Source organism: Helianthus annuus, chromosome 9 (genome assembly GCF_002127325.2).
Source record: "Helianthus annuus cultivar XRQ/B chromosome 9, HanXRQr2.0-SUNRISE, whole genome shotgun sequence".
NCBI lineage: Eukaryota > Viridiplantae > Streptophyta > Magnoliopsida > Asterales > Asteraceae > Helianthus > Helianthus annuus.
Window position 1 is genome coordinate 55,644,184 of NC_035441.2, and position 72,089 is coordinate 55,716,272.

General features: G+C 36.4%; 1 protein-coding gene and 2 long non-coding RNA genes across 48 annotated transcripts; 2 read left to right on the top strand and 1 right to left on the bottom strand.

Annotated features, from left to right (window-relative positions):
• Positions 1–11,514: 11,514 nt before the first annotated feature.
• Positions 11,515–11,952, top strand: LOC110875942. The gene has a single exon (XM_022124134.1). The coding sequence runs from the start codon at positions 11,515–11,517 to the stop codon at positions 11,950–11,952; it is 438 nt and encodes a 145-aa protein (XP_021979826.1).
• An 18,038-nt stretch (positions 11,953–29,990) lies between these two features.
• On the bottom strand, positions 29,991–34,586 carry LOC110877979. Of its 19 annotated transcripts, XR_004866286.1 has the most exons (11): positions 33,978–34,584; positions 33,702–33,790; positions 32,650–33,186; positions 32,083–32,545; positions 31,791–31,847; positions 31,518–31,650; positions 31,433–31,444; positions 31,165–31,288; positions 30,843–31,004; positions 30,531–30,749; positions 29,991–30,418 (listed from the first exon to the last, which is right to left on the bottom strand). It is a non-coding gene; the product is annotated as an uncharacterized LOC110877979 (long non-coding RNA). The 19 variants fall into 19 exon arrangements; XR_004866284.1 differs by having other exon boundaries at positions 30,843–31,650; positions 31,791–31,844; positions 32,083–32,196; ... (1 more) ...; positions 32,650–32,931; positions 33,025–33,182; XR_004866283.1 differs by having other exon boundaries at positions 30,843–31,288; positions 31,547–31,650.
• A 383-nt stretch (positions 34,587–34,969) lies between these two features.
• LOC110877977 lies at positions 34,970–42,648 on the top strand. Of its 28 annotated transcripts, none has more exons than XR_004866287.1 (15): positions 34,971–35,093; positions 35,347–35,424; positions 35,887–36,024; positions 36,107–36,199; positions 36,891–37,241; positions 37,317–37,592; positions 38,155–38,828; positions 39,074–39,156; positions 39,247–39,534; positions 39,629–39,766; positions 40,277–41,018; positions 41,156–41,473; positions 41,720–41,785; positions 41,905–42,056; positions 42,378–42,648. It is a non-coding gene; the product is annotated as an uncharacterized LOC110877977 (long non-coding RNA). The 28 variants fall into 28 exon arrangements; XR_002557489.2 differs by having other exon boundaries at positions 38,155–38,485; positions 38,771–38,828; positions 40,277–41,473; XR_004866291.1 differs by having other exon boundaries at positions 38,155–38,485; positions 40,277–40,344; positions 41,388–41,473.
• Positions 42,649–72,089: the final 29,441 nt, after the last annotated feature.

Consider the following 72,089-nt stretch of genomic DNA (forward strand, 5'->3'; position numbering starts at 1 on the left):
ACTACTGTTGGATGCAATTGATCTGAACCTGGCACAAACCAGTCCTTCTCAATCACCTGTCCATGAGAATCTACCTCAACAAAAGACTGGGCCTGATGTATCAATCTTTGCTAACCCACCAACACAACCTGAGGAGGTTACACCCCTTGAGTTACAAGTAACTCTTGGTGGTATTCCAAGTGAAGCAGCCACTACAAGTGTTGAACCTACATGTTTACACTTGGATAGTGGTTACATCAATAAGACTTCCTTGGAGGCAATTCCTTCCATAATACCTCTGTTATCTGCTAGTGAGTTTATATTAACCACCGGTTCCATCAAAGGATTATCAAGTGTTGAAGGAAGAAGACCCCAGTACCAAGAAAAAGGGGCATCAGTTGTTGATGCTTAGAGTACACTCCCTACCTCAACTTCTGATAAAACCACTGCTAGTGGGAAATCAGATGATCCCATTAAATTGGGTGATGGTTTAAAGTACCAAGAATTGACGGACAGAGTTGAAAAACTGGATACCACGGTTGCAGAAATCAAAGACATGCTGCATTAGTTGTTGACAGTTCAAATGGTACAATCCACTGCTATTCCACCTCAAGCACCTGCTCCACCACCAGCAGATGTTACAAATGAGCTCTGGAATATTTTTCAACCATTTCTCCACCGACAACACCAGATGGCTGAGCAGCAGCATGAAAAACATGTTCAAGAGCTCAAAAATGTAATGGAGTCTAGGTACAAAGATACAAAGATGACATTAAGGCTCTCAAGGCCCATCTGTTGACAACCACTGGCACTGCTCCTCCGACAGTTCTCTTCATTGATGAAATCCCCTCAGATAATGCCAAAAATAGGGAGAAAATTAAGGAGTGGATAAAGAAAGGGATTGATAATGGGCTATGTCTTGATACAGAAAAAGATGCAATGCTCAGAGAAATTCCCTTGCCAGATGGAATCAAGAAGGTTGATGTGACCCATAATACACTTGATGATAGTATCATAAGTGTAAAAAGGGATAGAGCGGCAAAGGATCTGTCAAGGTGGAATGAGGAGAAGAGAGCTATCATGAAGCTGAATGAACATGGTTGTTCTGGTGAAAAGGATGATCAAAATCCAGTTCCAAAAAGAAATCTTACTAGAAAAGTAAGGAAACCCAAATCCACACCATCCAGTTTTCAAAAGCAAACTCCAAAACCACCATCCAAAAGCCACCAACATCAAGCCTCCACCCAAACAGCTGTTGCAACCTCTGTTGTACCAACATCTACTGGTACCTCAGCTGTTACAACAACTGCTCTCAATTCAACACTCACCACTTCAACACACACCACTACCACTGCCTTATCACCACCAAAAACAACATCTCTTCCATCACTTCCTGCCATAAAGCAGAAGACATTAGATGTTACAACATCTGTTGTAATGACAACAGTGGTTGAAACACCAGTTGTTTCAACAGCTATTAGTCAGTCCCAAACCACTGCCACTCAAGTCACTTCCACTGATCCACCCAAAACATCATCTGGCTCTCCTAAAATAAAAAGGAGAAGGGTTATCATATTAGATGATGATTCTCCATCACCACCACCAACAGCTTCAAAATCCCAAGCACTTATCGCAGTTTCAAAACCCATTCCTCTCTCTTCAACTCAAATTCAAAAGCCATTACCTCCTGCAGGTGTTGTGTTTCCTTTAGAACTCATAGCAGTTAGAGATGAAATCAAATCTTTCTACTATGAGGACAACCCTGCCAAAAGGAGCTTGCCTTCAGTTAGAGGATATCCCAGGCCAAACAACATTGAAGAATATTTGGAAATCAAAGCCAAACAAGCAGAGGATATCGCTAACAAAAACAAACAAGGGAAATCTGATAGGGAATTTCATCAAAACTATCAGTTTCTCCTTACACAGGTCAGATCAATGGAAGAATTTGCCAAAAATGTTAGTCAACAAATTTCAGAAAGGGCAGATGAGACCCTAAGAAAAGACTACATTGAAAATATCATGACCTACAAGAAAGACAAGGGGGAGAAACACATGCATAAAAACTGGACCATTCCTGAGCTTGAAAAAGAAGTAGCCAGGATTCATGAAATGATCAAAGATAATGTCCAGCAGACTCCCCCTGAAAAATTCAAACAGGTTGAAGCTGACAAAGCCTTAGAGCTGAAGAGAATGAAAGAGGAGCTGATAATTGCTGAATATGGGTCAAAGAACTTTGTGTCTAAGTGGGGAGAAGCGAGGGTCAGGGCCACCTATAAAAGGTTGGAGGAACTTAGGAAGAAAGATCCAACAGCTCGACAAAAACCTGATTACTCCAAAGCAGAGGTTTCAAAAAGACCACCAAAGCTGCAAGTCAAGAGAACCACTGCTCCTACTGGTGCTGCCATCTACAAAAGAAGGAGTCAAAACCACTTGGGTGCTGAAACAGTTCAAGATCTAATTGCCGGAAATGACATTGTGAAAAAGGGCATTATGTTAATGTTGAAAGAAGAGTCTGAACTGGAACAATCTGCAAGTACTGCTCAGCCGGTCATGAACAGGCCAGCATCACCAAATTCCTCTTCAAATAAAAATCTCCCAAGAAACCCGTCAGACTCAAAAGTACAAAAGTGGAAAACTGATAAACAGACCCACGTATTGACTATGATCAGGTCTGATGGCGAAGTGAAGAAATTAACAAGGCAACAAGCTCTTGGCCTGAGTCTTGAAGATTTGCAGGATCTCCTTGATCTTCCATTTAGCAGGGATGATGATGATACAGATGCCTTAACTTTTGAATTGCAATTCAAAGGGCAAATAAGGGAACTGTTGTTGAGGCAATAAAGATCTACAATAATGAAGAGTTTTGGCATTATCTGTTCCAGGGGGAGATTGTTAGGATTGAACCCTACCAAAGGAACAGATAATGAAAGCCAAAACTGGATCAGGGCAGTGGAGACAGTAGTGTCCCCTCTCGGACTGATCGACTGCTGTGAATGAGAGAAAATTAGGGTGACCATGCAAGACGATTTATTATTATGGGGGCCCACGTAATAACAACTTGTAGTGCATGGAAATCCTGATGGGCTCTGCCCAAACAATCAAAATGAGGAGCTTAATAATCATCCAAGTGTACTTGATTTTTATTTATTAGTATAAACATGAAACAACAATGTCTTCAAATCACCGGATTAGATCATGAACCAATATTAGAGGTCAAACAAAACAACAACAAGACCACATGATTAATATCATTTCCACTTTTACTTCAATGCACTTAAATGATAGGGTGATTTGGGATTTTGTACTTGTTTAAAAAATAAGATATTGAACAAAACTCAAACAGATGTTGACCAAAAGTCAATCAAATGTTGGCCAATAGTGAAATAGATGTTGACCTTAAACAGATGTTTGGTTTAAGGCCAAACATCTGTTTAAGGTCAAACATCTGTTTAAGTCCAAATATCTGATACAGAAGGTGAAACATCTGTTTAAGGTCAAACATTTGTTTATGGCCAAACATCTGTTTAAGGTTAAACAACTATTTAAGTCCAAACCTTTGAAATCAAAGGCCAAACATCTGTTAAAAGCCAAACATCTGTTTAACCATGAACAGATGTTTAAGTTAATATGATCTACTGTCTTCTCACACTATTTTCCTCTTAAAAACACTGTTCAACCTAACATGGGTTTCCATTATCTATTGACCTTAATGCAAACAGATGTTCAAACAAGTGTTTGTTATTGAACTTTACAAAATTACATAGAATTCTAGAAAACGAAACTAAGAAATTTACGAATCTAAAAGAAACAATTTAAAATTTAAGAACAACACCAAGAAATTTACGAACCTAACAGCAAAAATTTAGTGCTTTTAGCTTTAAACTCCATCAAAGTATATCTTCGACAATCGCCATGAACTCCACGGAAGTACTCAATGCATCAACAACATGATTTATAGAAAGCTGATCTCCCGTGAACAGACCACGATGCAGTACATGAAAACACTTCTTCAGCTGTGGAAGAGTAGCCCCCTGTCCTCATATACTTAATACTTAACTTTGTTCATAAAGAGATGCTTTAAACCAAACTTTATGCTTCTTTTAATACAAAAAAGACAGGAAACACCATTACTCTAGTAAGATAAAATCTTATCTTACAGCAATAGCAAATGTTTTCTTGCATTTAGTAGGAACTACTGCGGCTTCTACATCATCATCATCTGCCCAGAGTCACATATATTCATCATTTAGTCACCAGCAAAAATCATTATAAACGTAGATTTAAAAATATTTGTTTGTGTTTAATTTAACTTTACGCTTCTTTAATACAAACCTATAATAACCCGCAGCAGATTGAATGAATTTCAAACAACTATGATTAGACTGAAATATAAAGCAACAATTAGAGTATATCACTTCAAAATAAAAAAAAAAATAAAAAATTCAAAATTGTAGTAGCAAAACACACATACTTTAAACGATCTTGGAACAATGATACTGGAAACTGTAGAACAGTCATCATCATCATCTGCAGTAGATCATTCACAATCATCATTTAGTGACAACTAAGATAACAAAACTTGAGTAAAAATCAAAAACAAAAACAAAAACAAATACCATTATCAAGGGAAACTACATATCAACAAAATTTTTTTCTAAAAATGGGTTAGAGGGAGCTTCAGTTTTCTCTTATCCTTTATGAACAAATGCCGAGTATTGAGAAGAAGAGATACATATCGTCCATTCAACTTACAACTCTCCCATCAACGAAGGTAGCACATGCAACTTTTCACGATGTTGCAACAATTATACTGCAACATCGATATTGAAAGGTTGATGTGTGATGGGAAGCTTCATTGAAACGACGATGTTGGAACAATGATTATATAAGAAGTAGTGGTTAGTTATAACAGTCCTTAGCACATTCAACTTTAACAGGGATTTATCATCAACAGTGGATAGGCCTCATCAGTATTTAAGTCCATCAGTCTTTGTAAGGAGCAGTGGTTAGTTATAACAGTCCTTAGCATGATCAGCTGTTATAACCATTACATAACACTTTGAGAGGAAGCAAGGGTCGGTCTATTTGATTGAGAGGAATAATTGCATTACATCCCTGTTGAAAAATAGAATTGATAAATTTAGGGAAAGTGAGGTTAAAAGATGATAACCCAACAGTGGAGGATCTCATTCTACAGCTTCGATAAATTAAGGGTATTCTCATATAATGGTTCCTGGATGCTTCCAAAGAATCTGCAGTTTGGACATCTGTTGTTCTTCAAACATCTATTATCTATCATCTATTATCTAATCTATCTATTATTATCTATTATATATAATAGATAGAATATATAATAATAGATAATAGATGTTTGAAGACAACAGATGTCCAAAGTGCTGCTTCATTGGAAGCATCTAGGAAGAATTATATGAGAATACCCTTAATTTATCGAAACTGTAGAATGAGATCTCCACTATTGGGTTAACATCTTTTAACCTCACTTTCCCTAAATTTATCAATTCTATTTTTCAACAGGGATGTAATGCAATTATTACCTTATTTAAGATACCTTCAACTGCATCTTCTGATAAATCAACATTCATTTCAATCAAATGATCCCTTCAACTGCATCTTCAATCATAAACTATCTAAAGAAATAGATGAAATCATCCAAAAATACACAAAATCATCCAATATTCTTGAGTACTCACCATTAAAGTGATGACCAATATAAAATCAAACCCTAAAAGCATACAAATCATAATGAAATATGAAAGAAACAAACCAAAAAACTTGTTGGGCGATTAAAATTAAAAGGATATCATACGCAATATTCAGATAATTAGAATGGCCATTTTTACCTTACTTGACAACAATAGCAAGCAATATCAAACAATAATAGCAAACAACATCAAACAATAATAGCAAACAACATCAAACAACAATAGCAAATAACATCAAACAATAATAGCAAACACCTGATGTTGGATCCACTGTAGATGTTGAGTCCACTGTAGATGCTGAACCACTACTGTTACAAACAGATACTACCTCGGGAACTGGAAATTTAAAATGATCGGCTTCAAAGTCTTCAACAATCAGAAGATTCAAATCTCAAGCAAATGAAACCCTAATTTCAAAAAGAATAATCGGTAAACATATTCAAAGATCAATAATCAACAGATGTTGTACTCATATCATCACCGTTAAGAAAAAAACCCTTAGTTTCTGAACATATTCAAACATACCAGTTCAACTTTGATGACCATCGATGACAACAACCCTGGAACCATATGATGAGATTATAATTAGAAATTAGGGTTTAATTAAAACTTTATATAAAAATAAGAAGAAATCAACACAGATCTATAAATATACAAATCAAACCTCAAATGGAAGAACCTTGCCGATGAAGAAGATGAAAGAATCTTCCCAACTATAGCTCGGGATGATAATTACAAAAGCCAGATATTACCTCTTCATGGTATAATCAGACATGAAAATTACAAAGGCTGAATGATTCATGATGAGATGATTTGCTTTTATCTTTGATTAAGAAGGAAGAAGAGTATAGGAGAAGAAGATTCAGATTCAAGGTTTTGAAAAAGAAAAAAGGAGACGGAGGGAGTATAAAAGGGATGAAAGTGTGGTACTGTTGGGTAGGAAAACAGAACTGAGGATAACCTAATTTAATGACACATGGCCCAAATAACTTTCATCTATTATATACAAGTATGTATGCCGTCTGTATCTAACAACTGAAGCCGTCGTTCCTTCAACCGTTCTCTGAGAGAATTCAGAGTTTCAGTTGCAGCTATGTGCCTCTCTTTAAGCTCTGCAACGGTGGACATCTGCATACACAAAAACTATCACCAAATCGTATAGGGAGAAGGAGGTTAAAGTGAGATTTCATGCCTGATTGACTGTGGCTGGGGATTTGAAATTTGAAATGAGTTTAGGGTTAAAAATTGCCAGAGAGAAGAGAGAGAAGAGGGAAATGAAATCTGGATCTATTTGTATAGACTGAGACGCAGACAAAAGAAGAAGAGAAAGAAGGGGAAAACACTGTTGGGCGGGAAAAGGGCATTCAAGGGGCTCTCTGGTGTTGACACGTAGCCCAAATAGTAGCCCAAATACCTTTCATTTATTATATATATAATATATATATAAACATATATATATGCATATATGTGTACGTAATAATTATTGTCGAGGACGAGATACCTTCGACTTTGAATTCCACTGTTGTTTTTGACTCGCACAATGAGATTATCGACCTCGCGTATGTTGCAAAGCTTATGGCTGACGTAGTTACCAAATGAGACCCTGAGCTTGTTTCCATAGAAGATGGTTGTACTTCACTCGCAAATGCGAAGGTGCCTGACTGTGGTAGTGACGGCGAGGCGAGGGAGGCAACCTTGGATAGCAACCTTATTAGTGGGACGAGGACCCTGAGGCATTTACGAAACATGATTGGCGACACACTTTTCCAGACAAAGAAGATGAGGTACTCCTCTCGAAGGTGCCCCTCCAACTACCATTGCTAGGAAATTCTCTTTATTCCTACCTTGACTAGCATCAATTCGTGCGTAACGACATTAGACGTCGGCGCGTGGACCATCATAAAGGTTCCATCTATGTCGAAGGTATGTAGACAGTAGTGTCCCCTCTCGGACTAATTAACTGCTGTGAACGAGAGAAAATTAGGGTGACCATGCAAGACGATTTATTATTACGGGGGCCCACATAATAACAACTTGTAGTGCATGGAAATCCTGATGGGCTCTGCGGGTCAATCAAATGATCAATATCCATTTGAAGTTCCTAAGTTGTTCCAAATCTCCATTTAATAGAACATTAACCGAGATAGTTACTATAACACTCTACAAAGTAGGAAGTCTATGTTTGCCTACTTCGCACCTAACACTTCTATCTGTGGTACGAGTTGTTTAGGACCCAGTAGCTAAGCAAGTGAAGATGGTTAACACTCAGGAAAGATTTTCCTCGAAACTTTAGGATTCTTGTGTTTAAATTTGTACGGAGCCTACAACACCCCAACTTCTCCATAGTAGTTGCTACGACAGGCCTCAAATATTTGACATTCGTTTTACCCCGAGGAGGTAGCATGGCACGAACCGTAGTGCGGCCCATTTACCGCACTCTATTTGGCATTTATAAAGACCATGCCAACCATATTGGGACTCATGGAGCCCAATCAAAATCAATGTATGTGTCGCACAGTCCAGTGTGGCGAAGGGGTCCTTCCTACATCAGACAATCGGGGACCATGAAGTATGGAATACATATTATAAGGATGAAAACGACCACTCGATTCTCCCATCTCAACAGATTACCATACCATTTAGGTACATGGATGAAACATGCAAGAAGTTTCTTCTCATCCTTCACCTCATAGGCACTCTATCACCCACCAGCTACATCACCTCCACCAACACCCCTATCAGTACATCCACACTCTCTATCCCTTAGCGCACCCCATCGTTTGAGTAGTGCATTCGTGCCCTGGAAACCGCTCTATAGTTGCTACAAGGTACAATTAGGTTCCGAGGAAGAAGTCATGAACCCTCACTACCTTACCTCTGCGTTTTCAGTATTAACCCCCCCCCCCCTACACGTGGTAGTAATGCACAACCCCCCCCCCATCTTTTGGGAAGCATACACATTTTTGTAAAACTAAAGATTATGGAAGAGTCTGAGACTTGAGGAATAAACAAGGAACAAGGTGAAGGGAAGACCTCACCGAATTCTGTATTGAACTGGATGAGTTGCATCAACCGGAGTAAGGTGACTCCGAGGAGGGTTTCTTCACAAAACTAACTGAAACAAGTAGATATGGTGAATATAGAAGTCGATATATCCTTAGCAGGACCTGGATATAACTCAATCTATTTCCCTACAATGATGAGATGATTATGATGGAAGGGCTTGCATAGGCATCATTAGGAATTGCCTTACCCTTATACTTATAGTGCATGACGAATAAGCTTTGCTTTCACTCATAGACGACAACATTTATTCCAAAATAAATGTTTAATTTCGTCGATATGATCTGTACATATGAAGCACATGGAACCACAGCGAAGGAAACGGTGGTTAAGCCCAAACAGAACCTGTACCTACAACTAGAGCTGAGCTTGAAGCTCTAGTGAATCAGCAAGTCGCTAAAGCAATCATCCAATACGAAGTAAGCAACACTGCAAATAACAGCAGAATAAGAGGAACCTTATTTGGAATCGCTCAGGCGATAACTTTTACCCTAGTTCCTGCCGGGGGCGGAGTAACGATGGAGAAATCGAATGAAAGTCCAGTGAAAAAGAAGACGCATGTGGAGTCTTCTTCGGATAAAAATAAGAGAAAGTATACGCATCTCAGGCAAGGCTTTAAGTTAAGTAACAAACATGAGGAAATCGCTACAACGAAGAAGGTCAAGGCATTCGTTACCATGACTAAAATAGGTGATAAAAACTACCAAGGAGAACTACCAATGTGTGATAGGTGTGGTTATCATCACATAGGTCCGTGCAGGACTCGTAGGTGTGGGAATTGTGGCAAGACCGGGCATAGCAAGGAAGCATGTTGGTCTGGTACGGGGCATGTGAATGGAATTCTGGGCGATAACAGAAACGACAAGGGCAAAGGTTGCTACGGATACGGCGACAAAGGACATTATCGGAAGGATTACCCGAAGAAAAATCAAGCTCGTGGAAGCATTTTCACGAAAGGAGTACCCAAGGCACTCCAGGACCCTAACGTAGTTACGGGTACGTTCCCCATAAACCGACAGTTTGCATCCGTCTATTTGATATTGGCGGCGACTTTAGTTTTGAATCTATGGAATTTAAGGATACATTTGGCTTAGAAACAAGTAAACTAGACACCCCATATTCGATAGAATTGACAAATTGGAAATTTGTCAAGGTGGATAAAGTTATTAAGGGTTGTACATTTTGACTTGGGGAACGAAAATTTTCTACCAACGTTCTACCAGTTGGTTTAGGTAGTTTTGATGTGGTAGTCGACATGGAGTGGATATCCAAGGTTAGAGGTGAAGTTGTTTGTCATGAAAAAATCATCCACATCCCTCTTGCGAATGATGAAATACTTATAGTACACGATCTTCATGCAGTTGATGCGAGGACGATGGGCTCCCATAAGATGGTGGATTGTGACATCCCACATTGGTTATGAAAGCGCTGAAGTGTCTCCGAAAAGGCTGAATAGCCTTCCTTGCTCATGTTGTCGATATGGAGACCAAAGAGCCAAAGTTAGAGGATATCCCCGTTGTGAAGGAATTTCCAGAAGTCTTCCCGAAGACTTGCCTGGGCTACCCCTACAGCGACGAGTAGAGTTTCGTATAGACTTAGTGCCAGGAGCGGCACCAGTGGCAAAGGCGCCTTACCGACCAGCCCCGTCAGAGATGTAAGAACCGTCAATACAATTGCAAGAGCTGCTGGAAAAGGGATTTATCAGGCTGAGCTTCTCGCCCTGGGAAGCTCCAGTGTTGTTTGTTAAGAAGGAGGATGGCAGCTTCTATATGTATATTGACTACAAGGAGTTGAATAAGTTAACCATCAAGAATCGGTATCTCTTGTCGAGGATTGATGACTTGTCCGACCAATTACAAGGTTCTAGCTACTACTCGAAAATCGACTTGAGGTCGGGGTATCATCAACTGCGAATGCAGGAAGAAAGTATCCCTAAAACGGCCTTTAGGACTCGCTATGGACATTACGAGTTCCTCGTCATGCCGTTTGGCTTAACGAACGCACCGGCAGTATTCATGGACCTCATGAATTGGGTGTGTAAGCCGTACCTTGATAAGTTCGTGATTGTATTTATTGATGACATCCTTATATACTCGAAGACTAAGGAAGAACATGAGCAACATCTGTGAACTATCTTGGAACCTTTGAAAAAGGAGTAATTGTATGCAAAGCTATCGAAGTGTGAATTCTGGATTCTCGAGGTGAAATTTTTAGGACATGTGGTGAATGAGAATGGAATTCATGTCGACCCTGCCAAGGTTGAGGCGATTAAAAACTGGGAAACCCCAAAGACGCCAACTGAGATACGACAATTCCTGGGGTTAGCAGGCTATTACAGACGATTCATTGAGAATTTTTCAAAGATTGCTCAGTCGCTAACGTCCCGAACCCAGAAGGATAAGAAGTTTGATTTGGGGTGAGAGACAAGAAACAGCTTTTTAGACATTGAAGGATAAACTCTGCGACGCACCTATCTTATCTTTACCTAATGGTACCGATGGATTTGTGGTTTAATGTGATGCGTCTCGACAAGGCTCTAGTTGCGTGTTGATGCAACAGGACAAAATCATCGCATACGCGTCACGTCAATTGAAGGTGCATGAGAAGATCTATACCACACACGACCTTGATTTAGGGGCTGTGTTATTCATGCTGAAGATTTGGCACCATTACCAGTATGGTACACTCTGCACGACCTTTACTGACCATAAGAGTTTGCAACACATTTTTCGATCAGTAGAACTTGAACATGAGACAGCAAAGACGGGTCGAGCTGTTGAAAAATTACGATTGTGAGATCAAGTGTCACCCGGGCAAAAGAAACATCGTAGCAGAAGCCTTGAGCCGCAAGGAGTGTGCAAAGCCTCTAAGGGTGCGGGCCATAGAAATGACTATACAAACGGATCTCCCTACTCGGATTCGTGAGGCTCAGCAAGAAGCACTTAAGCCAGATAACCTACGAGCTGAATCATTACGTGGAATGGAAGCGAAATTGTTGCCTAAGGAATATGGAACATTGTACTTTATGGAACGAGTTTGGGTTCCATTTTGCAGCGATATACGTATACTTATTTTGGATGAAGTTTACAAGTTAAGGTACTCTATCCATCCTGGATCCGACAAGATGTACCAAGACTTGAAGGACTTTTATTGGTGGCTGAAGATGAACGCCGACATCGCTGCATAGGTGATTAACTGCCTTACCTGCGCCAAAGTTAAGGCGGAATACCAGAAACCATCAGGGTTGCTGGAACAACCTGAGATTCCCGTATGAAAGTGGGAAAAATCTCGATTGATTTCATTACTAAGTTTCCGAGAACCCAAGGAGGTCATGATATGATTTGGGTAATTATTGATCGACTCACTAAGTCCGCACATTTCTTATCGATCAGTGAGAAAGACAGCACAAAGAAGTTAGCAGAGATATATCTCAAGGAGATTGTGGCACGTCTTGGAGTCTCTGTTTCTATCATATCCGACCGAGATGGTCGTTTTGTGTCAAGGATTTGGCAGACGTTTCAGCAAGCTTTTGAATCACAGTTGAACCTTAGTACTTCCTTTCACCCTCAGTGTCGCAACCCCCGGCCCCTAATTACCTGGGAGCGGGCGGCCGCGAACTTAGATTCAGTGGTATCGATGTTTATTAATTTAGCAGCGGAATTTACATCAGGACCGTAGTTAGGAAATATTTTATCAGAGTAAAGTACCACATTTTTATAATATTAAACACATGGCGAATTCCCAAGTTTTTATTACATCACGTTTATAGGGATAAACCCTAATTTATTGAATAAAACATCTTTTTTATTTAGGTAACTTTTATAGCCACTTTTCCAAGCCTTCAGTGCTGTCCAGCTGGCTTCTAATTGGCTTTCACATTTTGTTACCTGAAACGCGTTAAAAAAACATTTTGTTAGTGGGAAATATTGGTGAGTGAATCCCAATTTAATCAAGAAGAGTTTTATCATTTTACAGTATTAAGAGCGATTACAATGTTTATATCTATACAATTACTCATTCAGTATTATCAATCCTGATTGGTGGGTCATATTACTCATTGGCTATCTCATTGTCCAATGGTAAAGTGTTCCACATTTTGTAGACAAAACCCCAACATACCAGCAGTAATTGAAGAATTACAAAGACACAATCATTGCTAATTATATTTTAAAATATTTAAGGTTTTGTAAAAACAGTTTGCAAAAAGGTTTACAAAAAGAGGATTACTCACATTACTACTTTAGGTTTTTCCTTTGTGATTTCCTGGTTAAAATCTAGTTAAATAAAAAATGCATACGCATTAGTATAATAACCCAATTTACATTAGTTATACCTTCCCCGAGATAGAACTCCAACGACTACGTCGGGGAGAGCCTCGACAGCCGTTACGGAGCACTAGATCAATCGAGCAGCGTATCTAATACGTATCCGGGGTTTAAAACACTTACAACGAGGCAGAACTTTGTTAATTAAGGGGGTATTATGCCCGATGTTAATTCTAATATTCAGAGAATTGAGAGATAGAGAATGGTTTTTGAACGGCTTGGACTGAAGGCCGATCACCCCTATTTATAGGGTCTAATGGACCCTCTCTTGCGCCCCGCAAAGGATACACAAGGGGCCTTCGCGCCCTGCGGCGTAGGCTGTGTAGGGCCTAGCTATGCTGATTCGGACCCATAGCCTCGACACGATCATGACACGTGGTAGCTCAGAGGCTCGCCGTTTGTCCTCTCGCTCGCGGCCCGCGTAAGCCGAAGACAAAGTCTTCGCGGCCCGCCAGAAACCATTAAAATTTGTTTTTATTTAATTTTTATAAAAATAAAGGTATTTAAGTACATTTTACGTATACGGGGGTGTATTTTTGGGCGTATAGGGGTGTTATAAAATATTTTAGGAGGGGTTGTTATATCCTCCCCACCTTGTTTTAGAACTCGTCCTCGAGGTCTACTGGAACAGGTGTGGATATTTTCTCTACATCTCTGATTCATGCTCCCAAGTGTATTCTGGTCCTCTCTTGGAATCCCATTTCACTTTGACTAAACTAATCTCTTGTGTTTAAGATTCTTGACTTTTATGTCTTCAATCTGTAGGGGTTTCTCTACGAACTTAAGTTTCTAATTTACCTCTATATCCTTAAGAGGCACTACTAGTGATTCATCGGCTAAGCACTTTTTGAGATTACATACATGAAATACATCAGGTATTCCTGCAATTTCCTCTGGCAGTTTTAGCTGATATGCTACAGGTCCTATTCTTCTAATAATTTCAAAAGGTCCAACATACCTGGGGCTTAGCTTTCCCCTTTTGATGAATCTGACTACTCCTTTCCAAGGAGAGACTTTTAATAATACCTTGTCACCTACCTGTAATTCTAACGGTTTTCGCCTGTTATCAGCATAACTCTTCTGTCGATCGCGTGCTGCTTTCAGTCTTTCTTTGATTTGAATAATCTTGTCCGTTGTTTCTTGTACTATTTCTGGTCCATACAGTTGCTTTTCTCCAATTTCTGCCCAACAGACTGGAGTTCAGCACTTTCGTCCATAAAGTGCTTCGAATGATGCAGCACTGATGCTGGTATGATAGTTGTTATTATAGGAAAACTCTATCAATGGTAAATGATCATCCCAATTTCCTCCAAAATCAATTACACAAGCTCTAAACATATCTTCCATTGTCTGAATTGTCCTTTCGCTTTGTCCATCCGTTTGAGGATGATAAGCGGTGCTTAGATTTAGCTTGGTTCCCATTGCTTCTTGGAAACTTGTCCAAAAATGAGAAGTAAAATGGTTATCTCTATCAGAAACAATTGATAAAGGAATTCCGTGTAATGGAACTATTTCATTTACATATAACTTGGCTAATTGTTCCATACTGAAAGTTTCCTTCATCGGTAAGAAATGAGCAGACTTGGTTAATCTATCTACAATCACCCAGATTGTATCATTACCTTTTTGTGTCTTGGGTAATTTGGTAACAAAGTCCATTGTTATCAATTCCCATTTCCATATTGGCATTTCTAATTGCTCCAACAAACCCGAGGGTTTCTGATGTTCAGCTTTAACCTGTGAACAGGTTAGACACTTGGCAACATAAGCTGCTATATCCTTTTTCATTCCTATCCACCAAAAATTCTTTCTTAAATCTTGATACATCTTATCGCTTCCAGGATGTATCGTATACTTAGACTTATGGGCTTCTTCTAATATTCAGTGGCGTAGGTTTCCTCGTTTAGGTATCCACATCCTTTTCTTATGGAATCTCCATATTCCATTGGTTCCTTGTTCTAATTCCTTAATCATTCCTTTCAATTTCTCAGTATCGTCCTTGATTACTGATTCTTATACGGCTCTAATTTGTTCATTTAAATCTATCTGCAGATTTAGTTTAAGAGAACGTACTCTTTTTGGCTTTTCATGATACTTTCGACTTAAAGGATCGGCTACTACATTAGCTTTTCCCGCATGATACTGGATATTACAATCATAATCACTAAGAATCTCCATCCAGCGTCTTTGTCTCATATTCAATTCCTTTTTCCCGAAAACATATCTTAAACTCTTATGATCGGTGAAAATGGTAAACTTACTACCGTAAAGGTAATGTCTCCAAATTTTCAGGGCAAAAATTATGGCTCGTAACTCTAAATCATGGGTTGAATATTTCTCTTCATGATTCTTAAGTTTTCTAGACGCATAGGCTATAACCTTTTGACGCTGCATCAACACACATCCATAACCTAACTTAGAAGCGTCACAATAGACTACTAAGTCTTCAGTTCCTTCTGGTAATGCTAGTATGGGTGCGTTCGTTAATCTTTGCTTAAGAATCCTAAAGGCTTTTTCCTGTTTTGGTCCCCATTCAAACTTAACAGATTTACATGTCAGTTTTGTTAAGGGAATGGCTATTCTAGAAAAATCTCGGATAAATCTTCTATAATAACCGGCCAGTCCTAGAAAACTTCTAACCTCTATTGGCGACTCAGGGGTTTTCCACTTAGTAATTGCCTCAATCTTTGTGGGATCCACATGAATTCTTTCATGATTAACTAAATGTCCAAGAAATTGCACTTCTTTTAACCAAAATTCGCATTTGAAAATTTAGCATAAAGCTTTTCTTTTCTTAGCAAATTTAGGAGTGCATGCAGATGTGCTGCATGTTCCTCTTTACTCTTAGAGTAAATGAGAATATCATCTATAAAGATAATAATGAATTTATCCAATTATGGCTTACATATTCGGTTCATCATGTCCATAAACGCGGCTGGGGCATTAGTTAAACCAAATGGCATGACACTAAATTCATAATGGCCATACCTTGTTCTAAAAGCGGTCTTAGGAATGTCCTCTTCCTGTACCTTTAACTGATGATATCCTGAGCGTACGTCGATCTTAGAAAAGAATCGAGCTCCTTACAGTTGATCAAACAGATCATCGATTCTCGGTAATGGGTACCGATTTTTATCGTGACCTTATTTAATTCTCGGTAATCAATGCACATACGCATTGACCCGTCTTTCTTCTTGAAAAATAAGATCGGTGCTCCCCATTGTGATGAACTGGCCTGTATGAATCCTTTTTCCAAAAGTTTGTCCAATTGTTTCTTTAGTTCTTGCATTTCTGTTGGTGCCAAACGGTAGGGTGCTTTGGCAATTGGCGCTGTCCTTGGTAGCAAATGAATTCTGAATTCAACTTCCCTGTCTGGCGGTAATCCTGGTAGTTCTTCTGGAAACTGAGATACTACGGGAATGTCTTTCAGTTCTTTTCCAATATTGTTAATGATTATGGAAATCAAATACACTAGTGATCCTTTTCTTGCATAACTGGTTGTTTTCATCACAGAGATGAATTTCATGGATCTAGATGGCTTATCTCCTTTAATTGTGATCTTTTCACCTTTTGGTGAATTTATTTGGATTGACTTTTGATCACATAGAATACTGGCTTCATTGGTTACTACCAATCCATTCGTAATACAATATCAAATTCAGCTAGATTCATTTGGGTAAAGATTAGCAATAAAGTTTTGGCTTGAAATTTCTAATCTTGCTCCCTGCAAGATTTCAGTAATTTTAATGGATTCTCCATTTGCTGTCTTTACTAGACATTCTTGTTGGAGTTTAGTTAATGGTTGATTGAGAAGTTTGCAAAATGAAGTATTAATAAAACTTTGGTTTGCGCCAGAGTCAAATAATACTTTAGCAAAAACATCATTAACTAAAAACGTACCAGCAATCACGTCCGGAATCATTTTTGCTTCTTCGGCTGTCAAAACAAATGCTCTAGCATTTTTAGTAGTCTTGTTGTTCATGGCTGGAGCTAGCTTCGGACAGTTCGGCTTAATATGACCTTGTTCTCCACAATTGTAGCATATCTTATTGTTAAGTTTCTTCCTGCAGTCTTCTTCCTTGTGGCCAAATATTTTGCAGAAGTTGAAGTATATAGAGCATCTTCCAGAATGCTTCCTTTTGCAATACTTGTAGTAAGGAGTAGAAGTAGAACCTACATTTTTCCCGCGATTGGAATTTCCATAGTGAAATTCTTGGGTAAGCTTTTGATCTAGGTTCTTCCTCTGGTTTTCTTCTTGTGTACACACTAATTCATCAGTCAAGGTGTTTGCTAGTTCTACAGCTTCTTCTATGGTTTGTGGTCTAGTTGTCTTGACTACATGTCTAATCTCACTGATTAATCCCCAGATGTAACGGGAGATTAATACTGGTTCTGGTGATGCAAGGGTTGGCACTATTCTAGCATATTCGAAGAATACAGTAGTGTAACCCTTATTGTCTACTCCAGTCATTCTAAGGTTTAAGAATTTATTAGCTATCTGTTCTTTTTCATTGGGAGGACAGAATTTCCTTTCCACCATATTCTTAAATTCAGTCCATTCCATATTATAGGTTCTGTCACTTCCCCTAGACTGGAGGATAGTGTTCCACCATTCTAGAGCTACGTTCTTAAACAGAGTGGAAGCAAACATGATTTTGTCTTCCTCTGCACACTTGCTTATTTTTAAGACTGCCTCAGTCTTTTCAATCCAGTGTAGAGCTGCATTGGCTCCTTCATTGCCCGAGAATTCTGTTGGTTTACAAGACCAGAATTCTTTGTAAGAACAACCATAAGACATGGTTCTTTTTCTTTTTGGAATATGCACTTGAAGTAATGGTCCATTGTTTATGCTGTGACTAGGTTCAGTAGGTGGTCGTTTACTTCCGCTATTACTTTTATTATTGTCCACTTCCTTAACCGTTTTGATAGTATATGGCATAGCGTCTATAATTCCTTGTGCCACTATGTGGTGGATGACACTATTATCTATCTGCTTTCCGTTATTATCGTTATTCTAGTTTTCTTGATTCACTTCATTGTCCATCTGGATTATAAAAATTTACCAAGTATTAATATCACGAATCAATATTAAATGCGAATAATCACACAACAACACATTGATCAAAATCGTCGTACATTGTGACCTTTACTCTATTTTATATATATACATCTATATCTGTTACAACCACAACTGGAATTTAAAGTACAATACTAGTATGCAATGCATCAGTAGATATTGGCTTTTTTTTCAACTTACACACACATATATATATATACTTATATTATTATTATTATTATTATTATTATTATTATTATTATTATTATTATTATTATTATTATTATTATTATTATTATTATTATTATTATTATTATTACTGATAGGGGTTCATCCAATATTGCATGTTACGCTCGTCGTACTTCCAAACGAGCCTTTCCCCTATCTGCCTTATCCTATCACTTTCGTCTAGTAACTCCTCAACAAAAATGCGGAGTTCTTGCACGTTCTTAGTGCTCATGGGTGGTGCGGGTGCTGGTATCGGGTCAGGGTATTGTGGCATTGGTTCTTCGTAAGGGTACGGGTTTTCTAGGATCTCTCGAATATACTGGTCATTATCCCAGTATGGGTCTAGAGGGTCAAGGTTTGAGTAGGGTGCTACTGGGTTTTGCATGGGTTCCTTTTGTGGGTGGAGTTCTGGGTAATCCCTATGGTCGTCAAACCATGGGTAATAGTTTGGGGGATGGGGTGCTGGAACTCTAGGGATTTTAGCTGGGTCGAAAGCAGGTGTCGGAATTTGGTCTCCTGGGTTGGGTTCGATTTCCATAGGTTGTGTTCGGAATAAGGGTAGTGGCTATGGTGCTATGATTTGTTCTAGGTTCGGGTCTGCGGCTGTGGTAGCTAGTATGTGGAAATTGGCTAGTCGTCTATTGATTATGTCCTGAGTTTGAGCATTCATCTCTCTATTCGCGGCTGCTAAAGCTCATTGTTGCTGTAACTTTCTCATCCTTTTTCTACGCTCGTGAGTTCCCCGACTGAACCATCCTCGCTTTTTGGTAGGGAATGGCTCTTCAGATTGTGCTTTGAATATGGAAATCCCTTCTTCGGTATCAGCTGAATACCCCGAGGGGGTAGGCTGGGAAGAAGTTCCTTCGTCCCTAGGAGAGCTGGACAATTGACGATAAGCGTCCGATGGTCCTTGATCACTCATACTGTAAACTAACAAATAGTCAAATAACACAAAACAATAATATACAGATATGCACATAATCACGTAGATTATTTCCTAACATAATGAATAAAATTTTGGTGTCAGTGGAACACTTATGTGGCTGAAATCAGTGGTTATAGCTCTGATACCACCTTCTGTCGCAACCCCCATCTCTAATTACCTGGGAGCGAGCGGCCGCGAACTCAGATTCAGTGGTATCGATGTTTATTAATTTGGTAGCGGAATTTACATCAGGACCATAGTTAGGAAATATTTTATCAGAGTAAAGTACCACATTTTTATAATATTAAACACAGAGAAAATTCCCAAGTTTTCATTACATCACGTTTATAGGGATAAACCCAAATTTATTAAATAAAAACATCTTCTTTATTTAGGTAACTTTTATAGCCAATTTTCCAAGCTCTTCAGTGCTGTCCAGCTGGCTTCTAATTGGCTTTCACATTTTGTTACCTGAAACGCGTTTAAAAACATTTTGTTAGTGGGAAATAAGGGTGAGTGAATCCCAATTTAATCAAGAAGAGTTTTATTATTTTACAGTATTGAGAGCGATTACAATGTTTATATCTACACAATTACTCATTTAGTACTGTCAATCCTGACTGGTGTGTCATATTACTCAGTGGCTATCTCATTGTCCAATGGTAACGTGTTCCACATTTTGTATACAAAACCCCAACATATTGGCAGTAATTGAAGAATTACAAAGACTCAATCACTGCTAACTATATTCTAAAATATTTAAGGTTTTGTAAAAATAGTTTGCAAAAAGGTTTACAAAAAGAGGATTACTCACATTGCTACTTTAGGTTTTTCCTTTGTGATTTCCTGGTTATAATTTAGTTAAATAAACAAGGCACATGCGTTAGTATAATAACCCAATTTACATTAGTTATACCTTCCCCGAGACAGAACTCCAACGACTACGTCAGGGAGAGCCTCGACAGCCGTTACGGAGCACTAGATCAATCGGGCATCGTATCTAATACGTAACCGGGGGTTAAAATACTTACAACGAGGCAGAGCTTTGCAAATTAAAAGGGTATTATGTCTGATGTTAATTCTAATATTCAGAGAATTGAGAGATCGAGAAAGATTTTTGAACGGTTTGGTGTGAAGGCCGATCACCCCTATTTATAGGGTCTGATCGACCCTCTCTCGCGCCCCGCGAAGGATACATAAAGGGCCTTCGCGCCTCACGACGTAGAGTATGTAGGGCCTAGCTTTGCTGATTCGGACCCATAGCCTCGACACGATCATGACACGTGGCGGCTCAGGGGATCGCCGTTTGTCCTCTCGCTCACGGCCCACGTAAGACGAAGACAAAGTCTTCGCGGCCCGCCAGGGACCATTAAAATTTGTTTTTATTTAATTTTTTATAAAAATAAAGGTATTTAAGGCCATTTTACGTATACGGGGTGTATTTTAGGGCATATAGGGGTGTTATAAATATTTTAGGAGGGGTTGTCATACTCAGACGGACGACCAAAGTGAACGGACGATCCAGACTTTGGAAGACATGCTACATACTTGTGTGATGGACTTTGGTGGAAGTTGGGATACTCACCTACCCTTGGTGGAGTTTTCCTACAATAATAGTTATCACACCAGCATTCAGGACGCCCCGTTTGAAGCTTTATATGGACGTAAGTGTCGGTCCCCATTGTGTTGGGCGGAGACCGGTGATAAACAGCTTATTGGTCCGGAGTTGGTTCAGGAAACAACCGACAAGATTGCTCAGATACGTGATCGTATCAAGTCAGCACGTGATAGATAGAAGACTTATGCCGACAAGCGGCGAAAACCTTTGGAATTTGAGGATTGGTGATATGGTTTTACTGAAAGTCTCGCCTTGGAAAGGCGTGGTACAGTTTGGTACACGTGAAAATTTAAACCCACTGTACATTGGACCCTTCGAGATCCTGGAGAGGATCGGGACTGTTGCATACAAGCTGAAATTCCCAGAAGAACTTAGCAGTGTCCATGACACGTTCCACGTGTCTTATCTCAAGAAGAGCCCTTCAAAGGAAACAGTGGTTATTCCTGCAGGTGAGATTCACGTCAACGACAAACTCCAATTAACCAAAGAACCTGTTGAGGTTACGGACTGGAAAGTCCACAAGACCCAGAGAAGTCGTGTTAAGCTTGTCAAAGTCCGTTGGAATTCACATCATGGCCCAGAATTTACTTGGGAGCGTGAAGACCAAATAAAGTCAAAGTATATGCATTTGTTTCACAACTCCCCTGCAACCGATAACGCAGCCTGAATTTCGGGGACGAAATTCTTTTAACGGGGGGAGAATGTGACAACTGGCACTTTTCCATGTATTCCGTACTCTAATAAACAGTAATCTGTGCCTTAATGACTGTGCATGATTGAATTAATGAGATGAATGATTTTCTGATTGCTTTCAGGAACATACAAATGCATTACATATTGCATGATTTCTTATCATTATTGAATGCAACCCGGTATGGTTGAATTAGTGCACAGAACGAAACTAACTCGGTGATCAGACAAACCAGAAGTACTGACGGGAGTTCAGTACTCAGACAGACATGATGTTAAGACACAGAATGAGCCCCGGAACCAAGAGTTACACTAGAATAGTATGTAGGAAAGTAGGGATCATAAAACTGCCTTCCGAGTGATGATTTAAGTACCCGAAAGTGCCCGAAACGCACTAAAACTGCAGAATTCTGCTGAAAACAGCAAAAATTCAGCTTTAAACCTCAAAATACAATGCAGAAATATGGTTTAATGGTCCAGAATACCTTGATAAGTGTCGGGGAATCAAAACTGTCATAAAAGACATCATAGTACACACTAAACTGCGCAATTTAGCACTTTAACGAACCGGTAACCAACTGAACAACCGGACACTACCCGAAACACCAAAATTCAACTAGAAGCATTGTTTTAATGTTATGAAGCTAGTTATGATCACTAAACATCATATTACACCCTAAAACACCTAAACACATATAAAACACCTAACTTAATACTTCGAATGTAAATAGAATGAATAACTTACCATTAAAACCCAACTAAGACCCCCCCTCCCCCATGGACGGTTATACATGGGTCCCACCCATTGATTTTCTTTCAATATTTTATTAGATATGTTAGAAAGATAAGAAACATATTAACCCTCATATAATAAGATATTGGAAGATTGTTTTATAAAATTACAAGTCTTTCACTCATTATCATTCAACACATGTAAACTTCACAACTCCTTCCTCTTCCTCTCCATTACTCACAGCCCCAAACACCCCTCCCTCTCCTTCATTTTCAATCCACTTCCAAGTATTCTAAGGCATTCTTAATGTGTATCAAACTTAATTAAGGAGGTTGGAAGCATATGAACTTGAAGGACCTTCTTGGAGAGCTTTTAACCACTCTATTTCTTCATCATCTTCATACTTGTTCTTCCCTAGCCATAGTGCTAGTAGTAAGCTCCTTTAACCTTGTTTTTACTTCTATTTTAAGTGGTTATAGTATCATGTAACTTGTTAATCTAAAGAATCTCAAGAAAACATAAACATGATCTTGAACATAAAGCTTAAAAACATGAAAATCAAAGATGTTTAAGTGTATGTGTTAAACTTGTTTGTTGATTTCTTGTGTTTATGGTGTAGATCACCATATGAAGCTTGCTAGATGATGATTAAACTCATGATCTAGCAAGTGTATGGATGGATCTTGAGAAAATCATGTTGATCATCCTTTATGTGAATCATGAACTTGAAGATGAACTTGTTTTAGTGTATGATGATTATTTCTACAAGTTATAAGTCTTGAAAAATAAAGGATTTCAAAAATAATATTTTTAAGAAACTAAAAGTTTACTACTAGATTAACAAGACTTGGTTTTTAAAGAAAGTATTCATGTTTTAAGGGTTAAAACAAAGCTAGTAAAGTGTATGTAACAAGAAAAATACAAGAAGATTAATTTTTGAAAAATCATCATACAAGTTGTGAAGAATGAAATTCCATAAAAATGAGTTTTATGAAACAAAAACCATGGAATTAGAGTTACTAGACTTTACTAAACAACATGTTAAATTACTACACATTTTTGTTAAACTTCAAGTTCATGACATGTTGTTAAAATGCATATTATGGCTCATGGTAAGTCTTGTGTGAATTGTTGATGATTAATGATGAGTTTTTAAAAGAAAATGATATGCTATTAAGCATGGAAACCTCCATTTTTAAGGGGAAACTATGGCAAAATTTTTGTAGAAATTAAACACTTAGAAATATATTTTTAAACAAGTGTTTATTAGTAAATTTTCGCCTTGATTTTAATATAAAAATTTGCCATAATTTTTATTACAAAAATTACAAATATTGGAGGTTGATTTTTGATAATAAAAATCACTAAGTATATATTTAGGAAAATATATATTTAGATGTCACAGATTATGTGTTACATGTATATTAATTGTATTAGTTATATTAAAATTAGGACTTGAAAATAATACACCACACCAAAATACTAAAAATTGTAACATGAAAATATTACCAAAATCCCAAGAAAACAAATATATAATTTATACCCGAATATTGGACAATCGGACAAACGGACATATGGACTATAATTAGATATTCCAGAAGTAAATTCATAACTCGACAAGTATGACGAACGGTATTTTTGAAACCGAAGAAAACGGAAAATATGGATTTTTACAACTATTACAAAATATATCACATTTTGTCAAAGGAGAAAAATATATTATTTTGAAGTATGTATTTTCAAAAACAATTTAAGAATATATTATTTTGGTGAAAACTAAAAATATATATTTTTCTAAGAGTAAATTACAAGTTTTGTCCTTTATGTTTACGTCAAATTGCAGGCGCTGTCCTTTTGGCCAAAAGTTTACTGTCGGTGTCCTTAACCTTTCAAAATCTTGCACGTTTTGTCCTTTACGCCAAACCTGGTTAGAAATCTCAGTTAAAAACTGTCATGTGCAATGCAGATGAGGGTAAAATGGTAATTTCCCTCTCAACCATTTCTATTCCCCCATTTATAATCCTCACCCCTCTTTCTTCTCAACATTACATTGATGATCTGTATTCTGTAACATGGCTATGTTAATTGAAACAACAATAAGAGCAGCAACAACATTATCACCAGTCATCATCAATCGTCATAGCCATGTTAATTGGAATAATAAGAGCAGCAACAACAACATTATCATCAATAATCAAAACCTAAACCAACAAAAAAATGGAACAGAAGCTACCTTCGCTGCTGTCGCCGGAGACCAATCTGACCACCCCACCTCCGCCTTCAAGCCAGTAGGCTTCAAAAACTTCATCCGTACCAACCCCCATGTCGGACAAATTCACCGTCAAAAAATTCCGCCACATCGAGTTCTGGTGCTCCGACGCCACCAACACCGCACGCCACTTCTCCTGGGGCCTTGGCATGCCCATTATCCTCAAATCTGATCTCCCCACCGGCAACTCCACCCACGCCTCCTATCTCCTCCGCTCTGGCAACCTCAACTTCCTCTACACCGCCGTGATCTAGGGTTTATGTTTGATGTGAATTTTTGATTCAGTTTGGCAGATTATGTGGATTGGGACTACAATATTACAGATCATCAATGTTAAGAAGAAGAGGGTAAGGGTTATAAATGGGGGAATAGAAATGGTTGAGAGGGAAATTACCATTTTACCCTCATGTGCAATGCACATGACAATTTTTAACTGAGATTTCTAACTAGGTTTGGCCTAAAGGACAACACGTGCAAGATATTGAAAGGTTAAGGACACCACCTGTAAACTTTTGGCCCAAAGGACAGCGCCTGCAATTTGACGTAAACATAAAGGACAAAACTTGTAATTTACTCTTTTTCTAAAGTTTAATCTTAAAAATATATTATTTTTAGATATATGGAAGCATACTTAATTTTTGCCAAGTAAAGTTTATAGATATATATTTTCTACGAAAATTCTCTTAAAATATATATTTTAAGAATATAAATTTGGTGATTTTTGATTATATAAAAATAATATTCCGAAAAATTTTACACAAATTAAGTATAAAATATTTAATAAATACGAGAAAATACGTATTTCTATACGAACAAATATACACCGGAATACACCACAAATACTTGGCAAAATACACAAGTATAAGAATACACAAGTACCAGTGTACCTACACTTGAGAAAATATTTATGTAAGAAATACATGACAAAGCAAGTTAAAAATAAATATATTATTTTTAACAACGCTCCAAATAATTGGATAAAAATAATTAAGTTAAAATTATTCTTATTTTAACTTATAATGATATAATTTGAAATTATACAATATACGTCCAACATATAACTCAAAGTATACCAATTCGAAACTAAGTCTTAATAAATAAGACTAAGAGTCCTTACACGACCTAACCGTCTAATAAAACATAGTACGTATGTAGGTAGTGATACGACCCAAGAAGTGAACCCTTGAGTATACGAGACAGCAGGACGCAAAATTGTGAGTTCATGTCCCCCTTTTCTTTTAACTGTTTTCGGTTTTATAACTTCGGGGCTGAAATACATGTTTCAAAGGTTTCGAATGTTTCAAATGGTATGGTTAGCTAAGGAATGAACTGTTAGATCATGTGAATGGTGGGTACAACACTTAAGACCATTAATCCTTGTATAAGGACCGAGGGGCATGAGTGATAGATCTATTTGGGTGTTGCGAGCCCCACCCATAGGTCAGGGAGTGGCCCATGTGGTGATTATGTCGTCCCAGCCGGGTGGCCCGGTACGAAATCCGCAAAGGTTTGAGCCTTCCTGCACCATTGCACACATATTAATGACCTTGCAAATCATTAATTGATTTGTTCATAGACGCTTTCATACCGGTTTACAAAGGCATACTTACAAATGATTACAAGTTTATACGAGCTCACATACAAAACACATGAACTCGCTCAACTTTTGTTGATGTTTTCAAAATTACATGTATTTCAGGAAACAAGATGGATCTTGGGCGCTGGTGTTGTTTTCAAGATGTAAATTTCAAGTTTAGATGTCATCCACTTTTGTTGGTATGTAACTTAACCAGAGTTATGTTGGTTGGAACTTAAATGCCTTGTGTTGTAACGTTTTAAACTTATGAATGCATGAACATCATTTTAATCATATAGTTGTTTATTATAATTGAATGCAATGATATTAATCAAGTCACACATCACACGCTTCCGCAAAAGTCAGGGTGTGATAGTGTTGAAGGTTCAATGCAGCCCGGATGGCTACCATAGACACCTTTCTTAGTATGTACATATGCAAATACCAATTAACAAAGATAAAGACTGACCTGTATGCAAAAAAAGTTAAAATGGTCAAATGTAAGAAAGGTTATTATATATACCTGCCGCTCAAAATCGACTTTTAACCTAGTAGTGGGTGTGAGAAACATTTGTTCGATAACAGGCTCGGTTTGCAGAGCAGCTTTACCCAAACAGCTGGAGCATGTGAGGCGGTGGAGAGGAAGTATGGTTGTGAAGATTTTTAGGGTTTGGAATGTGAGATGGAAAAAGAGCGGAGGCATGTGTGGTTTTGCCGCTCATATTGATTCAAGAAGGATGGATAGGATGCCAGGTGGCAATAAATGGTTTAAGAAGATGCCATGTGGCCTAAGATTGTTTTGTTTTATTAGTATTTACTAGCGGTAAGACCCGTGTGCAAACACGGGTGGCTTTTATAAAACCATGCAACTAAAGAAATAATCAGCCTAAACAAATAATCAAAAGTAGTCACTACCTTTCATCGTAAAAACTAAGAACTTCTATTTTAAATAGTGATATCTGGTTGGAAGTATGTGCAAACACAGGTTGTTTTTAGAAAATCATTCATACCACATTTTATTAAACAACGAATTCGAGACGGCAGTGTAAGCTCTGCTTCGGGATGGAACAGGGGTTTTTATAGGGTGAAAAAGTGAAAGCTGACAAGGCATCTGTTTCAAAGATCTGATAGCCAACATCTGTCCACGTGCCAACATCTGTTGGGGATAATGGATGACAGTTGTTAGGAAACCTTATTGGAAAGGAACAGAGGTTAGGAACAGTGGAATGAATAGTAGTTGATTTTTGTCTATCAGTGGATAGACATAAGAGGTTATGAATAGTAGCTGATTTTAGTCTATTAGAGGATAGATATCAATGGATAAGATAAACAGAGGTTATGAGAACAGAGGATACCTTTTAGCAGTGGATGAATTTTTAGCCAAGCAGAGGTTTTTAAAATAGTGGTTTTGAACAGACTTTAAGGGTTTTTGAATTTTTTTTCAATCAAAGCTATTTTTTAAGGATGGATTTTTTATTTTCTAAAAACATTTTAATGCTTTTGATTGAGCAATTCAGCAGGATTTGTTGGGATAAACTCTGATATCAATTGTTAGGATCTGAGTTTGATTGTTGTGACAGTTAAGATGATAACAATGGAAGAAGATAAAACAGAAATGAAAATATACAACAGAATAATAAACTTTTAAATCACAACAATGTGAAGAATGCTTTCATCATCATGCTTTTATAAAGATTACAGTTACAATGTTTACGTATGCACGAGAATTACAAACTCCCCCTCAGCCTATTCACTCCTAGTTTGTTCGTACAAAATGTCAAGAGGAAAGTGATAAATAGAATAGTATATACACTGTTCTATTTATAGTACAAATCAAACATCTAAAGCATCTAAGCTGACGTTACCAAGACAGCAACATCCAACAGCCTAACAAACTCCTAACATCTGCTATTAGCCTAAGCACAGTTACATTGATATCCTCTATTGAGCAACATATGTTGAATATCATATGTTGCTCTTTAACATCTGTTGAGCCATAGCAGACCTTTGCTTCTTCAGACTTTATCTTCAACAGCAGATGATCACTTTGGCAGACCTTTTGATCAGCAGACTTTATCTTCAAGCAGATGTTCTATTTTGACAGACTTTGGCTTTGGCAGACCTTTGGAGTAGCAGATGTTGAGTCTTTGTAATTGGGAGGAGCAGATTCTTCAAAGCACTGTTATTCATGATCAGACGTTGTAGACGATTTTGGAGTCTTTGTTATTTGATGGGGACTGTTGTGGCCCTTGTTGGCTGCCTCCCTTGGTGTTGCTAAATAATAATCTTCAATGTCTTTCGAAAAAAAAAAGAAAAAAAAAACTTACTCAGCTGTATTTTAAAAGAACCATAGCTTTTTACAACAAAAAAAAAAAGAAAAAAATAAACATAAAGAGAATCAACAGTATTTATTAACGTGTGCTTTAATAAATAAATAGTTTGATGCTAAAAATAGAGTAAATTACAAGTTTTGTCCTTTATGTATGTCCAAAATTGCAGGCGCTGTCCTTTGTCTTTAAAATTGATGAGTTTTGTCCTTAATGTATGCAAATCTTGCACGTTATGTCCTTTAGGCCAAACCCAGTTAGATTTTTTGGTTAAATATGGTAATGTGCAAGGCACATGAGGGTATCATAGTCTTTTCACATCCTAATTTATCTAATTTATAAATGATTTTCCACCTTCCACTCTCTCTTACCCAACCACCGCCAGTGCCACCAGCCACCACCGTCCCCACCTACCACCGTCACTGTCAACATCATCATCTGCCACCGCCCACACTCTCTCTCTCTCTCCACCGCCGTGAGAGAAACCCCCAACAAAGAATTTGCATAAAAAAACTCATAAGAATTTTGCAAACAATGAACCAACCTTTAACAACTCAAAGAATTTCTATAAAAATATTCAAAGATTTTGCAGAACACATGAATTGATCTTCCAAAAATCACAAGAATTTTGCATAAAAAGCTCATAGAATTTGCAAAAAACATGAATTAATTTTCAAAAACCCAATATAATTTGCAGAAACCAAGAACAACTAACCTTCAAAACCTCAAAGAATTTGCAGAAACCAAGAACAACTAACCTCCAAACCAGATCAAACACCAACACAACAATCAAGAATCATGAGCTCCCACATTCCAACAATACCCAAAATCATTAAAAAAAAAATAGAACAAGAACTTTCAGATGAAGATTCCAGTGGAAAGAAAGAGGAAAAAAAAGACAATGATTTAGCAAATTCACCCTAACAAATCCCCAAATTCACCCATTTCTTCGATCTAAATTCACGAATCAATCACAATGAGCAATCAAGCGGAATCATCGGACTCGTCAGTCACACTTCAGTTCAGTCGATCGTCACGGCGGAACCCTAGCCGCCGCCTAGGGTTTAGATCTGCGAAGGAGGTTGTGGTGGATTTTGGTCTGCAGCGGCGGAGGAGCACGGCGGCGGTTGTGGCGGTGATGGTGGTGGTGTGAAGGGGATGGTGGTGATGATTGTGGCAGTGATGTTGGTGGAGGTGGAGTTGAAGGGGATGGCGGCGGTTGTGGTGGGGAGTGAAGGTGGAGGTGAAGGGTATGGCGGCGGTGGTGGTGCATCTCCTCCGCAGATGGAGAGAGAAGAGAGAGAAGAGAGCGAGAGAGAGTGAGGGAGGAAGATAGAGAGAGCAGGGTTAATATATATATATATTTTGATTTTCAGATTTTTTTAAATAATAGAGATAAAAAGACTATTATACCCTCATGTGCCTTGCACATGACCAGATTTAACCAAAAAATCTAACTGGGTTTGGCCTAAAGGACATAACGTGCAAGATTTGCATACATTAAGGACAAAACTCATCAATTTTAAAGACAAAGGACAGCGCCTGCAATTTTGGACATACATAAAGGACAAAACTTGTAATTTACTCCTAAAAATATTTCACAACAATAGGAACTCTCTTTCATTTCAATTTTTTTCCAAATCTTGATAGGGATGACCGGTACAGGGATCTTCGTGGCCAGCTAGCATATCGGGGATTGCGTCTCCGGTAAGCAACTATTAAGATCATTTGCGGGATTGAAGCTGGAAAACACGGGAAGAACTCGTCTTTTTTCTACCTTCGATTTCCCATGTGACTATTTTTATTGTGGCTCCAGGGACAACCACTCGATCGATCCAGGTGCAGCATGACAAGGTGTGCAACTTTTGTAAATGAACTCTTTCTTCCCTGGACGTAACAATGGAAACTGTAGAAACGTAAACAAATAATCCGTAAGCAGCTTCTGGTGCATAACCTAACTTTGCTTTCTTAAAACTAATTAGCTTTTCAAGATTATTAGAATTGATATAGAACGATACCTAGCCTATCACCACTTCACCATTGACGTCATCCACAACATTATCATTGGATTTGATAATCCAATGCCTCCAGTACAGCTGGCACGATTCAAAGGTCATACTGTGGACAAAACATTCCTCGGGTTTAAGCGACATACAGATCGAGTATGCAAACATATATTTCTTAGCTTCTTGCATAAGGTCACTGAATTCAGGTACAAATACAGCAGACGCACGTACCTGCAACAATATAAGCGACCTATTATATCTTAAACTCTTAAAGTAACATTACCAGAACCAAAAATTGTATAAGCAATTATAATTTAACTACACCTGAACACCGCATTTGTAGCCATAGAACACAGCGGAGGTTCTTCGGGGAACAAACTGATGCTTCGAAGATTTCCTTCCTCACGTAACTTTATAATCCCGTTTTGAAGGCGGCGAACATGTTCTTCCAACCATAACAACATAGCATCTTGCTGGGACCCGCCTCTTGAATCATGCACCATAGTTATTAACTCATTTGGTACACATGACATCATTTCTCGTCTTGTTATAAGATTCTTGGTGCCAACGTAGAGTTGACCAACCTCACAATCAAGAAAAAACATCTTCTAGGTGTAATCAGAAACCACCATTACGATATACTTACATTTTGTTTAAGCTATTCCAGTAATCAATTTCTCCTATTGATCGAGTTTCTTAACCTTCAACAGGCCAAACAGAAATTGCAACCCAAAAAATTCACAAAAGGAATACGCTATCATAGCAGGACCCTGAAAGAAGACATGAAGCATAATGAAATTTAGCATCAAAGGTCCAATATTTCAATTGCCAAATAAATTTATTAGTAAATTAAATTTGGTGCTTCCTCTCATTGAAATTAGGTATAAAATAGTTGCCAGGTTGACCAGGCTTACCGCAGCTACCGCCTGCCAAAAAAAATATACAATTAGAAAAGCTATGTCAAAAAAATATACAACTTCAATACCAGCTTCACAAAACCTTAGCAAATAAACAAATTATCTTGTTACTTTTAAGGTTTCAATCAGTAAATAGGGCAAAATGAACACTCATGACTTAGCAATTTCTGTGATATCAAAACAGGGGTCGAGACCCTTTCCAATGCCATCTAACACTGCAAGATACAAACAAACACAGCGAGATGTCTTTAAATTATAATTATTATGATACTATCAATACTTGGGTATCTAATTTGAGAGTTCATTTTCATTGGTATTAGAAGATGATGATAATTACAAAAATTAGATGAAGTACCTGAAAAAGCTCTAACAACAAAGGTGAAAGTGGTAGGAAAATGGAATGGTTGATCTGCTGAAATAGAAAATAAATCCACCCTTGAAAAAAATGCAATAACTAATATTACACTAACAGAAAAAAGCATATAATATCTGTGCTATACTTATATCATCAAATAAATGCTGACATTTTGCAAAAGAACATAAAGTATGTTACATCGAGACATGTGATAAAATAACTATGGAACTATATATTTACATTTATTTATATTAAAAAGGAAAACCAAGTACAGGCTTTAAGGATAACTAACCTATTAAGGAAGAATTGTGCAGTTCTTCTGACAGCTGTCATGCCTCCGGTTGGATCTTTCTCTTTAACTCCGTAAAATACTTCCAACAAACCTTCGCGGATGTTTGAGCTTATGCTGCAAAAACTCAAAGGTCTGTACGTCAAGAAAATCCCATGTGACGTTTTCTAAAAACGGTTAGTCACTCATTACCTCCCCATCATTCCAAAATCATAAAATATTAGCCTTCCGCCATTCACATCATCAACAGCTATATTACCAGGATGTTGAATTAAAGAAGGAGAGGATTTTAAGTTTTTAATAATAATCTGCATGAGAATTGCATATATGCACAGATGTATATTTCTGAGTCGTTTTCCCAATACCCAAAGTCCCCGGTTCTTCTATTCGGCACTTTCCCCTTTTGGTATTTTCGCTCTCTTGGTGTAAAAAAAATACCACTTGTCATCACACGGTCGATCTTGATCTATTATCAAAACACAACAATATTCAAGATTAATAAATATACGCTACATATATCATTCAAACTATATATATAATCAATGTTGGATTGGAATATGTTTTACTTACTTGTAAGTTCTTTAGGACTGTGGTTGCAAAGATTGACTTCATATATCCGGCATTTGGGTTGTTCTCCGGTTTTAATCTTTGGTTTTAAGTAGTAGAGTATGAGTTCTGAGTCCGTTGGGCAAAACCGATAGCCGGGAAGCAGGTTATCGACATAATCAGATGTACATTCTGAGTCGTTTTCCAATATTCTTCTATTCGGCACTTTCCCCTTGCGGTGATTCGCCTAAGGCGAGTACATATACTCAATCCAACAGTAGCCGCAGCCAAGCCAATCAACCCTCCCTACAAACAAAAAACATCCAATCACAAACAATGCAACTCAAACCTCACAACAATTCTCGCTATACATTGCGGTGATTCGCCTGAGGCGAGTACATATACTCATGAATATCCTCATGCTATCATGGAGTCTGAGGTAATATTCCCCAATCCCAGTTTGAGAGATCCCAGTGGGTGTTGCTGCAGTAATCCTGTGTCTAATATCATAAATCTTTCCTTTGTCATAAACATCCCATCTTGGAGGAATCAACTCACTATCTTGTGATGACAAAACAACACAAGGTAACAACATTAGAAACATCAACTAAGGATTCATATTTCCAAATCACTACCTACGTGCAATAATTTGAATATCATAAAAGTGCAATAATTGCTCTTTGACCATCAAACTTTTACTCTTTCTTGATGTTAAATTGAAAAAAACTTTATTTTGATACTTATCTTATAATTATTTTGGTTGTAATTCTAAGAAACTAATAATCTCCAATATGGTATTCATCCAAAATCCAAAAGAAAAACAAAAATTGCGTTTTGATTATGTCTTACAAAACTCATTTTCTAATAGTTTTATTCTGTGTCATCAAAATTCAATAAGGATTTTGTTGATTTGACACGTATTACATATGAGAAATATAATGAGAAATATTATTCCTTATAATAATATCTATAAGTTGTGAAACCAACTAACAAACGATCAAAGTTTCACTACGGCATTTAATCAAACATGTTACATGCATCAACTATTGTCAGCCATTCAATGATTTAAATCTCACCTTTAAGAACATGAAGGTGGCGTGTGTCGACATCAAAACCCACATCAATATTGTGATCATACACGTGTCCTGAATCATCCACGTGAGTCCTAGTGTCGGCAAATTGTTAGCGAGTGACAGATACTGACCGGAATGGCAGATAAAGCACCGGCCATATCACACAAACAATAACAACAATAACAATAGCAACAATAACAATACACAACAAATAAACAATTAATCAAATACGTATGCAAAACGAACGATGATCAGAGTGGAGAAAGGAAGATGTAATACCTTGAAGAACAACGCAGTCGTCGATGAATCGAGTTGAGCCTTACGCCGTCGTCGAACACTGTTTCGACGCTCGTTCCTGGTAGAGATATTCGCGTTGGGAGTGATTTTTTGGATGGAACTTCATTATATAATTGATTCTTATTGATTTGGATCCAACCGATCACCGAAGAACAAAATAGTTTGAATTTTAAATGACTATATAGTCTGGATTGGAGAGCCATGAAGATTTTGGGAGAGAGGTCTGCATTGGATTTGAGAGAGAGACAGTATTAGAAGAACTATTTATACGTATATGATTTGAATGTTGAATCTCGAGTCAGAATTTTAAATCTCGCAAGATGTTTGAATTTTGGATGATAGGCAGATTGTTTGAAGAAAAAGGCTAATGACAGATCTTTACCCTTTTGTATGTGGGCAGACCTTTGCCTTTATGTATGTGGGCAGATCTTTGAAATTTGAATGTAGGCTAGAGTTTTGAATTTTAAAGTGGACAGATCTTTGAAATTTGAATGTAGGCTAGAGTTTTGAATTTTAAAGTGTTTTAATATTAAGCTTTATAATGTAATAATGACACAAGAAAAACATTGTTCGACAACCTCTATGGCTGTTACATCAGCTTTTCTTACGTCATTAGGATTTCTTATTTTATAGAAAGTATAGATAGATTTATAGATATAGATTTGCGTAGATTTACAAATATATTTTTTACATTAATTTGTTAAAAAAAACTTTAAAATACTTTTAAGCGTCTAAAAGTAATCTTCTAATCTATGCCATCGTTATATTTTTTTTTTTTTTTGTATCTATATATATTAATAAAGGAGATGATTTGGGCTATTTGTCCTTGAATGGTGAAGCCAAATTGATGATGTGGCAACTTATTGTTGAATAGATGGTGATTTTGGGAGGGAATTCCTCTTATTCTTTGTAAACAAACAAAAACCACTATTTGGACGCGGGATCCGACTAAATTCGGGTCAGGTTTATGGGTAATATGGATCCTATAAATCCTATAATCAAACTTTTTTGACAAACCCTAGATTGGTATGTTCTCTCTTCTTCAATACGCTGGTTCTTCTCATTCTTCGCCGCCGATCCATCATCCAAACCCGATTGGTAAGTTATCTCTCGATTCACTTCTTCCTTCTTTGGGGTTAGGGTTTAATTGCTGGTCGGAATTCGAACTTGGAGAACATTCAAAACATGGCTGCTGTTCATCAAAATATTATAGGGGATACAATAGGTCCTGGTTATTTTGTAAATCAAAGGCAACAGATACAAGGAAGACAAAAACTTATTTTAAATAGATGATACTTCGAATAGATATGGTGTGGTGTTATTTTATGCCTTACATTGTTGCTATTTTCAGGGAATCAAGACTAGAAGATGGAGTTTCGGGATCCATAAGATTAATCGCCACTACCATTCACTTGAAACACTAATTAAGGTCGGTCTATATTTGTTATTCTCTCTTTTATGTTTGTTATATAATTTTGTGTTTATGTCATAATAGTTTCTTTTATATGGTTTTGTTTTAAGCCTGTTTAATAATAATTAGGGTTTAAGTTACTTACAGTTTGTAATTATTGTTAGTTCTTAGGGTGTAGGGAGTGGGCGGCAAAGGGGTTCGGCAAAGTGACTTTGCCGCTCGGGCACACTGCCGCCAACCTCCTTTGCCGCCCGGTGAGGGTTGGTAATCGGTGTTTGGTTACCGATCGGTGAAGATGATGAGTAATGTATTGGGGAGCGATGATTGGATGGTATATTGTGTTTTATGTTTTTTTTTAAAACGAGTTTCTTGATCCTCTTGCATACACTCACTTCACCACTGAGGTAATCACCGTTTCTAATTTCGACAAATTGCATATAACGTGAAAATCCGACGTTTTAACCGTCACAGTTTATGCAGGGTGGGGTGGAATTTCGAAGTGTAGTCTACATTCCCGGAATGGCACCAATAAACAATGATTAATTTCCGATGATTGGATGGTATATACGTCTGTACGTGAAACGTGTATTCATTTCCGATGATTTCGATGGCGAACTGGTAAATTCTGTTTTTCATTTTACATATGAATTTTTCAAGGCGTTGTATATTAAATGGCCTAACTATGATTCTTGATATGCAGTTTCCTAGATACTTGAGCTTTGTAAAGGGTGTGGTAGATTCAAATGATCTTCCCCTCAATGTTTCACGAGAAATTCTTCAAGAAAGTCGAATTGTAAGCTTAAAAATCTCATCTTTACCTGATTAAGTCGTACTGTTATAATCTATATATATCTATATAAGTGTATATAGAAAACATACTGCCCTTTGTTTCTCAAAGAAAGTCGAATTGTATATTCAAAAATTCTATCTTTGCCAGAGGAATTTATATTATCGTATTCTTATATACTGAAAAAACACTCAATGTCTATTGTTTATTCAAGAATGTCAGATATTATGTTTAAAGGTTACATCTTTACCTGATTAAATTATACTAACTCGTGGGTTACCACCTACGCTCCGTAGCGGGTTCCAAACGTAGATAAAAATAAGCAAATCGCTGAACTTAAAGTTTTTTGATGTTTTAGTTAACAGGCTAAACATGTCATTATTAAAGTTGAGGGGCTAAAGTTGTGTATTATTAAAGTTGAGGGGCTAAAGTTGTTTGATGTAGTTAAGGGGCTAAACATGTCATTATGAAACTTGAGGGGGTAAAGTTGTTTGATGTAGTTAAGGGGCTAAAACATGTCATTACCAAAGTTGACGGGCTAGACATGTCATTATTGAAGTTGAAGGGCTAGAGTTGGTTAATACCAAAGTTGAGGGGCCAAAGTTGGTTGATGTGACAAAATAGCATATTTATAGTATATATAATAGTAGTTTACCAATTCACCTTATAGTATATCAATAGTTAAATCAATGTGCAGACAAGCTCAGATGGCATTCAAAAGGAAGTTGACTGCGGTCAAAGACGAGATTCATAGGTTAAGTCAGATCATTCCGAAACTGCACACTGAAAGAGATGCACGCCCGCGTGATTTGATTGATAGAGGAAGGAAGCTCGAGGCGGAGCTTCATGATGCCGAGCCTTTGAGGGCGGATGTTAGTCATTTGAGAAATGAGGCGCAAAAGTTGAATTCGTTAAGGCAAGAGTTGTCGAATCAGGTTCAGACTCTAGACTCTTACTGAGGATTTTAGCAGATTGAGAGCGGAGAATGAACGGGTGCGGCTATTAAGACGGATATTGATGGGATGCATAAAGATGTTGTGGAAATGAGGTATTATATTGATTTGATTAGTTTTGTTTTAGTTTGAGATGTTGTGATATATTGATATACTGCATACGCGTGTAGCAGAGATTATGAAATGTTGAAGAAAACGAACGAGGAGCATTTGATTCAAAAGGAAGCAATGGATACGCTTGATACATTTGATAACAATCCAGATTAACGCTTTCTTTTATTCCTAATAGGACACGCTGCTCGCCATTTTCATTGCTGAATTATCAATCAAAGACGATGAGGATGATATTGCTGTGGTTCAAGTTGGGGTTTGCTTCCACTGCTGCTGTCACGGCTCAATTCAGCTATAAAGATCTTTTGCTCGATCGTTACTCTTTTTCTTCACAGGTACTTTCGTCATTAGATTTCGCATCTACGCCATTTTTATGGATTTAATATTTATTTTTAACCATCTTAGTTGAGGGATCAATTTGATTCGTTGGGGCGACAAAGATATATTATTCTTTTCACTTAAGGATAAGCATTTGGTAATTGGTACCGATACAAAATATCCCGTACCGATTTTTTTGATGTCGACTCGGTATCCACTTTTTGGCGTTTTTGGTACCGGTACTTTTGGTTCGTTTGGTATGGTACGGGTATTTTACCGAATATTACCTTCAAATACCGTCCCGGTATCAATACCGTATTTTGGTACCAGTACCGTATCCTTATTTGGCGATTTCCGGTATCGGTACCAAGCTTATCCCATTTACCCAAATATATTAAATTGTGAAAGTAACAGTCATGTTCTCATCGTTCTCATCTGAAGATATCTATGATATTAAGATCCAACTTTTAGCTAGGATTAGTGAATAATATAATAAAAAATGTACTGTATATATGTTTTTTATTCTTTTGTATAATTATATTGATTTATTCATTGTCTAAACTTTAACGGGGTTTGCAGGACTAGGTGGGTTTTGATTTATATATGATCTAAGAATAAATGTGGTTGCCGAGATTAGGTTATTTCTGATTTATTCATGATTCGAAAATTAATGGGGCTGTCGAGATTTGAACAATACGATGTCATCGATGATGGTTGAATGGTTTTTGAAGATCTTTTAGGAAATCCGACAAGGGTTTCCATTTCACTCCAACTGATGGAGTGATGATCGGAAAAGGGTATGGCTTGCGGCTGAGATAATACGATCATGATTAGTTGATTGCTGTGGTCAGTTTGTTAATAGGACCAAACGTGATGCCATATATTTGATTTCAGCCATACCCTTTAACAGGTATTACACGTATCGTAGTCTGCCTCACATTAAGTAATATTGTATATTTATTTCAGCCCTACCCGAGTGATTTTTGTTAATGATATCTAAGTGGTTATTTGGATTTTGTTTGATTAAATGTTGACCCACAAACTTCTTGATTTTTTGGTTTTGATGGCTTCCATTTTCACTTATAAACTGCTATATTTTTGTGTTGTTAGTGCTTTGTTTTTTAGAAAGAAAGAAGACTAATTTTTTCGTATTCAAAAGTGTGTTTGAATAAATGTGGTGTTACATATCTGCCAGAGGTACATATCTGCCAGAGGTGTTACATATCAAATGTGGTGTTACATATCTGCCAGAGGTACTTTCGATTAGTTCTTTGAAATTGTCTAAATGCCTTTCTCAGCCGGTGATTTCAATTCGGTTATATAAGAGGTACTTTTGTTGGGTTTATTAACGTTTTTGTTCAGAATTGGACATTGGTAGTTTTCTATTTATTATGTATGTGTAGTGGCCATTTTGTGTTAAATGACTTAGTTGAAACCACCATATGGCTTGAAGAAGCTCCAGTTATAACAATTTTCAATATTTATTTTTGTTTCTAAGGTTGCACTTGACTCGAGCAAGCCTAGCCCGTCGGCATCTGATTATGATAGCGGAAGTCAAATAACAAATGCCAGCCCTTCTAAGTAAGCTTATTTCATTCAATTTGAAACTTAAAAAAAAGATTACATCAATGAGTTGGTAAATAAAACTAATTATTTTTTGTTTTGCTGAAGTATGACTATTATGGATCAGTTTCCTGCTATGAAAATTCAATCCAGAGATGTAGCAAAACCACCAAGAGCTGGTGGTAGGAGGTGTGGCGGTGGTGTCAGCGAAAGGGTGGTGTGAGTTTCCAGCGTTGCAAGGTGGTGTCAAAGGGGAAGGTAGAAGTTGTATTGCAGAGTTGTGGCGGAGGTGCTCCTTTGGCAACCGGAGTTGCAGGTGGCAGAGGTGCTCCTTTGGCAGCGGGAGTTGCAGTTGGCAGCGGGAGTTGGAGTTGGCAACGAGAGTTGCAGATAGTGGTATGAGTGTTATACATATATAAATTTGATATATTTAATATGAAAATAAGTTTGGGTCCCACAATTTAATATATTAATAAAACTTTATGTGAAGGAATCGGAAGGTGTTGCCCTAATGCAATTGTCAACTTGATTAGCAATCCTGTGAATTCTACGGTTCCAATCGCTGCAGAAGTTTTCAAGAAAGTTGGTACTTATGAACTGTTGCTTGATTTCTACAGAGTTTTTCATGGTATGTTCTTTGTTTCTTTGTTTGATTTTGCGTATAGTCAGATTCTTTTGGTTGTTTTAGAGGTTTCTTACATGATTATGATTTATGTTTTTTTTTTAAATTTTTTTACTTGATTCGTAGGTGGATGATTGGGAGTTTAAAAGGTGGTTGTGTTGTATTTCACGTTTAGGGCATAAATAGTTTGTTATTTTGTTATATAGGGTGTATCAATTTCAATAATTAGTCTTTTGATTTTTTAAAATGGGTTGATTTTGAGGATGCAATGTTGATTACGAGGTTTTTAGTAGCATAAAGTTTAATTTTTTTCAATATTTAATCACTTTATAGTCTAATTACTTCATATGTTATCTAGTAAAATTATAAAACCATATTTTAGGTGGTACGTATTAGTGTATGAGTTTGATCAGTCCTATAATATGTTTTTTTTTTTTTTGACAAATTAATTATTGATTTCTATACTTTATTGTGCATTGAGTTATATTGTTTTCAATATCCATTTATCTCGCTCAGATGTTCATGTTTGGATGTGACGAAATACTTATATGGAAGAAAGAAAGGTTACAAATGGAGCTGCAAAGGTAAATTATATAAGAACTAGGTTTTTAAGCGGTTATTATAATGTATTTATCTTATTTCGACTTACTACGGTTTTTAAAGGAGAACAGGTCAATAAATAGGTTTTAACTATAAAAGGAACCGGTTGAGTCAGTTTTAAATCATGACAACCATTTTTGTTGTGTAAACATGTGGTCTAAGCATTATAAACCTCATTCTTTTTAGTAGTTCTATGGGGGTATGCAAGACTTTGTTGGTGTAGTTGTATTATGGACAAAACCTATTCTTACCTGAACCAAATTGACCATTAAAAAAAAATAAGTCGTTTTGACCTATACTAATTTTGTCAAAAACCATCCATGCCCATTATGTTGCCTGACCTCCCCACCCGTCTTGCCAGGTATAGTTTTAACGCGTTTGTGACATGGTTTCATATATAATTTCATCATTTTAGCCGTTTAGGCATGGTTTCATATATGATTTCATCACTTGAGATATGTAAAGAGTGACTCTGTAATTAGAAATAACATGATGACTACTCCTCGCACAATTTGAAGACTACAATCGTTTGCGCAATTTTTTAGTCTCAATCACAGTGTAAAGAGCAGAGTGTAAAGAAAGAACATACAGAAGTGGAATGAGCAAGTCATTATGTCTCTCTAAATTACTTGCTCTTTACGTCCGCATGTAGCGCCCGGTATGTAGTTTTCGTATAGAATTTTTTAGGTATATACGTTTTCGACCCCCCCCCCCCCCCCCCCCGGTTTTATATTTTTTAGGTATATACGTTTTTGACCCTTCGGTCGGAAATCTCAAGCTTCGCCACTGCTGCAGGTAATGTTCTTACAATGGCAGTCCTGGTGTTAGTTTTACCTGCATTAGGCTACAATCTCGGAAGTGCTATCAAGAAAATATAGTTTTGTTTTAGTCATATCTTTTAGGATGTTATGGCAGAGGGGGGGATCTTAAAGAGGTCATTGTTGTAAACAAGATAATTCGTAATCTATTTGTTGTTCATAGATAAATAGTAGGCTTGGCAAAACCGGTTTATTGGGTTTGGTAACAGGTCAGAACTGGCCAGATTAAAAGTGGGTTCAACAGTTTCGAGACGTAGCACATGCAACAGCGTTAGCATAATTTTCTCATGAGTAGGTAAAGTCTTGATTTCTATCGATATTTCTTAAACAATGATCTGATCTATATTCAAGGTTTATAACTTTTGTTGTTTTTTATAAAATTCATTTAAAAATAAAAAAAAAACTTATAATAGTTGTATCCTGTATTTTATTATAAGAAAGTAGGGAAAACCATTTGTATTTTATCATGAAACGAAGTCAAAACTAGGATAAATAATCAAGTTTTGACCGAAAATAACCGAGTTTTGAACAATAACTGCAGATGGACACGGCTTCTGTGCTTCAAGAAGCTCATATCTCTATCAATCTCCTTCATGAACAGATTAAGGTACATTCATTTTCTGAAAGTGCTATATTTTATCTCTAAATAGTAAAATAAAATAAGAAAAGGTAGTTAAATGGGTAGACGATCATCCAACAAGCATTTTAAATTTATTTCATGATCAGCCAAGGTCGAAGCGCAACAAATTATGGTTGCCTATTCATGGATTCAAACCTTCAATTGCAACCATCAATTCTAACAATGATTCTAACATTCAAATGCAACAAATTATGCTTGCCTATTCATGGATTCAAATCTTCAATTGCAATCATCAAAGGTATGTATGCTCTCACCTTTATTTGAAAAAATTGGAATGGAACTTGAATAGATCATGTGTAATCTGCAACTATCTCTTATTTAATACTTGATGGCGCTTGATGATCATTTCTTATGTGTCTTTTCCTTAACACTGTCTTTGGGATTTTGTGGTGTGGGGATAAAAACTTTATAGGAAACTTTATTGAAATAATTAAACAAATGTATAAGGTATGAGGTTTTCAATTCTTGAGAAACAAATTAGACATGCAACTGGAAACAACTCTGTCAAAAAGTCCTTTTATTTTCTCATTTCTAAAATATAATGATTCATGGTTTTCAGTTTAATGAAGAAGATGACAAAGTATGCAAAGGAAGGCATGAGGGTGGAAGCAAGCAAATCAGAAATTTATGGAACAAAGCATGATGCTTTTGTTGACATGATTGCAAGTGTATTTATTTAAATATCTTATATGACTTCTTATAATGATTGGCATTGTGATTGGCTTCTAACTTTTGATGTCAAATCTTAACACTTTGTTTATGTAACATGACACTTTGTTTGTGTTTTATTTTGTTTCGGTTATACACTTAATATATGATCCTTAATAGTTCATTTATCTATTTATCTATTGCTGTAAGTTTTTAGTTACTCTTTTGCTTTTTAGTATATCACATTATATTGAATATAGGAAAAACGCACTTGGTTTTTAGTTTGGGTAAAATAAGATGGCTTTTTTTTTGGCTTTTATAGATATTATAAAAAAGCATCATATTCAAAAGTAGTTCTTTGCAATGTATTCTCATTTTACTAAAGTGGTGCTTCTTTTCCTTTTCATTTCTTTTTATTGCATCTTTTTAATACGTCATGTATTATATATAATAATAGTATGGTGCACATAATAAAATTTCTTTGGTCATTAAGTTTCATTCAAATTTCGTTAAAAAAGGAATGATATACAAAGTGATTTGCGTTAGCCCAACCCAACTTGTTTTGACCCATTATTTAGGTCATGTTTGGATTAGCTTATTTTACCTCCTTATGACTTATTGACTTTTTTGAAAATGAGTTTTTGTGAAATAGTGTTTAGGTAATAAGGTGAAAATGAGCTTTTTAGGCATTGAAAAGGAGAAATGAAAAAGTCATTTGGTTGTAACTTTTTCAAAAAAAGGAGATAAGGAGATTAAAAAGGAAATAACGAGAAATAGAAAAGCTTATCCAAACATGCACTCAATCTACGAGACCTGGCCATTTTTCGACCTATATATGGTTTAATCGGTAAAGATGTAAGTTACTTGGTGAAAGAAATATGTATGCAGATTTTCAATTGGGTGCGGCTCCTGGTTTTGTTAGCCGGGGAAGGAGTAGTTGATTGGCTTCACGAGGTAAATAACTGGTCAACTGGAGTACAAATCAGAAGTGTAAAAAGGTGTTGACAGCAGTGATGTTTGCGGCTATGTGGAGAGCTTAGATGGCCAAGAACAAAAAAAAATGTTAACAGCAGGGCGACTTCATTACTCCAGCTGGTAGACAAGGTCAAAGAGCTGCTTTTCTTATGGAGATGGTGTAATTTTGTTAGTTGAGTCATGTTTTTTTCCTGTTACATTAGTGTGGGGTTTGTTGTCTCCTCCTTTGTTGCAATGGGTTCATCTAATCATCTCTCCAGAATTTCGTTGGTTTTAATATATTTACCTTGCCTTTTTCTAAAGAAAAAAAAACCTTTATGTGCTATGCCATGTTATTCTACCATTTACGAACATGTTTCTTCCACTTGAAGTGTGGCATACCATTTATGAACATGTTTCTTCCATTTAGCTAATATTTGATGGAAGATGCAAAATTAAAAAAATGGTAGCATGGAGCTCACTTGAGATGTTATATAAACATTTGTAATTTATAAAATTTAAATATCCAACCCGTGAGTATTCACGGGTGATAACCTAGTAGATTTACAAATGAAAAGTAATCTTCCAATATATGCCAACGTTATAATTTTTTGCATAGATTTACAAATGTGTTCTAACAATAATTTATTAAAAAAATTAAAGTACTTTTAAGCATCTAAAAGTCATCTTTTAATTTAGGATCATGCTAATCACACACGGCCAAAATAATTTTCACACCCCTAAGTGCCGCGCTATAGCCAAAGCGGGGCGCTTAGGGCGACAAAAGTTGATACGAGGTTTCGACTGACTGACTGACTGACAGACATAAAGGTGATACGAGGTTTCAGTCGCCCCGTGAACCCTAAGCGCCGCGCTTTGGCCATAGCGCGGCGCTTCGACCCCAAATTCTGCCTTTAAATCACTGGCCAGACTCGAGATTCATAACTCCGATTGTTTTTTGTCGATCTTCTTTGCTCTATTAGTTACATTTTTTGAAAAAACGATGTCGTGGTTCAGTAACTGTCTTTTCGGTCAATATTCTGACGAGTCAGTTGTTCCTGATTCTTACGAGGGGACCGCTATTTCTGACTCGTTTGAGAAACCGGTGTCGTCCAACTTGAGGGAGACAGAGGTTGTATCTGGCATTCGTTATCGTGATAACACGGTGCAGCTGGATTTGAATACCCCTGTGGAGGACCCTTACACACAACAAGGTTATTCGAATTTCGGTTACGGTGGCGACTATAGCTTTGTACAGCAGGAGTGTTATCCAAACGACAGTTACGGGTGTCAAAAAGGTTATTCGAATTTCGGTTACGGTGGCGAGCAAAGCTTTGTACAGCAGGAGTGTTATCCAAACCAGAGTTACGGTTGTGAACAGAGCTTTGAACATCAAGTCTATTCGAACCTCGGTGACGATGGTGAGCCGGAGGATGTGTCTGTTGACGAGGAAGGTTGTTACCCGGTTACATTTTCGTTTGATACAACGCAGACCTTTTCGTCACGTAAAGAGTTGGTGCGTTGGGTACAAGACACGGCAAAAGACAATGGTTACCTCATTGTGACTAAGAGGTCGAATAAAAGAGGAGAGAATTACAAGATTTGGTTTCAATGTACTTTTGGTGGGGAGCATAAGAGTGTAGCTACACAGAGGAAAACGGGTAGCAAGAAAATAGGCTGCCCGTTCGAGAGGATCGGGTTTTCGGAATCATCCGGAAGTGTTTGGAGGATCGAGGTGACGAAGGCGAAGCATAACCACACTCCTATTGAAAACTTCGAGGGTCACGCGTATGCGAGAAGGCTTTCTTCGGAGGACAAAAAACTGGTTAAGGAGCTGGCAGAGCAAGATATTCGCAACCAAAGTATCTGGCGAACGCTGACAAAAAACAATCCGGCTAGAAAGCTTATTCCGAAAGATATACACAACGCTGTTCAGAAGATCAACGCCGAAAAAAATGTCGGTAAGTCTCCGATGCAAAAACTTGAAAACATTCTTATCGAAAAAAATTACACTTATTACATGCGCACGAATGAGATATCGAACGAAGTTGAAGACGTCTTCTTTGTTCACGAAAAATCATTCACTATGTGGTGTGCCTTCCCGCATGTGCTATTGATTGACGCCACATACAAAACGTGTCACACCCCCAAAATACCACCTAGGGAATGTACCTATTAGGCGTGTGACGTTCCAGGATCCAAGCCACCAATCACATTGAACTCATAAATATATTTAAATAAAACCTTCATTCATTAACATAAAAGGTTGTATAGCGGAAGCAAAACTCATTTGTTAAGTGTTTAATAAACCATGTGTACATAAATCATTTAGCTTGTGTTGAGATTCCATGTACCACGACCCATGACCACTCCAGCATCCCAGACAGCAAGTCCCAATGATATAAACCTACAACCTGCAAGCATGTAGACAAGTGTGTTAGACGACACTGGTGAGTTCAAAGTTTTGTTAACGCGTTTAGTTACCAGAAGTGTGTTTAAAATAGTTCAACGTTTTGTTTTGATGTTGTTATTACTCGATTACCGTATGTGGCAACTAGATGTGAATGCCCAACCCTAATGCCTCCAACTAGGCATTGGTCATGATGTCAAGGTATCAAACAACCTTGAATAGATGTAAGGGGTCTTATATGTACACGATGTGAATGCCCAACCCCAATGCCTCTAACTAGGCATTGGTCATGAAGTCCAGGTAATTAGTTCACGCCCGTCCTTTCGGCCCGGTGTGAGGGTGCCAAACCTAATAGCGCTATCAACTAAATACCTCGTTGCTTCTTCAGCAACACGGTAGATGTACGGGGTCTTACATGATTTATACTGTGTTCAATAACCAACATCCCAATTAAACAGTTTACCCAGTATTCCCTTCAGAAACGTTTACCAGATGTCCCAAACCACCGGGACGCATGCTTAGAAAAGTGCAGTGAACTCACCTTAGGTTTGCTCGGTTGGTTATGTTACCCATTCCAAGTTAATCAACCAATCCCTACCGTGGTTACCAATAATAGTCAGTTTTATGCATACATAAATCACGTATTCATTATGCACGTTTTACAAGTTGCATACAAGCAAAACATATGTTGTTATACCAACAATAACACGAAACCATTCAACCAACCATATCAATATGTAGTAAGTATGTACGTCATATGCAAGTTCTCGTTTCACAATCATATAATCGTTGTTCATGTTTCATGCAAGTTCACAATACACCTTTTTTTAGGGGTGCGGCCCAATGTCGGTGTCTAACCCGTTTGTAGTGTGTGATTCGGTGTGTGTGTACAATTCATAATACTTGCGCGATCCAGGAATGTGTGCGACTACAGTATAAGTGTGTGTCCCGATTATCATGTCATTGTGCGATACATTATTTTACAAATCAAAATTCTTGTTAGACACTATTCTACTTCATAAACATGCATGCACAAATAAGTATAACAAGTACATATGTCCATATATTTGAATCATCAACCCTAGTCTACACTACTGTTATGCTAAATATCATAACCAAAGAGATGAAACATCAATCCGTGTATGAATAAACTCAGCGACCAACCTCAAGCGACGAAACATCAAGGAGTTTCGTCAAGAATCGGTTGACGAAAGATCCACCTTTCGTCGATCCGTTACTTCAGTCGAACCATAAGTTTCGTTGGTTCACAGATCTCGTCGGACTATCATGTATAATTACAAATCACCAAACATATATCGGCATTTAACACCTTATCGACATGGACAGTGGATTAACAACAGGCTTGTATTGCTCCTTATTATTCAAACATATGATAGATATGGTGGTTGGTATATATATTAAGGATTATATCATGCTAGCATAATCAACATAAAATCACTATTAAAATCGGTAGTTCATATATCATGGCCGACCACTGTGCTCCAATTCCTAATACTATTGGACCACAACTAACAGTGACATCACATGCAATTTGGATTGTTGGACTATTGTGCCTATTACATTTAGTGGGTCAGCCACCTTAGCCGCTCATGGAGTCACACAATTCAAGATCAAGGGAAATCTGTACACGTAAACATAACCATATATTCCAGTACCTTTAACAAGAAAAGTCATGCTAACATCACATATACCCATGCCAACTGTTATCAAGTTCGTGTATATCAAAAACAAGCAATTAAACAATACAAATTCCACATAAGAAATAACTAACCTAGCACCCTTGATCCACTAGGATGATATCACGATGGAGGGGGGGGGGTCTCCTGTTGCCGTCACACAATGATTGAAAGGGTAGGGTTTATTTACGTAGCATGACCTTATATGGATAAAAGAGTTGGGCCGATTACACCTCTAGTCACACTTGGGCCGGTTGTTTAAGGTTATCAAGACAACATGTTGGGCTGATGATAGTTCGCTAATCAGACAATGAATTGGGTCGGGTTTTATCGCTAGCAACCACAATAATTTGGGCCGATACTATACACGGGAATTGGGCTGGGTTTGATGGCTTAATCTCGCGACACAAAGTTCGAGCCCAATTCACATACGTACACATATTTACTTAAGTACGTAATGCATTTAACAATCCAATTACCTTCACAAGTGTTTACCGATTTCTATCGTCGTAAGGAATACGTAAGAAGGATAACAAGAAACAAGATTACACGACAAAGAGGTACTGACCTTGAAAGTTCAGGTTGTCACAAAACGAACATGTACAACTTACCATTTGTTCAGGTCGTAGGCATGACGTCGACAAACAAATCGTTTACGGCTGCTTGTGCGGTAATTTCCGCTGAGAAGTCAGAGAACTACCTATGGGTGTTGCAGAGGATCAAGTCTATGCTGGCAGGATGTATGGAACCGCGCGTGATTTTAACAGACAGGGATTTTGCGCTAATGAACGCGTGTGAACAAGTTTTTCCAAAAGCGCATAAGTATCTTTGTCGGTTCCATATTCAACAAAATATTAATAAGAACAGCAAGAAGAAATTCTCTGACAAGGAGTGGAAAGAATTCGTACGTACATTTTGGACATTGTGCGAGTCTACGACCGAGGAAATATACAGGTATAACTTGGAAAACCTTGAAGCACAGCTGAAAGAAGCTGACCGTGAACGTGAGTATTTCTTACATAATTATGTTCAAATTTTATATAATAACAAAAACTGACTATTTACGTTTTTTAATTTTAGAGGTTTTTGATTATTTGAAGAAATCCTGGTTGGATCCGTACCGTGAAACGTTTGTATCTTGCTGGATTAACCAAACTATCAACTTTCACCAGACTACGACCAACAGGGTTGAGAGCATGCATGCAACATTAAAAAGTCACTTTCCAAGTCATCGCAACACACTGGATAAACTTGTACTGTATGTTGATCATGTTGTTGATAAACAATACGCCGAGATTAGAAGTAGCTTTGAAACAAGCCTCCGAAAAGTGATGACGCACCACAAGAATCAGCCCATGCTTGCATATATTCTCAGAAAGGTTTCAATATATGCGATTGAGCTTTTGAGTATCGAACTAAAACGTAAGGAAGACGGGTTGAGAGCCTACGGTGCAAGCTGTGGTTGCCAACTTTTTACCAGCTGTGGTTTGCCATGTGCCTGTCGTTTGGAAAAGTTGGAAAATAAAGGTAATTAATATTTTTGACTTTTCTCGTTATGATTTTGCCACCTAATTTGTTTTCATCCACAGGTCAGCAAATCCGGATCACACACATAGACGTGTTTTGGAAGAAGCTTGACTTCAAGCCTGCAAGGAATAACATAGAGGATATCGATGTAGACGCGGAATTTGAAAAATTGAAAAAACAGATCGATCCAACACCCCCTCAAGTGAAAAGGAGCTTTTTTGAAAAGTTTCAGCAAATCCTCAATCCAGGGAACAGTAACAAAAAACCTCCTGCTGTTCTAAAGAAAACTCGTGGTCGACCAACATTGAATACGCAGGAAGAAAGAAAGGTTGAAACCGCTAGACAAAGCTCTTACATTCCGTCAGAAGAAACTTGGGTCGATGCCTCAGACGATCTTCCCCGTCACAGCTCGTATATATCAGCCGAAGATTCTAGAAGAGAAAAGAATACCAAACCGCTCAACCTACACCCTGATTTCCCGAATATCAAGCTCGATCCTAAGACTGATATAGCGATCCGCAACTACGCATCTCAGATTCCCAACGTGATCCATCCATACATCGTTAGAATAAAGGACGTGAAACCAGATGGTCATTGTGGATTTAGATCGGTGGCTGTTGGGTTAGGAGTGAAACAAAATTCATATTTGAAGATCCGGGAACAACTTCTAAAGGAGTTACGTATGAACGAATCGTTTTGGAGGCAGGTTTTCGATCCGGAAAACATAGGACATTATGATGCGCTGGTTAAACGGATCGATTTCAAGGGGGTGGGACGAGCAGGTATCGAAAATTACATGTCGATGCCTGAGACGGGGTTTCTTATTGCCCAACGATACGGTGTGATTGTTCACACCTTCGACATTCGTGGGAGCGATACAATTTTCCCTCTGCTGGGCGGCCCAAACGAAGCTGAGGAACCTCACCTGGTAGTTGCGGTTGTGTTCGTCGACCATGGGCATTTCATACATGTAGAGCTTGGAGGTTGTTATCCAATGCCTCCCCCAAACCTACTCTGGACAGCGAACAGAACAGAGCGCGCAGCAGCCTGGCATACATTATACAGGGATCAGATCAACACGTACGAAATGCTTACGTATCGTGCCCCTGACCTTAATGCAACCCCATATGTTCACGATGTATCTTAAATGTGTTTAATAATAATCACGTTTGTGTTTGTTCAATATACGCGTTACATCACGTTAAAAACCGAATGTCACCGACACGACCCAATCAGATTCAATACGCACTTGTACGACCCGAAATGACAATATACATCATAATACTGCAATTAATGAAAAAATACGTCATGTTCATGTACGGTAGGCGGCTGATACACATAACACTTCTCACATGAGTACTTGTGATTTCAAACCTAAATGATACGAGATAACGGAATAAGACATCACACGTAACCGATTTGATCCGGAACTTGCCGTATAGTCCATATATATTAAAAAATGATGTATAATGGAAAAAACGGAAAATTTAGACTATTTATCGACGCGTTTGTGAATTAAATACAATTTTAAAAAATTTAAAAAAAGCCCAAAACGCCCCGCTATGCTCATAACGCGGCGTTTTGGACCCAAAGCGCCGCGCTATGGCCATAGCGGGGCGCTTTGGACCCTCGTTATACACTGAAGCGGGGCATCATCCCCCCCACTTCACCCAAACAACAAAAACACACACAATATGCGATTCTCACACACTCGAGCCATTTTCGAAGATTTTTTGAGCTTTCAACCGCAAAAAGGTTCGATCTAAACCCCTTAATCTTTTCTTTCACAAATGTGGCTTGATTCATGTTGATTGTTGTTGATTGTGGTTGATCTTGGCCTGCTGTTTGGGTTCTGTTCTTCAGAACGAAGAACCAAAGCGCCGCGCCGAGGCCAAAGCGGGGCGCTTTGGTTCATGTTGTTTATTTTTTTTTGTTAATTGTTTATTAAATAATTTGTTTAATAATTATTATTTGTTTAATATTAATTGTTTATTAATATTTGTTTAATTATTATTATTTGTTTAATTATTATTAGTTTATTAATATTTGTTTAATTATTATTTGTTTAATTATTATTAGTTTATTAATATTTGTTTAATTATTGTTTGTTTAATTATTATTTGTTTAATTATTATTATTTGTTTAATTATTATTAGTTTATTAATATTTGTTTAATTATTATTTGTTTAATTATTATTAGTTTATTAATATTTGTTTAATTATTGTTTGTTTAATTATTATTTGTTTAATTATTATTAGTTTATTAATATTTGTTTAATTATTATTTGTTTAATTATTATTTGTTTAATTATTATTATTTGTTTATTAATATTTGTTTAATTATTATTAGTTTATTATTATTTGTTTAATTATTATTTGTTTAATTATTATTTGTTTATTAATATTTGTTTAATTATTGTTTGTTTAATATTATTTGTTTATTAATATTTGTTTAATAATTATTATTTGTTTAATTATTATTTGTTTAATTATTTGTTTAATTGATCAACATGCAGGGATGGATTTATCTGATGAGGAGATTGAGCATATGGAGGATGAGGGAGTGGTGGGGGACGAGGAGGAGCCGGCATGTCCGTATCTTCAGTTTTCGATGGGGTCACGGGCGAGGGGGAGATGCGCTAGGTTGCGCACCATACCGATTGGGGAGCACGTAGGCATAGACTGGGAGCTGCTATCTACCCTGGGAGAGGTCGAGCGGGCGCGTGAGATAGTTGGGCTAGATACTCCTTGGTCGCGCCTATTTGAGTTAGCGATGGAGGACTCGTACCCTGAGCTTACGATCGAGTTTTGCTCTACGTTTACATACGCGCCGCATCCGGCGGATTACGTGGAGGACCCTTATTTTCCAGTCCACGAGGTTACATTCCGTCTGGCCGGTCAGCAGTTTGAGATGAGTGTGCGGGAGTTTGCTGTCCACACAGGTTTGTACACTGAGCCTGAGCTTGATACTGATTTATATACGTAGGCTGTTACGATGATGGACAGGCAGACGCTTATCAGTTTCTGGAGGGCCATTTCCAGGGCTCCCTTTGGGAAATCCTGGCAAAAGGCAACCACCATTAAAGATCCCTTGTACCGATACCTGCACCAGGTGATCGCGTCGACTATCGTGCCGCGGGGTTCCAGCAAGGAGAAGGTCAACCTTAGTGACCTTTTCTTTCTTTACTGCCTACTACGCCGCCAGCCCTGCGATCTAGCAGCCAGCCTGGCAGAGTACTTTTCTACTGCATACCACCGGCAGCTCCGCGGGTTTCTTCACACTGACTCATTTATCATCGCCATTGCACGATCGCTAGGGATCGTGCCCGAGCATGATCCGCTGCTGTCCGATCCGGTCCCGTCATCCAGGTTGGGCCGCGCGTCAGTAGCCGCTATGCAGATCACCCGTACCTTTGATGTCGGTCTGCGGTTCAGGGGTGCTGACGAGCTGATTCGGCAGCCAGAGGTGTTGCCGGAGGTCATCCCGGTTGTTATTGAGGTGAAGCCTGGGGTGTTAGCCCCTCCTGATGTTCAGCGGGCCGCTCGGCGGGCTCAGCTACAGGCTCTAGGCATCGATGAGCCTGAGGATCAGCCTGAGGGTCAGCCTGAGGCTCAGGCTCAGGCTCAGGCTCAGGCTCAGGATGATCCGGCGCAGGAGGAGCGGGTCGAGGAGCTCCCGGTACCACCAGTTCAGCCAGCTCCTGAGCCGCCACAGTACCCGCAGCACGTTTACGCTGACCTGCCTCCGGCAGCGCGTGAGGTGGCTCGGGACTTCGACCGGCGCCTCAGACGTCAGGGCGCACGCATTGACTGGATCGTCCAGACGCTCGTCGATCTACGAGAGCTCGCTGCGTTGCCTCCACTTCCCCTCCCACCGTCCCCACCGCACGAGGATTAGTACATTACTTTGTTTGTTTAGTGTTTTGTTATGTATTATGTACTTAGTTGTACCTTTTTGTTGTGTATTGTATGTACAAACTGATATGTATATATATATTGCAGTTAATCTTCTATTTACATCACGTTGGTTCTGGATTGTTTACGTTTAATTCTTATGGTTTTCTGTACATTTTATTTAACGTGTTCGTTTAATTTAACAAAATAAACAACGTTAAGAATTTATATTATACACCTTCTATAAAAATAATGACGTAATGACGTAATTATAAAACAACTATGAATTATATGTAATAAAACTAAAATAAAAATTTTTTCCTCCAAAAATCTCTATCAAACTAATTCAACCAAAAATCCCTACCAAACTAACCCACAACAACCCCAAATCAACCCCACCAATCTGTTTAAAAATGCACATCCAAAGCGCCTCGCTATGGCCAAAGCGGGGCGCTTTGGCTTGGTCAACAGACAAGGACTGACAGAAGTCAGTCCTTGTCTGTTGACCAAAGCCAAAGCGCCCCGCTTTGGCCATAGCGAGGCGCTTTGGATGCGCAAAAAGACAACAGCCGTGTGCGAATAGACCTGGCCTTAATTTATGCCGTCGTTATAATTTTTGCAAGTTGAAAATCTATATCTATCTATACCTATATAATAAAAGAAACAATTTGAGGACACTTGTTATTATATTATGCCATGATTTATAGATAAGTATTATTTTAGTTTAATCTTTTCTAATTAATTATAGATAATCCTTCTACTAAATATTATTTAGTTTAATTTGATATGGATAATTATTATTTACTTTAATCTTCTTCTCATTTATAATATTATTTAGAGTAAACTGCCATTTTGGTCCCTGTGGTTTGGTCACTTTTGCCACTTTAGTTCAAAACTCAAACATTTTGCATCTGGGTCCCTCTGGTTTCAGTTTTATTGCCATTTTGGTCAAAAAATGAAATAACGTCATATTTGTCTTATAAAATCCTGCTATTTTATCCTTTTCCGCATGGGCAAAGTGGTCATTTCTTTTTTATAAATAAATACCAGATTTTATAAGACAAATATGACCTGATTTGCCCCTGAGGAAAAAGTACAAAATTGCAGTATTTTATAAGATAAATATGACCTGATTTTATTTTTGGACCAAAATGGCAATAAAACTGAAACCACAGGGACTCAGATGCAAAAGGTTTGAGTTTTGGACTAAAGTGGCAAAAATGACCAAACCTTAGGGACCAAAATGGCAGTTTACTCTATTATTTATTTAACTAATAGAGTAAATACGATTTTGGCTCCTGTGGTTATATCACTTTTACTCTTTTAGCCCAAAAATAAATTTTTAACATCTGAACCCCCAACATCTTTTTTTCTAATCTTTTTGACTCCTAACGTCTTTTTTCTAACCCTTTTGACCCCTAACATTTAATGGATGTGGTTAGTGTTAGGGGCTAAAAGGGTTAGAATAAAAGACGTTGGGGGCTCAGATGTTAAAAAAATTCTTTTTTGGGGTAAAAGGGTAAAAGTGATATAACCACAGAGGCCAAAATCGTAATTTACTCTAACTAATATTATTTATCATTTATACATTTACGGAGTTTTAAATAATGGGTTAAATTTATTGAGACTTCGTTAACAAATTTGGCAACAACAAAACAATCTATTTATATCAATCTAAATTTTTATCAATACTATAATATATAATAAAACATTAATGTTATGACACATGTCGTTCATTTATTGTAGTTATTTATTTTATGATTTTCTCGCCTTACTTCCAAACTTATCTTATATTAATGAGTAAACTGCCATTTTGGTCCCTGATGTTTGGTCATTTTTGCCACTTTAGTCCAAAACTCAAACCTTTTGCATGTGAGTCCTTGTGGTTTCAGTTTTATTTCCATTTTTGTCCAAAAAAAAATCAGGTCATATTTATCTTATAAAATACTGCAATTTTATACTTTTCATCAGGGGCAAATCAGATCATCTTTCTCTTATAAAATCTGGTATTTATTTATAAAAAAGAAATGACCATTTTGCCCTTGCGGAAAAGGACAAAATAGCAGGGTTTTATAAGACAAATATGACGTTATTTCATTTTTGGACCAAAATGACAATAAAACTGAAACCAAAGAGACCCAGATGCAAAAGGTTTAAGTTTTGGACTAAAGTGGCAAAAGTGACCAAATCACAGCGACCAAAATGGCAGTTTACTCTATATTAATTAAATGAATAATGAGCTAATATTAAATTTTATCCTACTTTAAATTTCGAATGCCATTCTTCTATTTTTCTAATAAAATATTATCAGAAATTGTAAATTGTTAATTTAAAACATTTTAAATAAAACAAATTATTTATCACGAAAGCCAAACTTTGTATTAATATATTAAATATTTTTATTTTCACTATACAAAATTACATTTACTGACTTTTTTTTATTATTTGGTATATAAAGTTACATTTATTTAGCTTGTGTAATAAATGAGGTTTTTTAGAGATGTATTATTTTATTATTTGGTAACAATATTACATTTATTCAACCCGTGTGATACATGTGGTTTTAAAGATATAATTTTTTTATTTGGTATATAAAATTACATTAATTCAATCCGTACAATATGGTTCTTATATATATAACTTTTTATTATTTAATATATAAAATTATATTTATTCAATTCGTGCAATAAAGGAAGTTTTTAAAGATATAGTGTTTTATTATTTAGTATATAAATTTATTTACTCAACCCGTGTAATACACGGGGTTATAATCTAGTATATAATATATTAGTATATTTAGTAATTGCGAGTCGTTTCTAAACTAATTATTTTTAATACCTACTAGAATTTATAGAACCTTTATACAATTATATTATATATATATATATATATATATATATATATATATATATATATATATATATATATATATATATATATATATATTTCGAAGGCCCATGAATAGTAATTTCAATTTTAAAATAATATATAGCTTTTTAATATTTTATTATATCAATATATTATTTTTAATATTTACTTTTAACATCTTTTAGTTGTTTTTTCTATTTAGTTTTAGTTTTTAACGTATTTTCTCTTTTTCCTTTTCTAAAACCATATTTCCTTTATCATTTATTTTGTTTTTTATAACTATTTTTCTTTTTTAAAATCATCTTTACTTTATCAGTTAATTTGATATCTATATATATTTAAAAATTTAGTTATATGAACTTTTTTACAACCTTCATTATGACCCTCTTAAATACATTTTTTAAGGTTCATTTATTTAGTTATATCAACTTTTTTACAATCTTCATTTTTTAAGGTTCATTAATGATACTATTTTTACAACCTTCATTATTATGAGCCTCTTAAATACATTTTTTAAGGTTCATTAGTTAAATATGAACTTTTTTACAACCTTCATTATGACCCTCTTAAATACATTTTTTAAGGTTCATTAATTTAGTTATATCAACTTTTTTACAATCTTCATTTTTTAAGGTTCATTAATGATACTATTTTTACAACCTTTATTATGAGCCTCTTAAATACATTTTTTAAGGTTCATTAGTTTAGTTATATCAACTTTTTTACAATCTTCATTTTTTAAGGTTTATTAATGATACTATATTTAGGTTAGCCACACAACTCTAAAATATGTATTTAAATCAAATTAAAAGAATTAAACTTTTTATAAATCATGTGGTGTCCAAAACCATATAAATGAACCATCACATTCATAATTAATAGTGTACAAGTGGTAGGTTATAAAACATTTCCCAAGGATACTTGCAAAAATTAAGTAATTACAATTTATAGTGCTTATGGTACAACACTTAATTACCTTAGTGAGGGGGCATAATTGTCCTTCTCATTATCGTCTTTAAGGGCCATAAGTCCAAGTAATTCAAATAATTCACATAATAGTAGTTCATTAATAATTCAATTAATAAAGGATGATTTATCTAATCCAAATAATAAAGACAGTGACATCAATCATCTTATTCATCGTAACCGAACCATTTCATCTTTTAAACATCTTCCAATAAATCGAATCATAGAACATTAATGGTAACCGATACTTAATGGGTTGATTAATGGCTTCAGCTGATAAATCGGTATAAAATGCCACTCCGTAACAAACACGGGAACATTTTCACACTCATACCCGCTCACGAGTTCGCTTCTTGACTCGCATGTGTTTCATCAGAATCTAATCGGACTTCGGAAGTTACGACTGGATTCAAACAGTCCATTCTCTTTTCTAAAGCAGGTACCATTTTTTTCCCTTAGATCGTTCCATGTTCAATTTTTATTGTTTTTGATTTATACTATATTATAAAGCATTTCATAAGGATGGCGGTAAAATTTAAGTAATTGCAAGTTTTATGCTTATAGTACAATACTAAATGAGGTTAATTTTTGGATAAAATGGTCATTTAACGTAAATACTATTTTATTTTTTTACAATTTATTATAAATTTAAGTTAACACAAATGAGTTAATTAAAATAATGGAATTAAAAGAGTTAATTGAATTAAGACGCCAGAGAGTCACACCTTTGAACTTCATTCCTCTTCATCTTCCCCCATGGTTTATGAAGCCAATTAAACCAAAATTGATTACAATCATCCTACATATAAAAACCAATTCAAGAAACTCTAACTACAAGCCAGGATACCAAAAGTCGCTTTAAAATTAATTAAATTGCATTGTTTTATTGTGCCTCTTTGAATATCCCTGTCATTTAATATCATTCATTAGGATATGATTAATTTGTAGAAAGTTGAACGGTCTTTGGTTATGCTATAAGATTGCCGGCTTTGTTATGTTTGTAGGTTCATAGTTTCCTTTCCTCCTCTATTGCCATGGCCAGCCCCCTTAGTTTGCAAACGTCCGACGGTGGTACAAGCAGTCATATGTTCCTTAGTGAACTCCGTGAAGGGAGCACCGAACCTATCATGATAATGGTTTGTAGAAAATGGGGCGTGACACGTGTTAACGGCAAGTACATGAGCACCGACTATATTGTCACTGACATAAAGGTAGTTTTTTACGCTCTGCTATCCCACATTCTTGCGCTTTTCTACTTTTGATTCTGAAACAAAAATCTACGCCTTTATTTACGCAGGGAGGTGTGATGCATTGTGATGACTGTCGTCAGAGTCAATCAAAAACCTAATTAAACTACGTAGATAGCGTAAGTAGGGTATCGTATCCACGGGGAATATGTGGTTAGTGTTTAACTAGAGAATTATTATATATTAAATGAAAGCAACTCCCACCCAGACTCTCGATTGCAAGTTTAACACAAAAACCCGTTTACAAATTCATAACACCACATAGACATGGCCTTGGAATTAATGAATTTGATTAATTATTAGGGATAGTTTTTAAGATTCACCATACAACCTAATAATCCATTTATTTATATCAACTACCCACCAATTTACCAACCCGCTAACGATGCAAGTATATCGCTAATACGCTTGATAAACGACAAATAATTCAAATATAAAAAAACGTTTACCAAGAATTCAACACAAGTGGTCAAGCTTTACCAGTTAAAAAGAATCCGTAAACAAAGTTTAATGAAAAACAAAGTAATCGTTCATCTGAGCAGAAGCCACAAGCAAAAAGATAAAGGTAACGTCCTCCAAGTTTCAGATTCTAGGTTCACACCAAACTCAATTTAATCATTAATTGGACACCACATAGACATGATGCTGAAAAGTCGGTTAATTTAAGTGGTAATAAAAAATAGGTCTTTGTCATCAGATCTTTTACAGTTCAATTACCCTATTTACTAGTGTGAGTCAACCTACTCTATGTCACCCAACGAGCTACAAAGTTTTGTCATCAACCGAGCAAGTTGTAAAGTAAGAACTCAAAACACATAAAAATAGTTCAAAGAAACCAACACATCAAATTGTTTAACAACTTTGTCAATGTCAAAAACAAATCCAAACATGAATAAACTAAGAAAAGTATCAAACCCTATGAATCGTACGTTTGAAGAAAACCACCTAAACGTTCATGCCTTAAACCGTGCACAGCCGCCCGAAGGCGGCTGCCTTCCGTGCGTCCCTTCTGTCTTGCGTCTCCACCTCCAGTTGCCTTCTGTCTATCTTCCTTTATACACCGACTTCCTTTTTTTAATTTGTATGGGCTGTCACTAATTGTTCTTTCCGTTTGGGCCATGCCCCCATAATTCCTACATCATAAAAGTCAAGTTAAGTTGATAGTTTTGATGGCCCATTAAATCTCTAAAATCTAATTAATTCTTAAGCCATGAATTCGATGATCTGTTTCAAATTATCAATAATCCACCAAAACTAAATTATCTTTTAAAGTCAAAACCAAGACACCAACAGCTTGAACCCGGGTCACTCGCATGACAGGCGGGAATACTTACCACTATACTTATCTCTAATTTGATCATATTAGCTCGTTTCCATCTTAACTTGCTTGATAATAAAAACCCACTAAAGTAGCATATTTTATCTCTTTATCGATACATTTTTATTATAAATAATATTCAATAACGTCTACCCAAAATGCACCGATCACATTGCACCGCAAGGAATAACATTGCCCACTATTTCTTTGACAAACTCAAAGAGGGCGGTGTATATTTGGTCAACGGTTTCGCCGTGTAATTGTGCATATTTATTTTTGGATAACCGTCTACATAAATGTTTCATGCTTTTCCTTCGCAGGCTTGCTTATGCAGATTCGGATTTAGAAGAAACAGTTGACAGTGACCCACATGAAAGGTATATCGTCTGCACTTAGTGTTAGTAATGAAAACCCGTACTACTTTTCGATGCATATATACGTAAACATATTATACCATTTTTGATAGTTTTCTTTAAGTTATTTCACTGCAGTCAGTTGGCTGGTGATGGGATTGGGGATGACGGTGGCATGCGTTAGCTAAAGTTTGGTCTATGTGTTATCCAATAAGATAGGAAGGCGTGCGAGAGTTTATGCGTTTTTCCTTTTTCTGTTTCATGTTTTTTTCCTTGGAAGACATCTTTTTTCACTTCTTTTTGGCCGGCAAGTTTTGCCAAGGAAACAACTTATGGTCCATGGTTTAATAAAGTTTAAGCATGCCCCTTTGTAGGCGTATTGTCTTACATGTTATGCACCGGCCGTGTCAGACGTCTTACCACGAACAAACAATAACTATTATGCATGTCGTGCATCGCACGGGCTTTCTCCCTAGTTTCTTTAATAAATTATGTGAATTTGATATTTCTTTAATAAATTATGTTCATTAATTTTTTTTCTAAAAACTTAAGTAGGTAGTTATACTTAATATTTACCCTCGATTAGTATATGTTTTATTAAAAACATATTTATATTCATAAATAAAGTATTTATTTGGTATCATAAAATGATACGATGATAAGCTGAACCGATTATAACAGTTTGGCTTTCTAAACAACATGCTACATTTTTAAATAACGTTTGTTTTACATTATCATTTGCTCTGTTTCGTGCAACCTCGACAGTAGAAAAAACCTAGTTTATATTATAGAACCTTTATACATTTTATATTAACTTTTTAAGCAAGTAATATATACCTATACCTGTATATATTATTATATAGACAACAATCTGTAGGCTGAAACTGTTGGCAATTTATTTTTGGGCTGAGGAGGAAAACTGGACAACGGTGTATGGTGTTTGAAAAGTCTTATTATCCTGCAGCAAGAAAGACAACAGCCCAAAAAGTGCACATATGTAATTATATATTGCCTTGGTGATAGGGGTGCAAACGAGCCGAGTCGAGCCGAGCCCGAGCTTGACCAGGCTCGAGCTCGAGTTCGAGCTCGATTAACTTTATGTGAGCTCGGGCTCGAGCTCGGCTCGATTCGAGCTTTGTTTTCAAGGCTCGAGCTCGGCTCGTTTATATTTTCTCAAGCTCGAGCTCGGCTCGGGCTCGGCTCGTTTATTATCTATTAATTAATATATTAAATAAAAATAATATAAATAATAGACTTTTTAGGCTCGTGAGCTCGATAAGTGAAGCTCGGGCTCGAGCTCGTTTACTAAATAAGCTTATTTTTTAGGTTCGAGGTCGGCTTGAAAACAAGTTTGAATAAGCTTGGCTCGACTCGGCTCGTTTACACTAAGGCTCGATAAGGCTTGACGAGCCTAACGAGCTTCACATGTGAGGCTCGAGCTCGGGCTCGATAAACAAACGAGCTTTGTTTTGAGGCTCAAGCTCGGCTCGGGCTCGATAAGGCTCGGCTCATTTCGAGCTTTTTCTCGAGCCGATCTCGAGTAGCTCGCGAGCCGCTGGGCTCGTTTGCAACCCTAGTGTTGTTTGAAAAGTCTTATTATCCTTTAGGGTAAATTACTATTTTGCCCCTGTGTTTTAACCAGTTTAACTCTTTCAGTCTAAAATGGAATCTTTTAACATATCAGACCCTAAAATTGCATTTTATATCGGTTTGGCCCCTAACACTAACCATGTTACTTTTTTTTTTTAAAGTTAAGCCTAAGGGTATTATGGTTCTTTTATAGCTTAGGGTCTGTTTATATAAGTTATAAAGTTCTTTTAATATTTTTTTGCGTAATTAATTAACTTTTTATTTCTTTATTTCATGATTATTATTTAATAAAATATGTTTTAAATATTCAAATTAATGCATATTTCTTTAACAATTTTTTTTATAAATGTCGTTTTTAAAAACATTTGTTTTTAACCTTTTTAAAACCGTCTAACATTTTTAAAATCGTTTCTTTTAAACTGTTTGTTTTTAAAATCGTTCTTTTTTGTGTCCTATATTTTTTTAAATTGAACAGTTCATTTTTTACCATTCTTTTTAAAACCCTATGTATTTAAACTTTTTTTAAACAATTCATTTTTTAAAGTCGTTTTTTTAAAATTGTTTATTTTTAAAGCGTTCCTTTTAGAACCTTTTTTGTAAAGCATTACTATTATTTTTAAAGTGTCATTTGAATCCTTTATCCTTTTTAAAATCTTCCATTTTTTGGACTGCTTGTTTGTTCGAAATTCGTTCATTTTTTAAACCTTTTGTTTACTAAAATCATTCGCTTTTTAAAACCTTAAATTTTTAACATATTCTTTTAATACCATTTTTTTTATAAATGTTGTTTTCTTAATCTTCAAAATAATTGTTCATTTGTTTAAAATTGTTCATTTTTACCTTTCTGTTTTTAACAATAGTTTTTTAAACTTTGTAAAAAAGAAAGGTAAAAATGAACAATATTAAACAAACGAACTGTTTTTTTTGAAGATTAAAAAAAACAACATTTATAAAAAAACCAAATGGTATTAAACTTTTTAATACAGTCCGGACATTCACGGCCGGTGGTTGATTTGTTCTACAGTCCGGTCACTCCAGATGGATATTTTCTCATCGGTGCTTGCAAAGGTTTGTTGTGTATTTCAGTTTTGAATTTATGCTATCAGTATAATGTTATTTGATTATGATTATGAATGTGCTGTTTATGAAAATGTATGTTTTTAACTTTTAAGTGTTGGAAATGTCATGCTCGAATCATTTAAAAATATATGAAATGATTTTAGGTTTGTTTTCCCTAATTTTGTGGGTATTTTGCTGATTTTATGTGTTAAATTTCAGAAATTTGGTGGTATTTTGCTGATTTTGGGTGTTAGATTTCAGAATTTGATGGTGTTTTAATGATTTTTGGTGTTAAATTTCATAAATTTGGTGGTATTTTTCTGATTTTAAGTGTTAAGTTTCAGAAATTTATTAGCATCTTGCAGAAGTTAAAAAACAAACAGTCTTCTCCCTGCAGACTGCAAAGGTTTGGTCCACCTCTTCTGCTACAGATGTCTGTAGATGTGGTCCGCAGACTGCAAACGTTTTACCTCTGAAAAACAAACAGCACCTTATTTAATACGCTGTTTGCACTTACTTTTATGCTAAACATTGTTGTGTGCATAATTATTAAATATATATTGCGTACTTATTTAATATTGTAAGTGAAACACGTATCGCATGATGATTCAATTCCTGCATTTTGCACGCGAATCTTACGTGTTCAATAACACATATATATTATAAAAACTATAAGCAAAGAGATAGCTTTCTTCGAATGATGTCTAATATTTATATATGTAAACTTTAGTTAATTTCTTGGATGAATTTGGCAGAAAGAATATAAATTAGATAACTAGTTCTGGACCCGTGCATTGTGGCTAGCTATTAAATCGAACTAAAAATGAACGTAAAAACATTGAACCACGCATGCTCATTTACAGTGTGCTAACTCGTAAAACTTAGACAAAAAACGTAAACCATTATTGTAGAAAGAACAAGTAAAAAACATTATTAAAGCGGGTTTGAATAAAATAAAAGAAAACTATAAAGATCATTTTATACTTTTACTAATATTAACCAAGATGTCTTAGTGAAAATACTTTTATGAGGATATATAATTATTAAAATAAATAAAATTTCACGAAGAGGTAAACCAACCCAATGCTATATTGAAGGAAGTTTTGATATACACATCTTGGTATTATTAGTAACTTCTTAATTACAACAAAAAAAAGAAGAGTATGACCGACGCCACGACCCTTCGGTCATGGAGGTAGTTACCGATCGAAGTCCGTTGTGGACGACTGTTGAAAATATGGTCGTGGATAATTTGATTTGTGATAGATTATTGAAGGATATCATAATAGAAGAATATGGATGGATAAATCAGCGAACAGATAATGTGGCTTATGTTGGAAATTTAGATGGTGTGAATGGACATTAATTTAGTGAAATAATAATTTAGTAAAATTATAATTATTTACTAGACTCTTCATATGGGTGATAAACTCTTAAGTGGAGTTTTTATGTCAATTTATTAGTTTTTATTAGAGTTTATGTCTCTAATAAAATCTCTAATAAAGTGAGACTTTTAGTCGAGTTTTTATGTCAATTTATTAGTTTTTATTAGAGTTTATTTCTTTAATAAAATCTCTAATAAAGTAAGACTCTTCTATACCCCATATCTCTTGTATGCAAAGTAGGTTATGTGCCTAAATTGATGAAGCTAATTACAAGTAGAGATTTGAAAGTGTAATTTTAGAAGAAAAAATTAGAAGATTTCTTGGAGATACTTGAAGACCCATGTGTTGTATACTTAGAGAGATATGTTGTCTCTATTCGATTTCATCATCTTCATATCATTATTTCCACAAGTTCTAACACTATAATTTTATCCGGTGTAATCTCGGGCGCGTGGCCATCTCCTGTAGTACATACTGCTTCGGCTGTCGTACCCTGGGAGACAGACGCGTCGTCTTTAGTAGAGGCGCGGAATCTGTTTTAAGGGAAGCGTGTTGAACACGTGCCTCAACCAAAATCGTCAACTTTTTAGTGTGCTTTTTGTTGAAGTCAAGGAGTATTTTTCAAGACTCAAGATGATGAACACTCGAGTCTAGGATGCTATCAAATGCGCGTGAAGGACCCACCAGAGATGCAGCGTGAATCAAGATTGGTATATAAAATTATATTTTATATTCATTTTATTTAGTTATTGCAACCGGTATTGTACTATGATATTTCCTACGAAGAACGAGAGTCTCGTTATTATATATTTTGTAATTAGATTTTATAAAAAGTGAACCTAGTTCCTACAAACTTAAAACAAATTTCGTGAGATTGTTGCTACAATCTTAAAACCTTATTTATAAGAATTTTGGGTTCACAAAAGGATTTATAATAAAAAAAATATTTTATAGATTATGATCTAATAAATATTTTTTGGGAAATATGTATGTAGTACAACTTGTTGTGTTTGAATTTCTTGAGATTGAAATACAATCTTAAATCCTATACCGTGGTACAAAACGAATAGTTTTGGTTCAACCGTTTGGTTTTTGAAACGATTTTGGGAATCGTTAATTTTTCTAACTTTTGTGTTAGATCAGGTTTATTAGTGTAAACCATACGTTTTTTGTAAACATTAAATTCTCTAACAAGTGTGTTAGACCGGAATTATTGGTGTAAACCATACGTTTTTTGTAAACGTTAAGCTCTCTTAAGTAGAGTTTTTTATGTCTTTAAATAAGAGTTCTATATTACTTGATTAGAGTTTTATGTCTCTAATTAAGTCTTTATTTAAAGTAGACTTTTCATCCACCCATGGGTTGGTATGAACAAATAAGTCTCATAATGATTTTTTTAATCATTTGTCTTCTAACATGTGTGTTAGAAACGTTCATGAAAAGCGTTAGTTTGGAAGCATTTTTTTTAATTGTTTGGTTTCTAACTTGTGTATTAGAAATGACTTATTTATTTGAACCATATATGTGCTTTTAGCAAGTTGAATAACATTTTGTGAAAATGTTAATATTTCTAACATGCGCGTTAGAATTTCTTTCATTTTAACATAATTGTTAAAAATGGTTAAAATACAAATGCTTTGAAATGTTTTATGTAAACGTTTTATATAAGTAATTTGTTGTAGCATTGATTTTAATGCTTTGTATGATTTATAAATAAAAGATCATACATTGAAGTTGATGTTTGATTGGCTTCAAGAATTAAATCACCAAAAGTGATGGTGTAGTTGTGTGGGATTCATCACCAACTTTAATTTGTGATTTCTAAATCCATTTGAGTGAAATTTTAATTACTAATTAAACTCTTCATATGGTGAAACTCTTGAGTAGAGTTTTAGTGATGATATTTGATGAGTTTTATTAGAGTTTAAGTCTATAATTATTGAGACTCTTAACTCTTTATATGGTGAAACTCTTGAGTAGAGTTTTAATAATGACATTTGATGAGTTTTATTAGAGTTTAAGTCTATAATTATTGAGACTCTTAACTCATCATATGGTGAAACTCTTGAGTAGAGTTTTACTGATGACATTTGATGAGTTTTAATGATGACATTAACGCTTTAATTTGGTCATGTTTTGTATATATAAAATGACTTAAATTTTCTAACACGTGTGTTAGAAAATGTGTATCACGAATACAAGGTTAGAGATTGTTCATAATGAATAGAAATAATTTATGTAAACATTTAATTGCTTCTATGTGCATTAAAAATGATGAGAAATGGTTTATTTTATAAACTATCGGTCTGTTTGGTATGGGGTAATGGAATGGATGAAGGAATGGAATGGAGGAGGTAATGGAATGGACGAGGGAATGCAATGGATCATTACCATTCCATGCCTTGTTTGGTTACCATGTGTGTATGGAATGAATTATTATTGTGTATTGTTCGGTAGGCAAGAAAAACGGAGTAATAAAATCAGTGGTGAGTGGTGGTGGTGGTGGTGGTCGGTGGTAGTGATTGTGGGTGGTTGTAGGTGGCGGCGGTGGGTGTCAGAGGCGAGTGGCGGTGGTGGAGGCGAGTGGCGGTGCGGCGGTGACGACGAGTGGTAGTGGTGGCAAGGTGGTCGTTGGTGGTGGGTGGCGGTTGGTGGCGGCGACGACGGTTGGTGGTGGCGTCGACGATGGTGGAGGGCGGCGGCGGCGAGTGGCGTTGGCGGTTGGTCACGGCTGTGGGTGATAACGGCAGCAAGTGGGTGGCGGTGGCGACGGTGGCTGTCGGGGTGAGGTGGTGGCGGGTGGCGGCGATGGCGTCGGTGGTGGGTGGTGGTGGTGGTGGGTTGTGGCGAAGGTGGTGGGTTGTGGTGTTGATAAATGGTGCAAGAGGGGATGGAATGGAAAAAAACCATGGGGGGTGGAAGGAATGATTTTGAGGGAATGGAATGCCTTTTGGAATGGATGATTCCATTCCACTGACCAACCAAACACCATTTTTTTCATTCTCTTGTAATCATTCATTCCATTCCACCTGTCATTCCTGCATAACAAACACTACCTATATCTTTGGAAAACGTTTTTTGTAAACGTTCGATTCTATAATGTACTTGTTATAACATTTTTTTTTCTAACATGCGTGTTAGAAAATGTTTAGTACATGTGTAGTAAGACTAAACAATATAAAACGATTTGATATTTTGGGTTTGATCTATGTTTTCATAACCCTAATTGATATTATTAATATTGTATAGTGCAAAACTAAGAAACTGTTTTGAATTCTTTTTAAAATAAAGTTTTGCATAATATTGATAATTCAAATGGATCGCTACTCTTGCTAGAAGTAGCATATGGTGAACAAAGTAACAGTCTGGTGGATGTTATTTGGTGAAAAACAACTTGGTGTTGTTATGAACAAATTTAATTGTTCAAGTTTACTACTTAAATGTAGTATTTGTAACAACTTGGTGTTATTTTGAGCATAATTGTCCAAGTTTAAAGTTTCAAGATGAAATGGGGAACTTGTACTTACAAGTGCATGGAGTCTTATTGTGGGAGTACCTAAAGACATGCCATGGGACAATATTGTTGAGAAGATTTCGGTCAGATTGGTGAAGATAAAAGCACTTTGCTATTTGATGTCTACATATTGTCTATGCTTCCGTTTAAATTTCAAAAGTGATTGGCACTTATGATTTAGTTTCCAATGTATTTTATTATTTTGTGTTCAATATCGTCGGATGACACATTTAAATTTTTACAAAGAAATAAATCACTAATGGTTGTGACGTATAAATTATTTTTGTGAAAAATAATTATAACGTCGGTTATACATTGTTTAAAAGAATATGGTTTTAAACGGATAGTACATGAAAATACTCGAACATAAACAACTTGTGAGCTGTTACATTGACTAAAAGTTAAAGATGAAACATCAAATGTATAACCACATCATGAGTGAGTAATGAAAGAACATAGTGAGTGTATTGAGATGAAATACACTAACGACATTCATGTTGACATCCTTCGTTAGAAGTCATTAGACAATTTACAAGTGTGAATTCTAACATATGAAAGTAAAAGTATTATATGTTATTGTATACCTTTAATAAATCTTGCGAGATTTATAAGTAGATCCGTCTACCACTTGATTATTGTTAGATCTATATGGAGATTTTACCTTCATTTGGGAGAGCATCCTAAATATAGGTATCTCCTAATGAATAGCAATAGATGTGTGTAAATCACTTATGGAAAAATTATGAATGCCATGTTGTTGAGTGTCGATCTAGTTGACTCTATCTCACACATAATAGTGATTGTAGACAAGAAACATTCATCTTGTTGGTGATGAATGTGTTCACCAAGTGACTTGAATTAAGACATATGTTTAAGTACTTATGAGTCAATGGTAGATTGTTGGAGATCAAAGGTAAACAAGTTATGTTCCTTAAATGAATGATGAAATTTAACTATGTGCTATATACAATAATTTGTGAGATCTTCCTAAATATTGATGTTTTAGGATGATGAATATGTCTCATTATTTTGTCTTAACAAGGGATGAATGTTGCAAAGTGATATTATGATATCCTTAGGGCTGTGAAGAATCAGAATGATGCATCTTCTGTTCACATGCTAAAGTATTGTAGTCTAAAGCATGCCAGACTAGTACTTGGTTAATTATGGGTCTTGACGGAGACTAATAAACTCTAAACATCCAAATGTGTATGAACACAAAAAGAATTTGTGTACAAACAAAATTAAGGGAGAATTTTTCATTCATTATAAGGAAATGACATGTAACTTTTGAAGAGTTTGTTCGAAAGGCTAATGAGGAGAACTCATTGTCTAAGCTTATTCTAGATGTTAAATTAGAATTATTCTATGTTGGTGACAAACTTATGACAATGGCATGTGTTGTTTTGGTCAGCTCGGAAGCTTATGTAAGCTAATGCAATATGAGTTGAATTCACTAATACAATGAGGTTGATCTTGTTCAATCATATGTGTATAAATGTCGCCATAAGTGGTGTTACGGAAATGTTGATCAAATGGCAAGAAATGTGGGGGAGAATCGATTTAAGAAACAACCATATAAGGGTATGTAGAAATGGTTTTCATTAACCCATCTAGATGTAATCCAATCTAACATTGCAAACAGACGACTATGTGGAGGACACAAAGGTCGTAGTGCATAATGGAGATGTGTTTGCCTTAAATGATAAGCGTATCTTACAAAGACATATATTATAACAAGATTCAGATGGCCACTGAGGTTATAATCTTAGAAGTTGACAATATAGGCAAAATTAACTTACGAGTTAAGAACACATCATGACAATTGATCTCAAATACACAAAGTTATTTGTTAATGTTATGGATCCAACAACCTGAGGGTTTATTAGAGATCAAGGAAAAGGGTATGTGAAGGACACCTAACTTAGTTGATAGGAGATCCCAAGATCTAAGTTCAATAGGACAACTAACTCATATGCCTAAAGGTGGTCACTGTGGGGGCATAAATGATATGCATAAGCTAGTATATATGGTTATACATACCCCCCAAAGTATAAAAGGGTGTTTAAATACGTCCTAGTCTATTCCTATGATATTCAGTGACAAAGAGTGAGGCTAAGCATAATGTATGGTAAATGATTTGGATAAATCACGATAACCACAATGCTTTTAATGATCTAAGGAGAATCACCTATGTTAGAGAGAAGTGGGGTCGCTTCGAATGGAATTGAGGGCACAATTCCTAGAGCTCTTGCAGAACCAGGAAAGTGTTCTACGACCATTATTGGACACGACTATGAGGAGATGACCCGGCTAGGGAAAGTCTTGTGTGAAGTGTATTGTCGTCTACACAAACGGCAGACGAGTTCAAAGACATCGAGATCTACTCAGAGCTAGTGGGCTAAGTGCATTTCATGAGCGAAGGTTCAAAGGGTAACACCTACCTGTCGTATGCAAAACTCAACTGTCGAGGTTCCATTGGAAAGTTTATGTGTTTAGAGCGATCTCCATTCATATAGGGGATTGTTGAAAATTTAGATGGTGTGAATGGATATTAATTTAGTGAAATTATAATTTAGTAAAATTAACTTTATATATAAATTTGAAACATGTTGAAGAATAGTAATATCTTTTTGTTTATTTGTGTTTTTTTATATATTATTTTGCATAGTAAACTTTATTATTTTTTTTTTCATTTTTCAGAACACTTTGTGTTTTTATAGTTGTCCTACAAAAGTTAAATGAGTTTAGTTTTTTATCAGTTTTTGTTTTACGTTTTTAGGGATTTGGTAGTCGTTTGTTTGCTACTTATCACGATGTTTGGTGATTACATTTGGTCCATCAGATTTTTTTTTCATTGGGTTGCTAGTTGCTACTTAGCATGGTGTTTGATAGTCACATTTGGTTTCTCAGGTTTTTTACCCCTCGACTTTCTAATATGTGTCGGTATAAATTTGAATTTGTCAGCTTTTTACTTCACGTGAGTCAATTAGTGTTTTAAAATCCATACTATTTGTTTACATTTTTTGCGATTTTAGTCGTCGTTCAGATCTATCTAGCACGATTTTACGGCGCTCATCCTGCAACGCGAGTGACTGAAGACTAGTTATAATTATTTACTAGACTCTTCATATGGGTGATAAACTCTTAAGTGGAGTTTTTATGTCAGTTTATTAGTTTTTATTAAAGTTTATGTCTCTAATAAAATCTCTAATAAAGTGAGACTTTTAGTAGAGTTTTTATGTCAATTTATTAGTTTTTATTAGAGTTTATTTCTCTAATAAAATCTCTAATAAAGTGAGACTCTTCTCTACCCCATATCTCTTGTATGCAAAGCAGCTTATGTGCCTAACTTGATGAAGCTAATTACATGTAGAGATTTGAAAGTCGAATTTTAAAAGAAAAACTTAGAAGAGTTTTTGGAGATACTTGAAGACCCATGTATTGGGTACTTAGAGAGATATGTTGTCTCTATTCGATTTCATGATCTCCATATCATTATTTTCCACAAGTTCTAACACCATAATTTTATCCGGTGTAACCTCGGGCGCGTGACCATCTCCGGCAGTACATACTGCTTCGGCTGTTGTACCCTGGGAGACAGACGCGTCGTCTTTAGTAGAGGCGCGGAATCTGTTTTTAGGGAAGCGTGTTGAACACGTGCCTCAACCAAAATCGTCAATGTTTTAGTGTGCTCTTTGTTGCGGTCAAGGAGTATTTTTAAGACTCAAGATGATGAATACTCGAGTTTAGGATGCTATCAAATGCGCGTGAAGGACCCACCAGAGATGCGGCGTAAATCAAGATTGGTATAAAAAATTATATTTTATATTCTTTTTATTTAGTTATTGCAACCGGTATTGTACTCTGATATTTCCTACAAAGAACGAGAGTCTCGTTATTATATATTTTGTAATTATATTTTATAAAAAGTGAACCTAGTTCCTACAGCTTATAACTAACAAGATTTATTGTGTCATCCAAAGTCGTCTTCTCTAATAAAATTCATCGGCAACACTTCCCATTAATCCACCAAACGACGAAATCAGGACCTTCTAGCACAAGATGGCTATCGGTATTAGTCGGTTAGACCCGTTCTTTATTTTGTCATTTTCACTTAAGCGAAAATTTACTAGTATCCCTGTCAAATATTACCAATAAAGAGTAACGATTCGATAAGGCGATGATGCTTATTTGTTTAGACTAAAGGGTATGGAGAGCCTCATCCTCAATGGGATGGGCCGCCACGTAGGCTCGGCTTGGAGGGGATGGACCTAGGGGGGTGGGGGATGAGCCCCTTTATGTATATATATGTATGTATGTATACATGTGTGTGTGTTAAAAGAGAGGAGAGAGGAACGGCTACCCCGGCTGTGGGGTGCTGGTTGTGCCGAGCCGAGCCCCAGGGGGGCGGTGTGGGGGACCGGCGCCGGTCCTAGTCGGGCCTCAGCCACCCTTTAGTCTTAGTAGTGTATTTATAAATTGAAATTGCAAGTTGACAAGTTGGCTTCATATGTTGAAGGCTAAGGGTCTACAACCACCGACCTAGACCTACTGTTCCAAAGAAAACGATATGTCATAAGTTGACTTATTTTATGAGGTTTATGCTCGTCCAAAAGGAGGCTTTTTGACATCTATAGAATACTATACTTGTGATTAGTGTATACCCGATGAAAGTCTCATAACATCAGTTTCTCATCCCCTTCTTTGGTAAAAATAGATACTTTTGAGTTTGACCAATTCTCATTGAATGTCAACTTGATCGTTGCTGCATGGCAATTTCAATATATCATCCTGTCATGCATTGAAATATCTATATATATATATATATATATGCATAG

Bases quoted from the DNA above. Each gene is read 5' to 3' on its own strand.
- LOC110875942 (XM_022124134.1), top strand. From the start codon at position 11,515: ATGAGACAGCAAAGACGGGTCGAGCTGTTGAAAAATTACGATTGTGAG.